The sequence below is a fragment of the Cajanus cajan genome, chromosome 8, assembly GCF_000230855.2.
Source record: "Cajanus cajan strain Asha chromosome 8, NIPB_CcT2T_4, whole genome shotgun sequence".
NCBI classification, from domain to species: Eukaryota; Viridiplantae; Streptophyta; class Magnoliopsida; order Fabales; family Fabaceae; genus Cajanus; species Cajanus cajan.
The window spans coordinates 5,705,390-5,777,478 of record NC_138524.1 but is presented as its reverse complement, the minus strand read 5'-3'; the positions used below and the strand labels follow the sequence as shown (position 1 = coordinate 5,777,478).

General features: G+C 31.9%; 3 protein-coding genes across 4 annotated transcripts in view; all 3 read left to right on the top strand.

Annotated features, from left to right (window-relative positions):
- Positions 1–14,304: 14,304 nt before the first annotated feature.
- Positions 14,305–15,889, top strand: UCNL (AGC (cAMP-dependent, cGMP-dependent and protein kinase C) kinase family protein). Its single transcript, XM_020357640.3, has one exon. It carries the CDS (start codon positions 14,353–14,355, stop codon positions 15,640–15,642), a length of 1,290 nt encoding a protein of 429 aa, XP_020213229.3. The 5' UTR covers positions 14,305–14,352; the 3' UTR covers positions 15,643–15,889.
- A 14,700-nt stretch (positions 15,890–30,589) lies between these two features.
- On the top strand, positions 30,590–37,401 carry LOC109797318 (uncharacterized). Its single transcript, XM_020357326.3, has 13 exons — positions 30,590–31,104; positions 31,213–31,715; positions 32,931–33,133; positions 33,219–33,416; positions 33,652–33,723; positions 34,037–34,132; positions 34,451–34,530; positions 34,685–34,763; positions 34,991–35,201; positions 35,289–35,485; positions 35,780–35,879; positions 36,103–36,192; positions 36,305–37,401. The coding sequence occupies exons 2-13, from the start codon at positions 31,217–31,219 to the stop codon at positions 37,036–37,038; spliced, it is 2,559 nt and encodes an 852-aa protein (XP_020212915.2). The 5' UTR covers positions 30,590–31,104; positions 31,213–31,216; the 3' UTR covers positions 37,039–37,401.
- Positions 37,402–71,908: 34,507 nt separating this feature from the next.
- Positions 71,909–72,089, top strand: part of LOC109797317 (uncharacterized) — a 6,470-nt gene continuing 6,289 nt past the window's right edge. Inside the window, exon 1 of one of the 2 annotated variants that reach the window (XM_020357323.2) lies at positions 71,909–72,003. In XM_020357323.2, coding sequence (XP_020212912.2) covers positions 72,002–72,003 — 2 coding nt within the window. In that variant the 5' untranslated portion in view covers positions 71,909–72,001. Of the gene's footprint in view, positions 72,018–72,089 lie in introns of both variants that reach the window. The other variant, XM_020357324.2, reaches the window with a different exon arrangement.

The following is a 72,089-nucleotide window of genomic DNA, read 5'->3' as shown; positions in this document are numbered from 1 at the left end:
TAGTTTGTGGATGCATAGCCGGGTGAGGTTTGAGCCTAAATACCTATGAGTGAACTACACTTAGGTTGCATGATAGACTTTGCTTGAGTTTCCCTGGTGGTTTGCTTATGTTGTGCACTTATATGATCAAGGCATTCACATTTCCATCTTTTGTTAACCATCTAAGCCAAAAAGCCATCTCCACTCTTCACTTGACCCATACCTTTCTAAGCCTAAACACCACACCTTCCACTTGTCCCAAACCATGAAAAATTAACCATAACCCTTGCTTTGGTTAAGAGAGCAAACTGATGACATCAAATAAGTTTGGGGGAGTTGAAGAATGGGGAATTTTGGGAAGAAGAAAGTATGTGGTCAGCCATTACAAAACAAAAAAAAAAAAAAAAAAAAAAAAAAAAGAGAAAAACAAAGCAAAACAAAAACAAAAATATTAAGATGCAAAAATGTAAATATGCATCTCATAAAGGCTAATGGCTTGGATCAGGTAAAGGGCATGTGCCAAATTGTTGTAATGGGGTATGGAGAGGGACATCATTGTAAAATCTTATTTGCTCTCTTAAGCTATAGCACCTTCAATCCTTGAAAAACCATAAAACTGCTACCGCTTGACCCTGCTTGACCCAGATTGCCCTAATAAAGACCTTGTGATAAGTGTCTGCATTTGTTTTACCACTGGTTTCATTTGGAAACGAAGAGCAAAGTTGAATTATGTGGCGTGAGTAGTAGACTAGAGAGAAACACTCACCCTGATACACTAGTGTGCATAGAGAGAAACATTTTCCTAGTGAGGATGCATACACAGATAGTCATTACTCTTCTCAGCTCTTTGATCTCTTTTGAAACCTTTGTTTGCACCTTGTCATGTTCTATTACAATAATTGTGATTGGAAATTCATCTGAGGTTCATGCTTGCGAAAAGAAGATACAAGTGAACTAGGATGTAGAAATTGACTCACTTGCATTGCTTGTTATCTGCTAGATTAATTACCTTTTGCTTGAGGACAAGCAAGGTTCTAAGTTTGGGGGAGTTGTTAAGTCTCAATTTTACCTCTTTTTGGATGAGACTTATTGAACAAATTCCACTCATCCTTTGAACCATTGCAATATAATTGTTCTCTTTTTGGTTCATTTTGTGTGCAGATATAACTAACCCAAATTCATCTAACAATACCTTAATCCACCTCATTTTTCTGTGCAGGTATTGAGGAAGAGTGGAAAGTTGAAGACTCTTAGGATTGGAAACCTAAGAAGCTAAGGAGCAGAGAAGAGGCTCTGCGCCGGGCTCAATATAACCTGCGCTGGGCGTGACAAAAACAGAGTATTTCATCTCTGCCAGGAATTAAGCCGGGCGCAAAAGGAATTAAGCCGGGCGCAAAAGGAATTAAGCCGGGCGCAAAAGGAATTGCGCCGGGCTTGTGTTGAGACAGAGAGTGCTTGACTTCTCTGGAAGAACTTGCGCCGGGCGCGAAGAATTGTGCGCCGGGCGCGGAACCCTAATCTGATCTCCCAGGCTCGTATTTGAAGCCATTTTCGGGGTTCTTTCCCCCCATTCTCACATTGGGCACCTCCAGGAGCTGCGGAAGGGATTCCCAGGGCTTGGGATCGTCCGTGTGCGGATCTTTCCTTCGGTTCTTCACTTCCTCTTCCATCTCTATTTTGTATTTGCCCTCTTTGTTGAGTGGTTTCACCCATTTTGTGGGGTTAGATGTAACCAACGTACTCTATTGTAATCTTTACGATTTTAATGATATATATACATGTTGTTTTATTCTTTGTTGTGTTTGTTTCTATTCTTAATGCTTGCTTTGGATTGATCACCCTTTGCATGATTTAAGGTTCCATGGGTATTGGAAAATAACCTTTGAAACTAGTTCTGAAACATATGCCTAGTGGTGATTGTATCTAGGGATAGAGCTTGACCCCTTAGTAGTCTTAAACCCTAGCCCGTAATGCAGGTGTAGATATTGGGTACTCAAGGGATTGATATTCAATATCCGCACCTAGGCTCTTTCTCTAAGGGATTAGGTTTGAGTAAACTTATGGGTTGACTAAGCAATGAATTTAACAAGAGATTAAGGATACATTAGTGTTACGTTTGGTGAAATCTGACCCCCACAACCTCACAATACCACAATACCATTCCTTACCTTTTCCACTCACAAAACAATATTTATTTACAGCTTTCATTCCAATAGTCACAACTTTGAATTCACTGCACAAACTATGAAATTGGAATTATTCTTTAGTCACGAATAGTCAATAAATGCTTATATTACCTTCTAATCCCTGTGGATACGATATTTTTACTACTTGAACGGCCGGTATACTTGCCGTGTTTGAGACCGTTGATAGAATTAAACAAATTTACAAATATTAACAAAAGCACTTTAACGGAAATCTCAACAATAATAGGTAGATATAATTTATTAGATATTTTTATATCCATTTATGAGCACTAAAGACTTGTTGGTTATAATTTATTAGATTTGATAAAATATATTTAATATTTTTTTATATAACTATATTATAATTTCTTTTAGAAATCAATCTATTTTAGAGTTAAAGTAATATTTCTAGTTAAGACAAGGATACAAGTGTTACATGTATTAACTATAACAACTTTCTATATGTTTTTTAATATATCACATGTTAAATGTAAATTAAAATATTATAATTTTTTTATAGTAATAGTTTTGATATTTATATAAAATATTTTCCTATCAAATTTAAAATCTATATATTCTTTATTACTTTTACTTACCCTTTCCCATTCCCACCATCCCTAATTTTGTTGTATGATCTGTAATTCAGATATAAGGTATGTTTGTTTAATTTTTTAAATATCTTTTCTTTTTATGAAAATAGTAAAAAAAAAATTTAGAAAAACCTTTATCTACTCCTTAAATAATAATTTTTAAATTGTTATTTTTTTTTAAATTTTAAACAAGCTGGTTGTTACCTCTCTCACGCTTTCATATTTTTCTCACTTGTCAATTGGCAGTTGTCAGTGCCTTCTTTTTCTCTTTGCAATAAAGTTGAGATATTTTGTATTTTTATATTTCTTTATAAAAAAATAATTTTAACTAGAACAATTATATATTATACAATCATTTAATAATTTTTTATTTATAATAAATATACAATGTACAATTATTTAATAAAATTTTTCAAATAAAGATGAAAAGGAGATGAGAGATAAAATATTATTTTATATATTATATTATAGATAAATATCACTCTCCAATTTCCACGATACTTTTTAACTAGTGTGTATCGGTGAAGTCTATATTGACTTTTCATCTGTGTAAAGATATTTTTTTCTTTAGTAGCAATCACATAAAAACGTCAAGATTAAATGACAGTGAAGTAAAATCATTTATATCCTGTACTTTTCACTCGAATAATATTGTCTTCACTGGACACTTGTGACTTTTAAGTAGGAGCGTTTATGTTCCCATTTGAAACGTTTTGAGATAATAATAATAATAAAAAAAACTGATTTGATTATTATAAAATTTACATGTGAAGTTTGGATTAGTTTGACAAAAATACATAATTCAAACCAATTTAATATGATCTAATTTTGCAGTTTGAATCGGACAATTTTGATTTTTATCTTTTTTTTAATGGACAGTCCTTTATTTTTTTAGCTTACAAATAAATTTAATTTTACTATTAGAGTAGGTACAAAATTTTGAACTAATAGATGAACTTTTAGTCATTATTTTTCAGTTAAGAAATAAACTATATTAAACAAAAATTAAGTACATAACAAATATAAAAATATTTAATTATAAATCACAACTTAATATAAATTTCAAAGCAGAAGCAAAAATAATTTGAAGCTTATTTGATAATAAAATAAAGATCAATAAATATAATCAGTGAGTTTCCTTTATTTATATATATATATATATATAATATAATATAATATAATATAATATAAAAATTGCTCGTAAATGTTGAATATTTTACATTAATAACATAATTATAAATAAAAGATTATTTTTTTATAAAGAGTTTCTTCAAAAAAAAAATTATTATTTTAAATCAGTTTATCAATTTAAAATGGGTTGGATAGGTGCTCGTACTTGTGAGAGGATTTTCAAATTATGTGATCATGAAAAGATACTTTATGAGATGGAAGCTAGCACGCAAGATAGGATACAGTATACAAATTCATTTCAAAACAAAAGAAGAAGAGAGGAAAAAAATAGAGAAAAAGGCGTTATTCTTATATCTTATACTACTTTGCTTCAACTTCATGTCCGTATGGCTATCTTTAAAGCAAGACATATACTCTTAATTATTATTAAAAACATCTTATTGTGGGATCAACAACTTGTCTTCATAATGCAGTATAAGTTTTAGTTTTCAAATAATGAGCAAAAAGCAAAATATATATATCATAAAATATAATACGTATGTATAGCCTCATTATGCCTCTCGCCATTTACAATCTCCTAAACCACTTTGCAATGATAGTATACTTGAAATTTGTTTATGCCATTGATGCCAACAATAATATGAGCCTGAACCCTAAAGAATAAAGGAAATTAAAGCTGAACACAATACAAAATGGAATATGAAAACTCCAACCATTAATTTGCGGCTATGCTATGGCAACGTATAAAGCAGAAGCCTTGATTTGTATCTTCTCCATCATGAAATGCAGCTGAGGCTTCCAGGTGGATGCAACCAGCACTAATAGAAATGCATATCATCAACATGCATGATTCTAAAATAACTCAGTTCTGTCATCTTTTCCTTTTTTCTGACAAATGAGAGAGAATTAGGCCCACTAATATGCTCCTTCTGCACAATTTCATCCAATGGTCATAATTGGTTGTGATGAAAACTTAGGGTTTAACTTTATCAAAGAAAAAAAAAACATAAATCGAGCTGTTAAGGTTCAATCATAACAACCCGTGTGCAGGCCTCGCAAAAAATGATCAATATAATTAATATATGATATGATGTTAAGTCACGAGTTCTATTATCATTCATATAACAATTCTATCATATTCTTTCCTATCCATCTTCATCATTTCACTCATTAATTTATCTCACATTTTCCTCTGCTCTTTTTCTTAGAATTTTTTTTTGTAGATTTGTTATATAAAGTCACCATATCGAAGTCATGTACCAAAATATAAAATCACCACTTTACCCACTATATCAAAAAGTACCCTTCGGTCTTTGTTGTTTATTTACTTGAACAAACCGCAGTAATTAAGAAATCAAAATCTCTTATGAGATATTAAATGTGTATTCTGTTCATCACTAAACATCACCATAGAATTGTGGATGACTACGTACACATGCATGAATGTTTGTCCTGTATATTTCGAATAGACGTGTATGAATTGTGAGTGCAGACCTACACAAAGCAACAAATGCATTACGCTTAAATTAATGGTAGCTCAATTATTTATTTAAAAAAATGCTCAATTGTGCTTGATCTATTGGTAGATCAAAGTAGCGGAAACTAGCAAAGATGAGTCTGAGGTTGTTTGAGATCAAGAATATATAATTATTGAATGGTAAATTAGTATTTTTATTCTTCCACCTAAATTGCTAGCTCCCAGGCTCAAAGACCATAATACTTTTCATAACTAATTATCATGTAGATTAATTTTAAATGGCCTTTCCCATTAATTAACTCATCCGAAAGAATTGATTTTTCTATAGGACTTCTTTTGGGTGGTTGGATCATGGCCGACAATGGCATCAACAAAGTGTAAAGAGCTTTTCTCTTTAAAGTACACATATGTTCCAAACTTTGACATGGGTGGAGTGGAGGAATATAATTACTACTATTGCATTTTTTTTCCCTCTTTCTTTTTCTTCCCTTTACTTGAGCTTAGGTGGAAGCTTATATTTTCTTCAAGCGAATGATGACCGACAGGAAAGCATATGGTGAAACTTCAAAGGTAATGTAAAGATATGTTTCAAAATTTGGAGTGGGGTTATTGTGTCTCCAACATATATAAGCTCAAAAGATAGGCCAAAAATAAAATACTATACAAAGATCTCATGTAACCTAAAGTTGTATGATATGGGGTTTTACTCGTGGGGTTCTTTTCCGAAGAGCTCGTCCCTTAGGTTGCACACTTGTGGCACATAAATCTTTATATAGCCATTTTTCTTATCTCACGCACACATACATGTATATCTTTTCCCCGGTTTGCTTTATGTGTTCATTGTGGTATTGCTTTCAACTTTTAACAAACAATTAAATAGCAATTGGTTAATTGCAAATATATAGGACTAAGCTACCATAAATTGCCCTACAACATCACATGACAACTTGGTTAGCTTTCTAATAAACAAACAAAAGCCACATGTGTTACTTTAATCTATCCCATTAGCGCAGCTTTCATTAATAAAACAAAATCCAAAGAATTATGCTGAATTTAGAAACTAGTTTACCACTTGGGAATAGATAGACCCATGTCCGATCTTTTTAAGAACAAAACTTAAATATAACGTGTATGCTGATATATTATTCTCTAATTATAATTGAAATTTTATTTTTAAAAAATATATATTAACATTTAATAAAATTATTTATTTTTTAATGATTTTTTCAATCAGAATTAAAGTGTTATCTTAATAATACTATCAATATTTAATGAAATAACTTATTAAGTATATTATTATCATGATTACTCTAATTGTTAGAGAAAAACACTAACATCACATATGACATTATATCTTTATTTAAGTTTTATACTTGTTTTATTGGATTTCTATAGTTACGTTATTGCGGATTAAATTTAAAAAACACGTGATTAGCTTAATATCTTAATTAAATTTCATAAATAAAATCTCTATGCGTACTTATATATAAAATTAATTACTAATAAGAATGTATAAATTTGTTCATGAACATATCTCGTATGATGGCTTGCTTTAACTTGTTTATACTATTCAAGCAGCTAAGTTAATATGAATCTGATCAAGTAATTAATAATTATAACTAATTTAGCTTATTCGAGAGGATGAAAAGGGTATTTAATTAATGAATAGGGTAAATAAAGTTTAGAAAGTAGCTAGCTATGACGCTAAGAGCTTATCCTATCAATCAAATAATGCTAGTGTGTAATAATACAAGGCACTGTCCATTATATTATATGACATATATACACCTTAATTGTGATTATTCAATACGACATCAAAGATTCGTGAGATACATCCAAGATTATAGCCATTACAATAATATATTCATCAATCCCACAAGATTTACACGTGAATATAGCACTAATCGTTATGAAAATAATATACATCGTAAACAGATTGAGAAGCTCGATATAGGCAGTACGTAATAGATATACAAACACTCATTAACTCTATTTTACAGAATAAATATTTATTATATATAATTAAAATATATAATAAATTATATATAAAATTAGTATTTTATTTGAATATATAAAGTATATATAAAATTTGTATAAATAGATTTTTTTAAACATAAATTATATTTTAAATTTAAGATACATAATTTATATTAAAATTATTTAATTATTGATAATTTATTTTAAAATATTAAAATTTAATTTATAAATAAATATGATAAATGAATTTTTTTTTTGAGTTAAATAAGAAGTTAAGAAAATTCTTAAAAACACACTTATTGAAGAATAAAAATACTCTTGTGTAATATAATTGTTTGTGTTTAATATATAAAGATTGATTAATTATGTATTTTTTGTTAAATTTTTATTATACTGGTTAATCAAGTTAATTGTGTCACAAATATAATTAACTCATTAAAAGATTCGTTAAGAAAATGAGATATATAATATAATGTTACCAGAGAATTATTGTATACGCTTGCTGCATGTTTGGATACGATTAATTTTTGGGGAGAGATTTTTTTGATGTTTAAAAAGCTTTTCCTTTTTTTTTTTTTAAAACAGTATGTGCAACAAAACTATAAAAGTGATAAAAAAAAATGTCTTTGTTATCATGAGTAATATTTTAGAGCTTATGATTCAAAATTATCAAATTATTTTCTTACTAACTATTTATATATTTTATTTTCAAATAATTAATTATTTTAAATACAAATCAACTACTATAAATACCTTTTTATATATTTATTTTATTTAATTACCAAACTCGTTTTTTTAATAATTAAAACAAAACAAATTGAGTCATTTTCACCTAAAATTTTAAAATATATAACTTATTTTATAATTAATTTTTAAAATATTTTTTACGGTTAATATAAACACTTTAGTTCACATTTTATATATAATTATTTTGATAAACCAAAATATCTCTAATGAAAAGTTAAGGACTAATCATTCGACCTAATGAAATCTATTTAAAAGTTTGACTTATTAAAAAAAAAAGTTATTCACACAAATTAAGAATTAAATATTTAATTTAATGTTTAGGAGATAAAATTATTTATCAATAATGTCACACATTGTTGATACATTTTACTTTATTTATATGAACTAATGAAAAATATAATAAATAATCTCAAATGATTTATTGGTATTGGGATTCATCCCAAGTCCCACATCTGTAAAATGAAGAAACATTGGCTAGTTTATAAGGGTGTCCACCATTCCATATAGTATGAGGCCTTTTGGGAAGGAGCCCAAAAATAAAACCGTGCGGGTCTAGCTCAAAGCGGACAATATCATACTATGGTGGAGAAACAGGTGGACTATCGATTCATTTTACATTATTTGTATGAACTAATAAATAACATAATACATAATAAATAATGTCATATGAATTATTGGATAAAACTATTGCATGTTTTGTTTTATTTAGTTTTCAAGTGTATTTTTTTTTTTAAATTCTACTTATTAGTTAAAATAAATTAGTTCCAATTAATTATTTTACAGGACTGTATTTAGTTTTATAAAGATGTATTAGATTTATAATTTATTTTTTTAAAATAATATTAGAATTTATCTAATATTAATTAATATTGAACTTATTAAATCATTCATTATTATATTAGTATTGGACCATTGTCATATATTCAATTATGTAAATTTCATATTCGAGATATTCAGAGGAAGTTATGTTTCAAACTAGTTTTAGTTTTTTAAAATTTAGTCAGGTATATACTTTTTTATAAACTAATGTTAGTAATCAGTTTTTAATTAATTAAGATACGAATGAGTATGTGATCGGTGACAGCGACGGATCCAGATAATTTATTAAGTGGGGGCAATAAAATATTCTGTATTATTTTTATTAAAAACATTAATAATTTTTTTTGAAAAATATATTTTTATTATAAAAAAATTAAAATACTTATTTTAATAAATTAAATTGTCTTAAATAAAGTGATCATTTTTATTTTTTTATCTGAGATTATATTTAAGTATCACATTATAATTTTTGTGACTTATTAGGAATAATATAGTAAAAATTAATAGGATAAACATAATAAAGTTATCAATTTATTTTCTTTAAGTATTTTCTAAATTTCTACATTCATTTAAAAAATAAATATTTTATGAGTGCAATGTCTACTCTTTTTTTTTTATAAGAGTAAATGTCTTTATTTAAGTATGTTGAAGTTAAAAACAATTATGTAACAATTACTCTCATTCTTCTTAATGTAGATCCTCTCCTACCAATACAATATACATAAACATGATTAAAGAGTTAAAAAATAAAATAAAAATTGGAAAATAACCTACATTAATAAACTAAATTATGACACATTTAATGAGTAAATAAGTAATAAATATTTTAGTCAAAAAAATATAGTATATTATAATAAAAAAATAAGAAGGGATTAATAGATTTACTCCACTAAATAATTCATGTTCTTACATCAAGTATTCATTTGAACAATTAAAAGTCTTTAATGTATAGATCAAATTTATAAAATTTAAAAAAATAAAAAATTATTTGATACTTCATTTCATTAATTTAAATTGATGGATAATTATAAAAAAAAATATTTTATATGTTATGTTGAAACTATCTAATGAAGTAGTATATATTTTTTAATTTTTTTAAATCTGTAAACTTAATCTATATATTAAAAAAATTTAATTTAACAATTGAATTTTTAAAAGTTTAATATAAAACATTAATTGAATAGAGTAGATCTATCAAAACTTACTTTTAAAGTAAGTAAATTTTTTTCTCATAAAAAATTAAGATAATTTTATTATAAAGTGAAAGTAATTAAACAATAAAATAAAATATTAATATAGTTTATTATATTAGATATAGTAGGGTAATTAAAATATATTTAATAATATATATTTTATAAAAACAATTAATATTTTATATAAAAAAAAATGAATAAAATTTTAGTGGGGGCAACTGCCCCCACAATTGTGAACGTGGATCCGTCATTGATCGGTGACACTAAAAAAAAACATTAATCATCATATATCAATATATGTTTATATACATGCTACCTAGTAACTTTGTCATCAACATAAAATATATCTTGATATAAATTATTAATGTTTATATACACATTTAAACTTTTAAAATGATTATACTTACGAAAACATTATTAACGTTTGACATTTTATGTTCGTTATTTTTTACAATAATTATATTTAAATTCATATAAACTATGATTTTTAATTAGTGGGTTGTGTAAAAAAAATTATACCGACAATACATTATTATCAAAAAAAATTAAGTGTAAAAGATAAACTTTCCATCGATAATTTAACATAAATACTTTTGGCATTTCCCTTAATATCTGGAGAACAATATTATAAAAATTACGTCTTATGAATAGGAAGTGCCCATTGATCGTCAATTTTAAGATAATTCGTTGATGACGTTAATGGATTAAAAAAATAAAATAAAATTAATGAAGATGTGAGATTAATAAGAGTTGTAATAGACAAAGGAAGAGGATATATATATACATTTCTCCTTGAATTGTTTCAACCCTTGGCCGTGTAACGAGTAATGAGTAGTAATGCAAGATCCCACAATCTTAATTTATTTTGGAGTTTGGAGACACTCCTGTAGACGGCCGGTCCCATATGGAAAGTGGCAATTACGGTTTAACCGTTTTGAAGGGAGTGCCGGTTCAAGTAGGCCGGACCACAGTTGTTCGCATCAAACACTGTTTGCTACACTACATATATGCTCCAACCATTCCACCATCCATATGCATCTTCGCCCTCCTTAACTTATTTATTTATCAAATTATATATCTTTTACTCAAAACATATCTTCAACTTAGTCAAGAATTAAGGAGAAATCGAATTGATTGCACTTGAGACAATATACTTAATTTAGGTTCTATTTATCTCTAAAATCGGCTCAAGCCAACGTACTTATATTTAGTTTATATTCGGTCCTAATAAAACTCAGAATGAAATGAAAAAAATTAATTCAATATTAAATTGAAACAAAGTGAGTTATTCTTGAACATTTTGTTGACTTGATTTTATTATTATTTTTATTCATGATATATGTTTTACAATTTACTTTTTTTCTTCTAAAATTAATGCCACGATTTGAATTAGAAAATTTGCAAATTAAAAAAGCTTTTAAATTCATGTGTCAAAGGAAGCATAATGATTCTGTCCTCCACTTGTCCACAAAATATTAACTTATCTTTTATTTAACCATAGCTTAATTCTAATTTATCTTTTATGTTGGCATAAAGCCCACACTTTTGACAAAGCCATCACTAAATTTATAACCCACCTAATGAATCATCAACATGGCAATGGCACATCCAGATTAATTAGTGGCTTTTCATACTAATTAAGGATCACCAATTTGGAATTGTCATCATGAAGTGGCATACCAGTTAGCTCGTAAAGTCCCAACTAAGGAAATTAATATCGAACATAGGAAACTCCATTATAGTGTTGTCTGTGTTGAAATTCAATTTGGTGTTAATTTGTGTGGTTAATTAGTTTCCGTGATTGCACATTAGCACTTCAAGATATGGAATTCGTACAAGGTTAATCGATGAATTATTATAGTAAGATATATAAACGGCGACTATATATATATATAAAGACAAAAACAATTGATTCCTAGCCGTTTGGCTGCATTAATGTCTAAAAAACAATTATAAGAACCAGAAGCAGATAATACAGACCCTGCCATGCTACTGTATTTTATAACTATACTCCCCGGAACAAAAGCCTTAAATGATTGCTGCAAATAATATGAATGTGTCTATATTTCATTAAACGGATTGAATGAATTAGTATTATAGCAAAGAATAGACAAATTTATGTTTTTGTTTATAAGTAAATGCAGTACACGTGGCTATTCAAATAATTGAAAGGAATAATATAATATCTTAAGCTAATTAATTAGGAGTTTCTTTAATTGTTGGTTGGAAAGCTAATGAGCGATTAAAAGTATAGTACGTGAGGAAAAGTAATGAAATTATATGGTGCTTTATTAATATTAATTATGAGGAAAGATTAATTAATATCGACATATATAAATGATAATAATTTGTATTCTTTAATTTAATTAAGTATTTTAGGATTTTAATTTTAATATTAAATACAAAATGGGTTATTTTAAAAGGAGATTATCCATCTTGTATGCATTCAATTATTTAAGATCTTTTACAAAAAATTAGTCACCGATTATAAACAATTATAAGAAAAGAGTGGAGAAAGTAGTAGGAAATGATATTGGATGCACGTTGGCGTTCACGTTCACCTTAGATTAGGGGAGTCCCCATGTGATACTCGCAACACCAATCTGTTTTGTCATTTTGTTTGGCTCTATGCGTCCTTTTCTTTTTGTCTTGCACGTGTGTTCTTCCTTCCTTTCATTTCTGCCTCTCCCATTCATGTTTTCATTCTCACTATCAACACTTCATTTTGTTTAAACAGATAAGAATGTGTCGTAAAAGATGGGAGGAAAAAAAGAAAGACAACTTTTGAAGATAAAATGAACTCATATTTTATGTATTTGGAAAAATGGAAACTGTACCGTCTCGGTACAAATCTGATACGGTCAACGGATTAGTCAGAAAACAGCCGAAGGGTTAAACCCTTTCGCATCTAATGCTTAGGACTGGTAGGCAAGTGTACCGTCTCGATACAAATCCGATACGGGCAACGGATTAGTCGGAAAACAGCCGAAGGATTAAGCCTTTTCGCATCTAATGCGTAGGGCTGGTAGGCAAGTGTACCGTCTCGGTACACATCCGACACGGTCAACGGGTTAGTCAGAATGTAATTCAGACCGACTGTGAGTACCAGACTGACTTGAGTACCAGGCCGATCTCACCACATGCGGCAGACCGATCAGAGGCTAGACCGACCCCTCTGGTACAGGTAGTTGGTATATGACCGACCAGAACCTCTCCACGAGGGCCTGGCCGATCATGTACCAATCCCCTCACTTAAGAATCTACTTGGTCAATAACCGACCAGGTACCTTAAAGTCTTAGTCAGTCGGCAACCGACCGACTCTCCCTATATAGATACCATCTCCCAGCAAAGGTAAGGTCCCACCTTGGTTCATTGAGCATTTTACGGATAAGAACGGTTAAGAAAATTCCTACATTCTCGGGGCCCGCGAGGCCCATAAACAAGAAATTATATAACCTAAAACCCTAAGGCTAAGAAGGCAAATTACACTCTTGAATGTTCTGGCTTTTGAGGCTTGACCTAGGAAGAAATTCTAGTCTATCCCTTGGCCGGAACAAAAACATTAGTCATATCTTTGAGTTATACATGTTTGATTGATTTTTTGTGTCATTAGGAAAATATCATAAAGACCTACAAGTCTACAACTAATATTCATGACATGAAAACCTCATCTAAGAAGTCTCATTCCGGAGAAACTACTTTTATTATAATAGCGTATAAGGTTTAGGTTTATAGAGGGAGAGAGAGAAAATTATGTTACTTAGATGCCATGCCACATTAAAAACTTTAAAAAGAATGCAACGCTCCTTGAGTGTTACAGAAGTGATTTCCTGTCCTCAAGTGCACGAAAACTGTAATTAAAAAGATATTATTTGTCTTCTAAAGTACATTATTATATATAAAAAAATTCCATTATTTGAACATCAAGATCATTATAAGTCATAACCATTATATTCTATATATTTTTTGTTACTTGACTTTTATGGTTTTATATATTTTTTAGAAACACGATTTTCAAAGAAATTAAAAGAAAAAAAAAAAGACAACAAATATGAGGAAAGTAAGAAAACGGTTTTACAGAAGTCTAGAAACAAAGGTTAAAAATAGAATAAATTTTGTTGAGAACAAAGTTAATCCGAAATCATTTTGGTCAGATAAGAATAGAATAAAAAAAGATGGTAAGGAAATGCAGTAAGAGTGTGAGTAAACGCACGAAAAAGAAGAAGGTATCTATAAAAAGGCAAGAGCGGAAATGGTAAAGGCGAACAGCATTTGTGTGGTATCGTATCGAATGGATTGGAGAACAGGTCCTCCCCCGTCGCAGGAGGTGGACCTAGACAACCTGAAAGCCCTCAAAGTCCTGGGAAAAGGCGCTATGGGCACTGTCTTCCTCGTCCGCGACAACACCAACACCAACACCTTCGCCCTGAAGGTGGTGGACAAAACGTGCGTCCACGCCAAGGTGGACGCCGAGCGGCGTGCGCGTTGGGAAATCCAAGTGCTCTCCACGCTCTCCCACCCTTTCCTCCCTTCCCTCATAGCCACCTTGGAGTCCCCACAGTTCATAGCGTGGGCCCTCCCGTATTGCCCCGGCGGTGACCTCAACGTTCTCCGCTACCGCCAAACCGACCGCACCTTCTCCCCTTCCGTTATACGCTTCTACGTCGCTGAAATCATCTGCGCGCTAGACCACCTTCATTCCATGGGCCTCGCCTACCGCGACCTTAAGCCCGAAAACGTCCTCATCCAAAACACCGGCCACGTCACCCTAACGGATTTCGACCTATCACGAAAATTCTCCCCCAAGCCCAACCCTAAACCTAAACCTAATCCCATCGTCACTCCCCTCCCCGTCGCCCCCGAGCCCCGCCGCCGTAAGCACCGCCGCAACTTCACCCGCTGGATCCCCCTCCTCCAGCCGGACGCCCGAACCAAGCACGCCAACGGCCTTAAGAAGGCCAACTCCGCCCGCGTCAGCCCCGTCAGCCGCCGGAAACCTAGCTTCTCCGACGGCGAGCGCTCCAACTCCTTCGTCGGCACCGAGGAGTACGTCTCGCCGGAGGTCGTCCGCGGCGACGGCCACGAGTTCGCCGTGGACTGGTGGGCGCTCGGAATCCTCATCTACGAAATGCTCTACGGTACGACGCCGTTCAAAGGCAAAAACCGCAAGGAAACGTTCCGCAACGTTCTCACGAAGTCGCCGGAGTTCGTCGGGAAGAGAACGCCGCTCACCGACCTTATTGAGAGGCTCTTGATGAAGGATCCGACGAGGCGGTTGGGTTACACGCGCGGCGCGGCGGAGATCAAGGAGCACTCGTTCTTCCGAGGAGTTCGCTGGGACTTGTTGACGGAGGTGGTCCGGCCGCCGTTTATTCCGTCGCGGGAGGACGCCGCCGGAGAGGAGCCGGAGAAGTTAGGGAACGGTGGGTTGGATATTAGGGATTACTTCCGGAAGTTGAAATCGTCGCCGTCGTTGCCGGCTTCGCCGTCGGTGTCTTCGTCGTACGGGCTCAAGAAGAATGTTTCGCTAACAGAATTCTGACGCACGTGCATGTGCTGTATTGCACGTGCGAGAGTTAGTTATTCGTTTTAGTAATGTTGTAATTTTTGTGCATAGAGAATAACGGTAGATCGTGAAGAAACGGGATTAGGTAGCAGTGTTAGTTGGTAAAAACTACGAAGGTGTAAGAGTTGTAGAATTAAAACGATTTTTCTTAACCTTTTTCCCTTCCCAACTCTCTTGTTTTCTATTAGGTCATTGCGTTTATACGGGAATTATTATCTTTATATCTTCTTTGGTACCGGCAAGTATTTCAAACTCGATTAAACACCTTTTAGCTTTATGAATTACCTCAACAGTAGAAAGTTACCATAAATATTGGCAATGTACGATAATGGCAAGTAAAATAACCGCACCTTTTCTTTTTTCTAAAGGAAAATGTAATAAGCAACAACCAATTTTAGCTCATAAAATCTGTCTTTAAACACAGAAGATGATCTAGTATTTATAAGATTAATTTTCACCAATGTTATAATAATGTTTAGATACCAAAAATCGTATAGATTCGTCTATATACAAAAGAAAAAGCAAATTACGTGTTTATATACGATTTTCTTTTTATTAAAATTTACAAGAAGATGTGTAATGTGTTAGTGATATTTTTTTTATAATTTTTTTTTTATTTCTTAATTAGAGCTCTATCTAAAGATACCTATTAATAACTCTCGTTTCTTTATTGCACGTACCTAATGAGTGTTTTGAATGTTGGGTTTGTAGCATAATCAATGAATCAATCTTGTTCAAAAATTGACATCATTATTCTGGTTCTGGACGGAAAGAAAGTGGTCATAAAATTAAAGAGGTTAACTGTAATCTTCAAGGTGCATTGAGTGCGAATTATTCGAAATCATGGCTGTTAAAAAGAGTGTAAAGTTTATACACCTTTGTTAAATTAGAGCATTTGCATTTTCCCCCCAAGTTTATCTATATCCAGGTTGCATTGAGGAGTCATTTGATGCCTAATTGGCTTATCAGTATACATTGTTACATCTAATTATATACATAAAAGCACTGACGGCATCTCTATTCTCTTGAGAAAGAATTGACATCATGACAATAATTAATTAACACTTTTAATAATTAGGTGAGGGAGTAATTATTTAGTTTGTGTAATACATATAGGATTCTCTTTTAGATAAAGTTTAATCTTGTCTAATTAATATATATATATATATATATATATATATATATATATATATATATATATATATATATAAAAGTAACTTCTTAAAGAATTTTATCATGCTAATGTCTATAATAATGTTCATAATTAACTAATAGAATTTTCTCATTAAAAAATGGTTGTGGTTCTAGAATAAAACCTTCTTATTACATGATGCGAAACCAATTAAAAGTTAATAATTATTTAACACATAATCCTCGTAAGCAGTTTATATTTCAATTTTGACAATTTTGCTTCTAAATTTATTGGAACGTAATGCGGGCCACTTTGCTTACAACGAGAAAGAGTTTAGGTAACTTATTAATATTAGGTAATTGATTGGTTTCATAGGGTTGCCAACTTATAGAGAACTTATCCATGTCCTAAATAGATAGTTTAATAAATTTGACGACAGTAACATAACTTCCACGCCAAAGAAAATGTGGTCCACAGTGTATTGTACAACATAAGTACTATAGGTATATATGCAATTTAAACTCTATTATAGTAGTTTTAGTTTTTAATTATCAACTTAAAAAAGAAGTTTTAGCTGCTTTGAAAAATACAAAGAATAGCACTAGTACAAAATCTGTTATTTACGTCACTGCTTTGTTGTCGGAAAACGAAAAATTTGACATAAAAAAATGCGGTAGTATTTTTGAAATTTAAACCAAGTTTTTTTGTCGGACACCACTAAGTCCAACGTAAAAAACTTGTTATATCCCCTTCCCCTCATTCATTTCTTCGCGCGCGCTCTAGGGTTTTATTTGCAGAACGTTCAGGTGACTTTCGACGACGAGTTTCTACGCATCTTGGGTGTTTTCGGTGACGTTGAACGGCGGCGACGGTGGTGGCAACGTCCATTCATCATTGCAGATCATTTTATCCGATTGTATTGAAGTTTTGGTGCGCGTCTTGTTTAAGTTAGCGTTTAAGGGTACTCGAAAGTGTTGAGATTCAAGGTTAGTGCAAATAGATTGGATTGGAGGATATTTTTGAACTTAAACATTGTTTGTGTGTGTTTTTTTTTTTTTTTTGAACAGCAAAGAAATATTTTATATAATAAAATGGTACAAGAGATACCAATGTCGAATACATGTTTGCTTGCGGAGGACACAACAAAGTTGGGCCTAATTTAAATTACAAATTAGCCTCCAACTATGAGGTCCAAAATCTACTATTTGCATACTAGATTACTCTAAAGACTCCTCAAAACCCCACCAAAGATCTTTGGAAATGATACAAAGTCCAGGATTAGCTTCCCATTGACTGAATGAATAGTTGAACGACTTATTAAAACTGGACAGCCAAGACCATGAGTATAACACAGTTTGCCGCAGTAAACGATTCCCGTCGAGGTGCTCCCCTTCAAACTCACATTTGTTCCTAGCTCTCCAAATGCACCATAATATTACAGTCCATATAACATGCCATTGGTCAACCCTCTTTTTAGACAATATTATACTTGGATGAGCAAAGAAGTTGGCTTCAAATGAACTAGATAAAGGAGTCGGGCTATCCAACCACAATAACCATTTTTTCCATAGCGGGTCAGTGCCACTGCAATATAACAATATGTGTTCTGCCGACTCGATATCCACATTGCAGAAGGGGCAGGTTGCTTGATCCCTCGAGACAATCACATTTCTCCTCAACAAGTTTTCCTTTGTAGGCAAAGCACCCATGAACAACCTCCAAATGAAGCATTTAACTTTGCGTGGAACTTTTATATCCCAAGCTACCGCAGCAACATTTGGCAACTGTGATGAGGAGCCACGGTCCATCAAAGCCTGATACCCAGATCTTACTGAGAAGCATCCCGAGCTATCTAGTGTCCAAAGCCTTGAGTCTTGTACACCCTCTCTTAGTACCCCTGCCTCCACTATATTCATGAATTGCTGCACATCGTTTAATTCCCAAGTGAACCAAGCTCTTCTCCACTGAAATCTCCATTGCCACGTTCCTTTACTCCACTGACCCATATCCGCCACCACGTTTGACTTTTGCAATGAATTCGAGAAAATCCTTGGGAATCTATTCGCTAGAGGCTCTGCCTCTGAAGCCTTCAATACATCACCCCACCACATAGAATCTGAGCTTCCTCTTAGTCGAGTATTGTGCATGATGGTATCACCGTACTTAGATAATAGAATTCTTCCCCACATTGACTCTGGTTGTTGAAAGAGTCCCCAACGCCACTTAGCTAATAGTGCCTCGTTAAAAGCATCCAACTTCTTAATTCCTAGACCCCCTTCCTTTTTAGGCCGACAAATTTTCTCCCAAGATACCCATGCCATTCTCTTCTCATCCAGCTTACCACCCCATAGGAAGTTGCGCTGAATAGATGTCAGTTGCTTGGTCACCATCTTGGGCATTCTATAGAATGACATAATGTATAACGACAAGGAGGTCAACACTGAATTTATCAAGCAAATCCTTCCCGCCATGGACAATGTCGATGCTCTCCACGATGACAGCTTTTTTTTAAAGCTCGAGACCACAGGCTGCCAAGTTTTACTTCTTCTTGGATTGGCCCCAATAGGTATGCCCAGATATACAAATGGAATGTTGGACAACTTGCAATGTAATATCTCTGCAAAGGAAATTACGGTCTCTCTTCCCACACCAATAGCTCCTAAACAACTCTTGTAAAAGTTAACTTTAAGACCACTTGCTAATTCGAAACCCCGCAAGATTACCTTCAAGGTCCTCACATTTTCCACTGAAGCTTCTCCCACAAAGATTGTATCATCTGCATATTGGAGGATGTTAACTAATTCGCCTTTCGATCCCACTTTAATACCTCTGAAAAAATCTGAATTTGAAGCTTCTCTAACCAGGCCAGTAAGTCCCTCTGCAACCAAAACAAACAGGAAAGGGGCTAATGGGTCCCCTTGCCTAATCCCTTTTTGCATGGAAAATTCAGTTGTAGGGCTTCCATTAACCAGAACTGACATAGAAGAGGTTCTTAAGCACTCACCAATCCAACCTATCCACTTATCTTGAAACCTAAAGCGCCTTAACATATATAACACAAAGCTCCATGAAACTGAATCATACGCCTTCTCAAAATCAACCTTGAAGTACATGCATGACTTCTTTCTCCGCCTAACCTCATCAAGCGTCTCATTAAGAACCATAGCTCCTTGTAATAATCCCCTTCCTTCCACAAAGCCCATCTGCCTATGATCGACTAAATAAGGAAGCACTACTTTGAGTCTAAGTGCTAGAATCTTTGCGAGTATCTTATACATACAACCTATCAAAGAAGTTTATCAACCTTGGGAATCAGAGAAATAAACGAGGAGTTTGTCCCACGAGGTAATTTGCTATTATCATGGAATTGTTGGACAAAAAGCACCAAGTCCCTTTTCATAATATCCCAAAATTCCTTGATAAACTTGAAGTTTATACCATCATGGAATTGTTTGTGTGTGTTGTTTTGGAGGATTTATGGTTATTCCGTAAGTATATTTTTTAAATGAAAACATACGTATGTCATGTGTTAATTTTGCATCTGGAACGGCCCGTTTTGCTTGCATATGTCATGTGTTAATTTTGCATCTGGAACGTCCCGTTCTCAAACTAGAACGGCCCGTTCCGGATGCACAATTAACACACAACAAGTGCAAGCAGAACTGGCCGTTCTGGTCTCGGTTTTTCAACTTTTTTATGTTGGGACTCGAAAACAACCGACGTAATATTACGTCAGCTTTTAAACCCGAAGTAGATTTACGTCTCCCGTATTTACGTTGGACATTTTTCTGATATAAAAACCTGAAAATAACATACGTAAAATACCCCTTTTATACTAGTGTAGGTCTAGTTGCATATATCGATCGTGTTCTATTATGCGGAAATCTGATCCTTAATTATATAGTGTATGTGACTCAAAGCAGCCAAGCAGGAATGGGTTCCACGACTAGTAAGCAGTGACACATGAACGTGCTTTTGTCGGGCAATTTTAGAATTGTTTGTTTGCTAATAAGTTGATTGTAGAAGACCAATAATCTGAGGCCCCCACGGCTTTTGCAAGCCAAACGTGTCCTTTTTGTCATCTATGGCTACCTGCATCTTATCATATGTGTAGCTCTTGCATTGCACATAGCACTTTCACATTTATTCACTGAGTGCCGACCACTTATCGAAACGAATGGTATTGAATTTTCTACTTGTAAATTAAGTCTTAGATTTAACTTTTATAAATAAAAAAATATAGTTGAAAGAATTCCGTTGGGTTTTCCAGTAGTATAGTCATAAACCTAAACCCTATATATATAATATAACATTTATTTGAATATCTTTTATATGGTCACTATGGTTTCATCGGAATGTTATTATCTTTTAGCAAGATGTTAGGAATTGCAAAAAAGTGTTAGACAATATTAAATTGTGTTCATAGAAGTAGATTACTAATTTTGTCTCCATTTGTTCTTTTAGTAACGTTATATTAGTTAGTATTATAATTCGAGTTATGTTTCTTATAGTTTTTGCTTTGGTTTTGAATTATAATTATATCTCTGTGTTTCTTGTAACAGGTTGGATTACCCTTTATACTCTATTTAATTTTTAAATCTCTTTTCCTTATAAAAAAAATATAACATTTATTTATTGACAATAGGTTAATTATGGTCCTTCCCAACACTGGGTCTGCATTTGGATAGCGCAATTAGCAATTTGGAAGTAGGAGCCATGGCTTATAAGAAATTTTTGGCCGTTATGGCTTTGGATTAGATTTTTTTTCCACAAACAACAAAAGCTAGGTGAATATCTATTTTGTTTCCATCGATCAACATTAAAAAAAATATGAAATATTTGTACCTAAAAAGTGAAATAAAATATTCTCTTGCACTGTTTCTGTCTTTGAATTGACTCATAATTTGGATACACGCATCGTGTCGTGATTCGTACACAAGAAAAGTTGTACACACAAATAAAACTCCTGTATTATAGCAAGGAAAAGCACATAGTGAAGTTGTTAAAGTTGCCCAAACTTATAGATATAGACATGATTAATTAAATTTTATGTTAAAAATTATTCAGTTTTTTTTTAATATTTCATAACAAAAAAAATAGAGTTAATAAATTTAAAAACACTTTAAGATTTTATAAAAGAAAAAAATTATAAAATTATAAATCAACTTTTAAAAAAAAGTTTAAATTTATATTTTTAGATGAATCAAGCTTATTAATTTTTAAATTTAATGAATTAAGTTAAATAATAATTTTAAATTAAATTTAAACATCAAGTATTTATATTGACTCGATTTATTTACATCCATGAATTAGCGAAGCATATCATGTCAAAACGGAATGATGCCCTTCTCTCTCTTAAAAAGGAAATTAATGAAACCCAATAAGCAGATTAAAATCTTGTGACCCATTAGAGCAGAAACATAATAATGTGGAAAGGTATTTATTTGGGGTCCATACAAGTGACATTGGTACAAGGACAAATAAGTCTTTTTCTTTGTTCAAATATGGGTATGCAAAATTAAGCCTTCTGCTTTCCAGAGTTCAACTTGCCAAGTCCAAAGAGCTTTTATTTTATTTTTGGTTCTTGATAAGTTTACAACTAGGCCCAAGAACAAGAATCATAATTGGGTCCAGTGTGTGTGACGTGAAGTAATAGGACGAGATTAATTAAGTGATTAGTTTGTCATAGAGTAATTCGTTAAACATTAATTTGAATAGGAAGGATTTTACGAATAGAACTATAGAAGTTGGGTTCCTTGTTATGGTAGCGTGTTAGCTTGACATATTTTTTAGTATGCAATAGTATGGTCCATTTGGATGAAATGTGACAATGTTGTGTTTCATATATATATATATATACGAAATAATGTTTTGAATTTGATAAAAGTTAGTTCGTGGACATAATTTAAGGCCAAAATATAGTCAATTTTTTCCCTTTCTTTTTATATTAGTATATTGATCTTATCTCTCTAATTTGACTTGCTAGACTAATGTAATTGGGTGAAAGTATCCTTTATATTTTCTTTTTAATAAACTTACACTTCAAAAATAATTGGTTTCTTATAAAAATTAGAATATTTAAAAGTTAAATTTAAAATTAACCTTAATATTAAATTTTAAGATGTTTTTAATTAGTTAAAAAAAAGTTATCGATCTATTAAAGTAAATTAATTCAATTCAAGGAACTATATCAATCTAGCCAAATTATATATTGACCAAAGTCAACACATGTAAGATTTTTAAGATGTATTCAAAAGTAGAATACTAAATTTTGACTCAAAATAAAATTATTTTGTCACTACACTTAAATAAGATAACATTGTATCATTAAGAAATAATGTTACTAAATTCTTGTTTTTAGATATTATCTAAATGATTTCTTAATCAATAGAGACAATTAAGTGTATATAAATGCATGTCTATATTTGAATAATGTGAGACTTTACTTGAATCTCAACGTATCCTCCTTGAATGTTAACTATTAAGAGAGAATGAGAGATGCACCGTAATAAGAGTAGAATTCAGTCAAAATCAACAGTAGCATCCCGAAGCATCATTGACACCAGATGTGGAAACAATTATGAAAACAGAAAGTTAAATTTTCTTCACAACTCACGTCCATCGGTCTTGGTATATTCTTACTGAAAAGTGAAAACCATTGAGAATATTCCAAGAATGTATGACACCTTGTCACTCAACAACAGAACCAGCTTTGATTAGGTTGTGTCTTATAACAACTAGTTCGGAGTCAAATTGTGAAACAGTGATGAAAGACAAAGAAAGTCAAGGAGAAATGAAGTTTATGCCATTAATTTGCCAATGGGGCTTCCACCATGCATGCCTCCACAAAGTAGTGGTTCACCATATTGTTTGCACCACAATTGGCATACATTTCAATCAATCGAGTGGGGAGAGCAAGTTGAGCGATGGAGTGTTTGGTTCTATTCCTGTTCTACATGCCTTCTCTGTTTCTTCATTTTGCTTTATATCTCTTGGGCCTTAGCCCGTTGCAGCTCAAGTTGATCCGTTAATTGCCTTCAAACTTGGGACTAGTATTTACAAGTTGTTGGTTCACGTAAAATCGAATTCAATTTCTCAAACAAAGTATTTGTTTCGAATTTTATAATTAGAAAAACTGTGATTTAGAAGAAAGTTTTCACTAAAAGTCTTTCATGGACAAAATAATTTGATTAAAAAAACTTTTGAGATGTAATGGAATAGCCCTGTGGCAATGTGGGTTGTGTTCCCCCTGTGGATTACATTGGGAATGTTTGGTGAGAGTGCGATAATGTATTGCTAGTGTGGCCGAATTTTGTGAAGCAAAGGTGGAGAAGATTTGGTTCCAATCAAACAAGAAGTGCTGTCGTGTTCAATGTTATGAGAACATCATTAGGACACGACTTTGTGTTTCTTCTTGGAGTCGTATAGTAGTAATTCATTCAAGTTTATTTTTTTAAATATATTTGTGAATGTTGAATGAACTTCATCCTTTTGTAGCATACATACTTAATATCTACAACATGGGCATCATGTCTTGGACTCATTAAGAGGAAAAGGATTACGGTGGAGATAATGACTTTTGTGGTGTGGACCTTACCAGCTGGTTTCTGTAATCTCCTACGAGCTATCATATCAATATTTTTTATTATTAAGCGAAATTCGATAGAAATTTAAAAAAATTTAGTGAATACTATCATTAAATCGTGAGAGTTTCATTATATGAGACACGAAACTCACTAAAATTTATCATTTTAATGTGTATACGAGAAATGACTAAAAATAATTTAAATAACTTTAATGTGAAAAGGAAAAAAAATATATATCATTTTTTAAGTGTTTTAATCATTTTTCTTAGAAGCTAAAATTTTCAAATTTCAACTTGTTAAAGTAAAGCTAACAAAATTTTGATTTTTATCGAAATTATAAACATTTTTCCACTTATAATATTTTGTATTAAATTATGAGTGAAATAAATATTTTGTATGTAAAAAAATGTATCTCTTTAAATAAAATTAGGTGGGTGTTTATTTTTTATCAAGTATATGTATATGTATATTTTGAATACTTGTACGAAAAGTTTTTGTCTATTAGTTTGTGTTGGATTATTACCATTGGACCTGCGTATATGTAATCACCCTAATAAATGGAATGTGTAAAACGGTAATACCATTTTTTTTTTCTCCCAAGTATTAATCTTGTATCATTAAATTTATTTTTGTCCTAAGTATCCCTGTATCATTATGTTAAATACTAATGAGGCCCATAATACTGTGACTTCTACTAACTTGAAGGGTTTCCGTACGTGACTTTGTTTGGATATTTAAAAAAATAAAATAAAATATATTTTGAAAAATAAGTTGAAAAGTATACTACTAACCATTTTCTTAATGATTTAATATGTTTTACTTCTTAAACTTTTTCTATTTTTTATTTTTAGTCGTTAAACAACTTTTATTTAATTTTAGTCTTAATTCTTTTTTATAAACAAAAAAATCTTGACTTCAAAAAAAATTAAATAAGAAAATTTATGTACTAAAAGTGAAAATCATCACAAATTCATATCTACATATTATTAAAGATAAAATAGTCTTTTAAAATAATTTTCCACTAAAAACTATACATAACTCGGACCCTTTTTTTTTCTTCTAAAATTTATAGCCATTTAAAATTCAAACGTCTTTTTTTTTATTAATTTTAAAAATAAATTTATTATCATTTAATAAAATGAATTACGTCAATTAAGCACAAATATTTTTTTATGAAAAATTTAAAATATCATAAGAAATCGCATATAATAATGAAATGATGATTATTTTTAATTTTTTAATATAATTTTACATTCAAATTTAAATTTAAAATTAATTTATCAATATTTATATCTATATCTATATATTATTAAAGGTATCATAGTCTTTTAAAAAAATTCACTAAAAATTATATAGCCCAAACTCATTTGTTTGTTTTTTTTTTTTAAATTAGCCTTTCAAAATTCAAAGGTTTTTCTATTAATTGTAAAATAAATTTATTAACATTTAATAAATTGAATTACATCAATTAAACACAAATATTTTTTTATAGAAAATTTGAAATCTATATTTATATATTAAGGTAGAATAGTCTTCTAAGAATTTTTCTAACTCAAAATTACATAGCTTGGATCATTTTTTCTCTAAAATTTTTTTAGGCTTTTAAGATTCAAATATTTTCTATTAATCATAAATAAATTTATTATCATTTAATAAATTAAATTACGTCAATTAATTACTATGGAACCTCTACAAATTTTTCTTCACTCTCACTCCCTTTTAGAATTCAAATTTTTTCTATTAATTTTAAAATATATTTATTAGCATTTAATAAATTGAATCACATCAATTAAAGAAAAATAATTTTTCATAGAAAATTTGAAATATCATAAGAAAATACTATAATAGTGAAATATGGTTATTTTTTAATTTTTTTAAATAATTATACATTCAAATTCAAATTTAAAATTTATTTATCTATATCTATATCTACATTTATATTTATATATTATTAAAGGTAGAATTATCTTCTAAAAAAAATTTCCGCTCAAAATTATATAGTTCAGACCCATTTTTTTTTCTATTTTTTTAGTCTTTTAAAATTCAAACATTTTTTATTAGTTGTATGATAAATTTATTAGCATTTTTCTTATATTTTGTTAAATAAAATCTCATGATTTCGACTGTTGCCACATACCTATTTAAGTGACAAATTTTTGTAGAATGGTAATTAAGACCTTTATTTATAAATAATCTGCTTGTGCAACACACTCACATCAGATGATTTAATGGATAATTGCAACTTTTCAACCATATTTTATTCAAGGGTTCAAATTGCTTTCCTTGAATCGTGTGTTCCTGAGTAAAAAAATAATAATTACTGTAAGAAATAAAACATTATTTTTTAATCACGTCTCATTTTTTTTATTAGGAAAAATCAAGGGAATAGAAAACTGATGCTCAATTTAGTGATACTCACACCAATAACATAAATAAATAAAAAATGCTCAATTGAATCATGTTTCTTTTATTTATTTTAATTCTAATTCTTAATTTCTCCATATATTTTAGATTTAATTATATTTTTTTTATTTTATGATGAATTTTTTATCTTAGTCATAATTAAGTAAATTATATAATTAATTTTGAAATTTTGTAAGATTGCACCAACCTTAGGTTATCATACAAGTTATCATTCAATTTAATTATATTAAGGGGTGTAAGTGACCAAAAGTCATATTTAGATAAATCTTTTATCTAATCCAATTAAAATATTACCTATTTTGGTTATGTATTATCTGTACTTGTTTACATTCCAAGCAAACACTACTTTTTTTTTTTTCTATTTCTTCAATAATATTTTTTTAATTATTTAAAAATTATTACAATAACTAGACATTATATTAAGATTTAATTACTTTTTTAGTCTATTTTGTTTCATAAACTTTACATGTTAGTCCTTATAATTAAAAAGTTTTTTTTATCCAAGTCTTATATATACTACTTTTTTTTTTCTTTTGGTCCATAGAGTCGCATAAATTTTATTTTTTAATTCTTATAGTTGCACAAACTTTTTTTAGCCTTGTAATTGCATAAAATTTCCTTTTAATTCTTATAAAAATAGTCGACATGAACTTAAAAAGAACAAAAATGATGTACAAGGACTAAAATGTTATGTTTGTTAAAGAATGTGTTACTATAATATAATCTTTTCACCATTTTACATTTTTCTCTTTGATCATTTTTTAATTGTTTTGTTCAAGTCATGGGATGAAGCTATTGAAAAAATAATTTAATTTTTTAATTCTAAATTTTTAAGATATTGTTCAGATATAAAAAAAAAATTTATTTATCTTTAAAATATTGTTTAGAATTAAAAATATTGTATTTATTTTAAAATTTTCTTTTCTTTTTTAAGATTGGATGTTAGGTAAATAAATAGAGTCTCTTAATATGAGAAAAATTATTGACATGTAGAGGATTTACCACTTTAAATAACAGAGGGGGTCATATAAACAAAAATTTCCAAATTTTGTCAAAAAATTTGTGAGTAAGAAATTTTCAAGTTTTATTCAGAAAACTTGTGAGAAATGAGTTTCAAATTTTCATTCATAAAGTTTGTGAAGAAGAAACTTTCAAATTTTACTCATAAAACTTATAACGAAAGATTTTCAAGTTTCATCTACAAAATTTAAAGAAAAATTTTCAAAAACATATATGTAATACATTTTTGAGACAATAAGTATTATTGTGGATTTATGCATGAATAGTCGAAACACGTTAAATAAATTGTATGATTTTCTATCTATTATTTTTAATGTGTTTCCGACCATTATTATGTGTAAAAAAATAAAATAAAAATTTCAACAGAAGCAATACCAACAGATGTATAAAGACAAATTAAAGGTTCGGCCTGGGCATGACAAAGTTTGTATTGGTTAGGGTGCGGTGTGGTGTCGTAAGATTTTGCTTCAAATGATATATAATGTAACTTTTATTAATGATGTGGATTTGCTCACAAACTATCAACAAATTTTGGCTCAGTGCTAACCCACTTGCACATCAATGTCAAGATATTAATTATGTGAAAGCAATATATACCCATGATTTATCTTTTTTCTCTGATTTCAAAAATGGGTTTGGGATAAGGCTTGTACGTACGTAGTTGTAGGTCATTGCTTCAACAGCAAACACCAAACACCTGGCAGAAGCCTCTGAATCTCATCTCATTTTTCTTAACAAGGAACTGTGTCGTGTGAAATTCAGAAAAGTGTGTCTGCCTAAACGTAACAACTTCATGTGATACAATACGCATAATGAGTAAGCATTTTGTATTTGCTTAACTATAGCTTATGTAACTTTGAATATGACTGCATCATCTCTCACCCGTATTTCCTTCAAGCAATGAACTAAACATATGTTTAATTGGTTGCTAAATTGATTGTTGAAAAATCGAACCCATAATGATTGTTAAATATTAGCAACCATGTTAAATCAGTCTCTTATTTAATTACTAATTGATTTTAATAACCAACTTTGTCACTTTAATAATCGGATATTTCCATCTCTGAAGAGAATTTCAATAATGGTGATTTAGAAGGACCAAGAATTAAGCTCAAGACAAGAAATTGCAATCAAAAATCTATTTCGTTGGTGTGAAAGGAAGTTAGATTACAGAGAAAATATCTCTTATATATCCACTTCAAATAAAAGGAATGTCCTTGCGTAAGGTCTGAATTAATCAAGCATTCCATCAGTTTTCCAGTGTCTTTGCAACAAACCAAACTCCAAAGTCATATTCGTAAGTTTGGAAATTATTTACGAACAAGAAAAGGTTACTTGCTGCCAAATGCTTCATTTATTTACGATAACATGTAGAATTTTCCAACTTAGCAATCATAGAGTACTTTATTTGAGAGTTATTGCGTTGTAGTAGGCATTAATTAACAAAAAAAAATACCTACCCCAAAAGTCCCAAGTAATGAATCATAATTGAAATTTAACCTCATTAATAATCCCAATTTGGCCAAAATAATCTGTGTGAATTAATGCCGAATTTGTTCATTGAGTCACATCTATTTTACTTATAATTTTAGAATTTCTACATCTCAAGTGATCGATCAAGTAAAAAAATAAAATTTTATAACTTGAACTCTTTGAAAATCCATACTAATACTCTTTAAAAAGTGAATTAAGAATTTAACTCAATCTTATAAAATAAATTTATAAGATAAAAATTGATCTCCACTTATATAAATTATTATGACTTTATTCTTAATTGATGTGAGATTTTTAACAAATATTTCAATCCCAACCAAAGTCAGGAGAAAAAGATAGAAAATTTTCATATTTTGAATACAATTTCTACTTACGCATCCAAATCAATATTTTAAAACTCGGCCATATCGATTTAACTAAAAATCGAACCTATGACTAGTCGGTCATGAATCCTTATTGGAAATGCAATCAACTCTTGACATCATCAACAACCACCACATGAAATTAAGATGTGGATACCAAATTTTATTTAGATAATACACATTATATATAAATTTTAAATATTAATATATATACTGGTTCAACTATGAGAGAAGAGTTGTTTGATATTAAAAAATTTTCATGTATTTTTTCATACAAGATGAGACTTGAACCTTATACAATTGGTTTAAATAATTTATATTATATATTTTTTTATTTAAAATTATTTATTTAAATATGTATTAATTTATTTGATTCAACCAATTTATAATTTAGTTACTCTATTAATATTATATTAACTACGATTTTTTGGGTTTTTTTTATTTATTTATAAATATGATATGAATTTTGTTACAATTTATAGATATAAAATTATGTGACATAAATATTTTTTTAAAAATAAAGACTAGATAATATGATTTAATTAGTGACTGAGTGATGTAGTACTCTTACCCTCTATGATCCAAATACTGCTCCAATTTATTTTAATGGACGAATAGTTCATGTGGGACAAGCTCTTCCGTGGACCACAGAAAATTTGCCACTCTGGTCTCTGGTCTGGCATAAATTTTCCAATTTATGATCTCTACATGTCAATATGCCCTACAACATGATCAGTTTTTTTTCCCCTGATATGTAGGGGAAGAGTTGAATTAAAGGGTTGGTTTTCTTTTTTTATTAAAGAAATTAAGGGTTGGTTATGCATGCAACGAACGAGGGTAATAATATAGAAATGAATGGTGCTAATAATATAAAATAACTGCACACAGGAACAACGGCATGTCCTGACTTATCAACCAACTCCACTTGCAACCTTTTCAGGACAACATTCATTCATTCCTAAAATTGGATAACCAGTTTTTCAACATTTTGATGCCCGTGCTGTCCATTGTTCATCCGTGAGTCCTTGTTTATGTTTAAGGTGTCTTATCTCTTTCTCTCTCTACTTCTGTCCCTAGTTGCTAGCTAAGACAACATGTATTCTACTGTTCACCCTTTTTCTCTCCCCAGCTGGAATAATTCATGATAGTGTACAACATTAGCATCCCAAAGGAGATTACTTTCCAAATCCAAACCTTACCTTTCACGAGATGAGCTTAAGCCTTACTTCATTGTCTGCACCTGCACTTCACTCCAACCTGCTTTGTTTCCTAGTGCCTATATATATTCTCCCTCACATGTCTATGTTCTCTTAACTCTTTATCTTCTTTGTCCTCCTCTGCCTCTCTCATTTTATGTTTTACATTCTCTTACTCTATTGAATCTCCAGCCTTCACTTTCTCTTCATTTCAGATATCCAAAGTAAGTCCCTTCTCATATTTTTTTTCTCTAATTGGTTTCAGAGTTTGATGCTTTTCGGTTCCTGCTTGGTTTGGTTTAAGACTATTTAATTGACTTTGAATGTCTCAGGAGGATGGAGGCTGTTGTGTTTGTGTTTATGTCCCTTCTGTTGTGTGGTTGTGCTGTTAGTAAAGAGTGCACAAACATTCCAACACAGTCTCACACATTGAGGTACGAGCTATTGGCATCCAAGAATGAAACATGGAAGGCACAGGTGATGTCTCACTACCATTTGACGCCAACGGATGAGTCTGTTTGGGCTGATTTGCTGCCAAGGAAGTTGTTGACAGAACAACACCAAAATGAATGGGGGGCTATGTATAGGGAAATTAAGAACATGGGTGTGTTCAATGCACCTCAAGGCTTTCTCAAAGAAGTGCCTCTTCAGGATGTGAGGTTGCATGAGGATTCTATCCATGGTAGAGCACAGCAGACGAATTTGGAGTATCTGTTGATGTTGGATGTTGATAATTTGCTTTGGAGCTTCAGGAAGACAGCTGGTCTAGCCACTCCTGGGAAACCTTATGGAGGATGGGAAGGTCCAGATGTTGAGCTCAGGGGTCATTTTGTTGGTAAGTTTATTTCATTAATCATCATAACTCTGTTATTTTTTTGACCATATTTTACTTGTGTCCCCAGTTTAATACCCTTTGATTATACTCAACTCTTACTTGATAATGAATTCTTAGTCGCAAGGGAATAAGGAGGAGGATCCGGATTCCTTGTATTCATTTTTCTATGGATTCACACGTTCAAAAATTAAGAACCGTTTGATGAAGATCGGAATAAAGGGATGTGCAAGAAAACTGAACCTATTCAAAACTAAACCGAACCGTTTTGAGAAAAAATTGAACTAAATCATTTTGTAAAAATTGTTTAGTTAACTAAAGCACTTTTAAAAAGATGTTTAATTGGATTTTTTATTTTTTAAAAAAAACAAATCATATATAAATATAAAGTGGATTACCAAACTATATTAAAACTAATTCATTTTTAAAAAAATCTGATCCATTTTTAAAAAAAATATTAATTATCCCACTTTATAAAAACCGTTTGATTAATCAAACCGTTTATATAAAATGGATCAATTCATACGTTTGTTTTTTTTTTGAAAAATTCGAACCGTGAACAACTACAGATCGTATGACTCATGTTCTATCTTGCTAAATCAAACTCAAAAGCTGAGCCATTTGGTCTCCATCCAACAATTACAAATGCATGAAAAGTAGACTATACTGAATTGGATTCCTAAGGAGGAAGGGCCTAAAATGCAATCAAATCTTAATAACTTTTGTAATTGGTTGTTTATATTCTAAGATTCAAATGGGCGTAGCCGATCAAGTCTTTTTTTCTTGAAATGCTTTTTCCACTTTTTTGCTCTGAAATTTATACTTAGATCTGAGACACGGAAAGTTTTTGCATAGAAATCTAGGATCGAACTATTTGTTTGGATAAAAATTGCAGTCATGTTTTGACAATATTTCGTGGTTGATGTTTTGCTATCTACAAACAACTACAAATATTTTCAAGCTTAGTAAAGCTTTAAGCTTGCCTTTCTATGTCTAATGTTTTCTCTAAAGGATCCCTTGGGCTCCATGTATTTCAAGAATGATTGAATTTACTTGGTTTGAGGTTCGTTCCTAACTTCTGAAATATCCCTCACACATTAATTTGTTGACACACAAATGCATGTTTGGTTCTTCCTGGGATGGCTAGCTGCACCTTTTAGCCTCTGCAATTCACTTTTCAAAGTTAATTTATGATTGTTTATTTTTTACACTGTGAAGGGCATTACTTGAGCGCATCAGCTCTATCGTGGGCTAGCACACAGAATGATAGCCTGAAGCAGAAAATGTCATCTCTTGTGGCTGGTCTGTCTGCCTGTCAGCAGAAAATTGGAACTGGATATCTATCTGCATTCCCATCGGAGTGGTTTGATCGATTTGAAGCTATTCAACCTGTTTGGGCTCCCTATTATACCATTCACAAGGTACAATCCAAAGTGGATTTTGATCATGCAAGTGTTTTTAATCTTATGTTGTGCTTGTGGGATTTCAACTATTCTGCTTTGACAGATTTTGGCTGGTCTCTTGGATCAATATACTTTTGCTGGAAACCCTCAAGCTCTAAAAATGGTAACATGGATGGTTGATTACTTCGACAACAGAGTTCGGAATGTAATAACAAAGTACACAGTAAATAGACACTATATATCAATGAATGAGGAAACTGGAGGAATGAATGATGTCCTATACAGACTATACAGCATAACGGTAAGTTAACTGATTTGTGTAATTTCTTTAACTCTTTTGTTGCATTTTTTGTTTGCATGATGTTCTTGAATTGACTTTTTAATTTAATCATAAGCATTATCTAATCCGTAAAGAGATATTATTTTATAAGCATTGGCTTACTTGTAATAATTTTCATGATGATAGTCAAAGGTACCTACCTAGTTAAAGTTGTAAACATCATTCGAAAGTAAAGTTGTCATGTTTTTCTTTGCAGGGGGATTCTAAGCATCTATTGTTGGCTCACCTTTTTGACAAGCCGTGCTTTCTAGGGTTGCTTGCAGTGCAGGTAGTGACAAAAATATTCTTTATGACAAAAATAGTCTTATATTGTTCTGGTTGTAAGTTTCTAGAGGTTGCAGACTTGCAGTTGTCTTTCAAATTATTTTTTAATCATTTTTAGAGCCCGTTGTAACTATTGTTAGCTTTTGCATACAATATATAATTAGGTAAATTATTTGTAATGTTGTGCTGACCTCCAAATGAAACAATTACATATTTTAATGTTGAACTTAGGCCTTTTTATTCTGTTCTATAAATTGTATCTAACTTTAAGTCAAGTGGGCCAAGAGTTAATTTTAAAATTCTCTTTTCTCATGTAGGCTAATGACATAGCTGATTTGCATGCTAATACGCATATTCCAATTGTTGTTGGATCTCAAATGCGGTATGAAATCACAGGCGATCCACTTTATAAGGTGAACTGCTTCACTCACTTTGCAGATTACTGATCTGTATTTCATTAAGTTCGAATGGAATTGTTTTTATTTGCTATTTATTGATGTAATATTATATATTTACTTTTGAATTTTTAAATGTAATATTATATTTGCAAGAAATGCAAGTCAACCTTGTGTCTTCCATGAAGAATACCCGTCATTCAAAAATGAAACTTCAAATTACGTCTATATTCGAAGGATTTGTTTTGTTTGGTCCCCTTTATTGTGTATGTTTTTGTGTAGTTTTACTTGTCATGTCTAGTTTCTGAGCTTTGTTATTGTTTATTGGTTTATTAGGAAATTGGAACATTCTTTATGGACCTCGTAAACTCTTCTCACAGCTATGCAACGGGAGGGACATCAGTCAGCGAGTTCTGGTATTCAGATGTTGCATTTTTAATTTTTGTTTTTTCATATGCATTTTTTTTTTGTTACAAGGACATCAACTAGATAGCATTTGTTTGTTCCTTTATTAATTGATAACCAATTCTAGATCTCTTTCTTAACTCCATTTCTTCAATTCTTGCGTAGGAGTAATCCTAAGAGAATAGCAGACAATTTAGGAACGACAGAGAATGAAGAATCGTGCACAACTTATAACATGTTAAAGGTACACCCAATCATTCATCATTTTATTTGCTCGTCATGTAATGCTTGGGAAGTTAAAAATTTGTATGTAAAAGTTTTCACAGTTTTCTCTATGGTATGAAGAGAGATTGAGTGATTGACATGGTAATTCATCCCTATATATTCACGATTTTGTGTCTGCCGTCTGCGTATGTTTTATGTGACTGATTGTTTCCACTGTCTTACCACTCAAAAATAAAATGATTTCAGGTTTCACGCCACCTGTTTAGATGGACCAAAGAAGTCTCTTATGCAGACTATTATGAACGTGCCTTAACCAATGGTGTTCTCAGCATTCAAAGAGGAACAGATCCTGGAGTGATGATTTATATGCTTCCACTAGGTCTTGGGGTTTCCAAGGCTAAAACTGGACATAGTTGGGGAACACCATTTGACTCTTTCTGGTGCTGCTATGGAACAGGTATATCATTGTTTTGTTTATATATTTTAGAAACTGCGTAAGACTCTCATCAGTCATTTATTCTAAATTTCTTTTTCTGTTTATTAGGAGTTGAATCATTCTCAAAGCTGGGGGATTCTATCTATTTCGAAGAGGAAGGAAAAAATCCTACACTTTACATCATTCAGTACGTATCAAGCTCATTTAATTGGAAATCTGGCAAAATTTTGATCAATCAGACAGTTGTTCCAGCTGCTTCATGGGATCCTTACCTACGAGTGACATTTACATTTTATCCTGTTGAGGTAACTCTGACATTGGTTTATGGGATGGCATCTCATTTAGCTTAATACATCTTAGACACCTTTTAGGGTAAGCATTCTCATAATCTGGGTAAGATTTGTTTTTATTGGTTCTAAATCCTTCTGCACTATAGTTTCATTTTTCAAAATGTTTGGTCCTTTTCGTAATTCATTTAGTTTGTTGTTGAAATTACTTTCTCATCAATATCTCATGGTAATCTGAGATGTGAAAAAGAAATGTACGATCCTCTGCATTCTTCTTTTACAACCTATGTTTACAAATCATTACTTCTGCAGAGTACTTTGTCTACATTGAACTTTCGACTACCAAGTTGGACTCGTCTGGATGGTGCCAAGGGGATATTAAATGCTGAAACTTTATCTCTGCCAACTCCAGGTGTGAGTCTCTCTTTACTTCCTTTTTTATAATCCAAAAGCAGATATTCGACCAGTTATCTGATTTTACACACATATACACTAGTAGCTAGAATGCTTGACCCCCAAAAAATAAGTTCTTTTACAGCAGAAACACACACTAGTAAACTATATATATTTGTGTATTTTATAACAGTAAAAATAAACAGTTGAAACATTGTAATGTTTTATTTTGTGGCCTCTAGGAAACTTTTTGTCAATCACAAGACAGTGGAGTGCTAGTGACAAGCTGACCCTTCAGCTGCCCCTTACCACAAGAACAGAAGCCATAAAAGGTAGCTTCACGAGATAATCCACGCATGTTGAATACTAGTATTCTTCTGTCAACATATATTTCTAACAAAAAAATTGGTTATATTACTGATATTGTTTTTGAGCTTAATCCAGATGACAGGCCTGAATATGCATCAGTTCAAGCAGTTCTCTATGGTCCTTATCTTCTGGCCGGTCATACAACAGGTGGTGATTGGGACCTTAAAACCGGGGCCGACAATGCAAACTGGATTACTCCTATTCCTGCCACTTACAATAGTCAACTTGTTTCTTTATTCCAAGACTTTGGAGAATCAACTTTTGTTTTGGCAAATTCAAACCAGTCTCTTGCAAGGCAAAAATTGCCTGAATCTGGCACTGATTCGGCTGTTCAAGCAACCTTTAGGCTTGTCCTACAAGAATCTTCCCCAAAATTTTCAGCATTGGCAGATACTAAAGATAGACCAGTGGTGTTGGAACCATTTGATCTTCCTGGGATGAATGTGATTCACCAAGGAGCAGACAAACCTCTTCTCATTGCAGATTCTTCCAATGGTGGACCATCTTCTGTTTTTCTTGTGGTACCAGGATTGGATGGTAGAAATGAAACCATATCTTTAGAATCCCAAAGCAATAAGGGCTGTTATGTGTATAGTGGTATTAGCTCAAATGCAGGAGTCAAGCTCAGTTGCAAATCTGATTCTGATGCTACTTTTAACCAAGCAACAAGCTTTGTTTCTCGGGAAGGATTGAGCCAATACCATCCTATCAGTTTTGTGGCTAAAGGGGCAAAGAGGAATTTTCTTTTGGAGCCATTATTCTCATTCAGAGATGAACACTACACAGTTTATTTCAATATTCACGATTGATACATTTTTTTCCCATTTAAAATAAACGGTATAGTAAGCTTGGTCTATAAATGCTCAAGGAATCGATATTCAATTGTAGAAAGAATAGTTGGTGAATAATATACCTTCCTTTGTTCGGTGCTGTTATTCTGTTGTGGAAGTCAGCTGCACAAGGTGACCTTTCTATTTCTTTATAGAAAAGAAAATATTTGACAGGGGAGAGAAGGTGATAATGAAGTGTTTGGAGATCTTACCTTGACGAATAATATTATCATATTGATGTATATAAGTGGATAATAATTCTTAAATTACTAATTAGTTTTGTAAGGTTGTTATAGACTTCGATTCACTTTCTTAAAGATGGTAGTAAAGTTTATCAAACCATCAATGTCTAGTTTTGCAAATTTTTTGTTTGTCCTTGATACAAGGATGTGTGTTAGAAATCTTATATCTACTGGTGGTATGATCATATTATTATATATAAGTAGGAAGTAATTCTCCTCTTATAAATCGATTTCATAAAGTTGAGTTACATTTCAATTTAAATTTTTTTATAATAATATATGACATTATATGTAACTATTTATGTTAATAATATCAAAATTTAGTAGTCATGTGCTAAATAATATTAATATGATGTGAGCTTTGTTGAGGGTTGATTGCACGAGCAGTTAAAAATAAATAGAAAAACAAAGTTCTTTTGAGTAAAATTTACCAGGTTTTCTTTATCAGAAAAGAGAGAGAGAGAGAATTGGCTTGAGATAATTGTTACAATTATCATAAAGGAACTGGTACTTCTACTTAAGGAAAATGTTCTAGACTCAGGATTTTGAAATGTATAATCTATAGTTGTTGAGTTGATCACTCGGCTCTTGACATTGTCAAATGCTTGTGGATGGAGTGGAGTGGAGTAGACATTTTGCCAAAGAAATTGCTTTTGGCTAAACTCAGAATTCTTTTCAAGTTCATCCTCTCAAGCTAAATGATCAGTTTGCCTCCGAAAATAAATACAAACAAAACTAAAGATATTAAGTATAAGAAACAAAAATATAATTCAATTGAATATGATAAACTAAATAAAAGTGGAGAGACATGAAAATAAATATATCATTTCAAAAATTTTATGTAGACAAGATATGTCTTATTTGTAAAATGGAAGACCCATCAATATGGTCTTCAATCCGTTAGGGTACTTTCATAAATGAACGTAAGATAAATATTTGAATGCTCACTTGTGTTAATTTTTAATTATTGATAATAGAAAATGTTAAATCTTTAAGCCTTTTTTTACACTAGATATTGCTTATTATAATACGTTTAAATTTAATGAACTAAAACGATGTTAATTAGGATGATGTAGGATTATTTATTAAAAATGATGATATAGTATTACACCATATCGGCTATTTAATATATCATTGATCACCAATATTTCTTTGGTGCATATTTATTTAAAATTAGACATAGACTTGCGCTTTGTTTTGTGTGATTTGTCAAAATTTTAGAATTTGTGTTATATTTTAATAATATATATATATATATCAAAATTTAGTAATATTATAATTATTTTTTATTTATTTTAATTTTTAAGTTTATTAATTAATTAATTTAAATTATTTCTAAATGAATATTATAAATTAATATTATATTATTTCTATTTATGGCTAGATTTTTGTTGATTGTGAAAAAAGGTATTGATTATGATAGTATTTATTAGATACTCTTGTCCTCAACAATTGATGGAGTTATTTTATGGTATTTGTCTAAAGAGATATTTTATAAGGTTATTTCATACACAACTCCACAATGATGAGATATCGTTCTCTTTGGGTTTAAGCTCTTATGATTTTACTTTTAGTCATCACCCAAAAGGTCTCTCAATCATTAGAGTATGTTTGTGTTTTATAAGTTGTTATTTCTTCTCTTATTTTATTGACGTGGGACTTGTTTATATCTCAACAATTCTCCTCTCAAACAATGGACCTAACCTTTCATGCAGTGGAGCTTGTTTTTATATATCACATTATGAGTTATGGACTCTGATACCATTGATAGAGTTATTTTATGATATTTGTCTTATGAGATATTTTATGAGGGTTATTTTTATAAGATTATTTCACACACAACTCTACAGTTATGAGATATTGTCCGCTTTGCACCTAAGTTCTCACGGTTTTACTTTTAATCATTATCTAAAAAGTCTGTCAATCATTAAAATATGTTTATATTTTATAAGTTATTATTTCTTCTCTTATTTTATTACTGTGAAACTTGTTTATATCCTAATAACAACCTTCTTTTAGCTAAATCACTTTCCTTTTTTCTTATTTGAAACACGACAAACTTCTTTGTCATAATAATAAATTGACATATACATGATGAAATACAAATAATTAACATTTGAAATCTTAGTTTTGGGCAAAGATTGTTTGTAGGAGCTTTGGTTTTGATGCCCCAGTTGAAGTCTATCTCCTTCACCATGGAAAGAATTTTAAGCATGACGTATATGTATCGATCTTTTAAATTTTAATCTCATGAAATACACTTTAAGTATGATTTACTTGTTAAATAATAATTAAAATTTCAGTTTTAACTAAAAGTTGTGCATATAAATTTAAAATTTTACTTTCCGCCGCTACTCATATATATATATATATATATATATATATATATATATATATATATATATATATATATATATATATATATATATATATATATATATATATATTCATTAAAATAATTTAGAGTTTCAATTAAATCATGTCATTATTTTATATAAAACACATATAAGGTTATAGTTTTATTCCAAACTGTGAGACCCCCTTCCCTTTTCTTCCTTCCTCAAACTCAAGAACCCTCAACTCTCACTCTCTTTCACTCTTATTCTCTACTCTCGATTCTCCTTTTCTCTCTTTTGAGCTTGTGGTTTTTGGTGGCTGAAGGTGTTGATTGAAGGTTGGATTTCTTGTTGAACCCGTGCGGAGCTCCTTTCCTTCATCTTCTTCTCCGACTCTTTTCTCCTCTGTTCTTCATCTTTCTATTCCCAGAAGCTCGGAATCTTTGCCCGAGGTAAGGGAAGCTAGTTTTGTTGTTGATTTTGATCGAGAATGAGTTTTGCAAGCTCAATTGCTGTTGATGTTGGTTGAATTTTTGGTAGAAATGTTCCTTTTGAAGTTTTGAGGTTTTGATGGAATTTTTTGGGTTTTCCTTAAATTGTGATTGCATGTGTAAAAAGAGGTTGTTTTTGAACTCTTGGATGAAAATGTGGTATCTTGGATGGATTGCATGTGGAGTTTCCTGATTATTTTGCAGGTTTTTGAAGAGATTTCGAAAGTATGAGGTTTGCTGCTGAACTCGCGCTGAGCGCAGTTCTTCGCGCCGGGCGCGTGGCCACCTGAGGGCAACATTTAGGCAAGCCCGTCGAGCGCAAAGATGTGTGCGCCGGGTGTGCTTGAAGATGTTAGCCTCTGGATGGCCCACGTCGGGCGAGGGTTGAACCGCGCTGGGCGCGATGTCGGTTGTGACTTGTTTTTGGGCTTCTGGCATGGCGTTGAGCGCGATATTGGTCGCGCTGGGCGCGAGGACTCCTTGGAGTCTCTGCCATGGGGGCGCCGGGCGCAATTCGAATTGTGCTAGGCGCGAGACCAAGGGAGGTCTCTACCTTCCCCACGCTGGGCGCGGGTTTGGGCACGCCGGGCGCATGGGACTCCTTGGAGTCTCTTCGTGGCATGCGCTGGGCGCAATAGGTATTGCGCCAGGCGCGTGTGAGCCTGGGGCTCTCTGGCTGGGTCCCGCCGGACGCGGGCATGCTTGCGTTGGGCGCGCTGGCCTCCCTGGTGCTCTCTGGTTGCACCGCGCTGGGCGCAACCACGAGTGCGCCGGGCGCAGAGATGTAATTTCACTAAATGTTGTTAGAAGTTGTTTTATGCTGAGTTGAAGTTGAAGTTGATGATCATGAAGTGATGACTAGTAGATAATACTGTATGATGATGTTGAGTTGTATCAGATGAATATTGTTGTAAGATGTCTTTATGTGCAGTAAGATGATATGTTATGCTGTAAAGTTGTGCTGTGTTGTATGATGATATGAGCTGCTGTAGGCCATAATGGCTGAGTTGTTGTAGGCCATAATAGCTGAGTTGTTGTAGGCCATAATGGTTGAGTTGTTGTGGGCGTGACTCTTTTTGCGCCCGGCTTAATTCCTTTTGCGCCCGGCGCAATATAACTGGCAGAGATGAAATACTCTGTTTTTGTCACGCCCAACGCGGGTTATATTGAGCCCGGCGCAGAACCTCTTCTCTGCTCCTTAGCTTCTTAGGTTTCCAATCCTAAGAGTCTTCAATCCTCAAGTCACTAGCTCAATACCTGCACAAAAAATGAGGTGTATTAAGGTATTGTTAGCTGAATTTGGGTTAGTTATATCTGCACACAAAATGAACCAAAAAGAGAACAATTATATTGCAATGGTTCAAAGGATGAGTGAAATTTGTTCAATAAGTCTCATCCAAAAAGAGGTAAAATTGAGACTTAACAACTCCCCCAAACTTAGAACCTTGCTTGTCCTCAAGCAAAAGGTAATTAATCTAGCAGATAACAAGCAATGCAAGTGAGTCAATTTCTACATCCTAGTTCACTTGTATCTTCTTTTCGCAAGCATGAACCTCAGATGAATTTCCAATCACAATTATTGCAATAGAACATGACAAGGTGCAAACAAAGGTTTCAAAAGAGATCAAAGAGCTGAGAAGAGTAATGACTATCTGTGTAAGCATCCTCACTAGAAAAATGTTTCTCTCTATGCACACTAGTGTATCAGGGTGAGTGTTTCTCTCTAGTCTACTACTCACGCCACATAATTCAACTTTGCTCTTCGTTTCCAAATGAAACCAGTGGTAAAACAAATGCAGACACTTATCACAAGGTCTTTATTAGGGCAATATGGGTCAAGCAGGGTCAAGCGGTAGCAGTTTTATGGTTTTTCAAGGATTGAAGGTGCTATAGCTTAAGAGAGCAAATAAGATTTTACAATGATGTCCCTCTCCATACCCCATTACAACAATTTGGCACATGCCCTTTACCTGATCCAAGCCATTAGCCTTTATGAGATGCATATTTACATTTTTGCATCTTAATATTTTTGTTTTTGTTTTGCTTTGTTTTTCTTTCTTTTTTTTTTTTTTTAATTTTGTTTTGTAATGGCTGACCACATACTTTCTTCTTCCCAAAATTCCCCATTCTTCAACTCCCCCAAACTTATTTGATGTCATCAGTTTGCTCTCTTAACCAAAGCAAGGGTTATGGTTAATTTTTCATGGTTTGGGACAAGTGGAAGGTGTGGTGTTTAGGCTTAGAAAGGTATGGGTCAAGTGAAGAGTGGAGATGGCTTTTTGGCTTAGATGGTTACAAAATAGAGGAGTATGAATGCCTTGATCATATAAGTGCACAACATAAGCAAACCACCAGGGAAATTCAAGCAAAGTCTATCATGCAACTTAAGCGTAGTTCACTCATAAGTGTTTTAGGCTCAAACCTCACCCGGCTATGCATCCACAAATTATCAAACTCAGCTCAGTTCTATGATCAACATTGAAACCCGTATGCAACTAGTCATGAACTAAAGATCTAATGTGACTTGAAAATGTCTAAGGTACACACACCATAAACATCAAGCAAACTATAATCCAGAATCGATCACAAGCAGAACAAGTATCAACAAGATTAAAAACCATGCTAAGGCAGACTATTCACAAAAGAACCAACAAAGTAATCACCAAAAAAGAACTAAATATAAAAACAGTTAAAATACTGAAATTAAAAGACAAAAAATAATTTGCAATAGATAAAGGTAAAATAAGGTAGGCTCCCTATACTTCCCTCTATGGGGTCTGGTCATCATCATCTTTAGGGGCTGCTCCACCATCAACGGCTCCGTCTGCATCAGCAGCTCCACTCCCCCAAACTTAGGAGCCTGGTCCCCAGGCCAACCAGTATATGCCTGAAAGTCCTAGAAACCAAGAGTGGTCGCGGAGTATAAGCATGAAAAAGAATGGTGAGCACAAAAATGTATACATAGTGATGACCAAGCAACTATAACACAATGGAGAATATCCTTAGACCAAAATTAAGCACAAAATGCATGTACACGGAAATGGACTAAGACAATGCAACACAAACAGAACACAAAGAAACATGAATGAAAAATAGTTAAATACAAGGTATCAGGAATGTTTTGCGCCGGGCGCAGAACAGATGCGCCGGGCTTCATATCAGTAAAACTCAACGAGGTCCAAAATCTGATATCTCGCCGGGCATGCGTTAAACGCGCCCGGCGTGGTGGTTCCAGAGACCAAAAATTGAGTACTAGGCCGGGCGCAAAAGAGTCACGCCCGGCGCGTAGTCACTTTAAAAAGTCAATTTGCCCAGGTTTTAAATTAGGATCAGGTCTTATTTCCACCTAGACACATAATTGTCTCATTCCTCACATTCCAAACAAGATGAACCCTATATTTACTCATTCAAACATGATTCTAACAACTAACACATAACACAAACAACATATACCACAAAACATATAAAACAAAACACAACACATAATACAAAACAACACTTATAACACAGGACAACATGCAACAAAAATCTAAAACACAGTTCAGATCTCTGGGTTGCCTCCCAGGAAGCGCTTGTTTACTGTCCCGAGCCTGACGGTGACCAACTTGAAGTGCTCTACTCTCCTTCTCCTCCTGTTGCTCTTGTTCCTCCTTGCTTTGTGCTCAATCTCATGATTGCTCAACAATTGCTCAGAGGGATTGGTCAATCTTGTTCATAGTACCTAGCATACAAGAGAAAGTAGAGGACTAGAGCGCCCAGGTCAGCTTCAACAATTCATTGCTACCATAAAATGAAAATAAAAGTAAAAGAATAAGTCACAAATAGCTATAAATACTAAATCGCCATTCTAATCCCCGGCAACGGCGCCAAAAACTTGTTGAGATTTCCGTTGAAACACTTTTGTTATTATTTGTAAATTCGTTTAATTCTATCAATGGTCTCAAACACGGCAAGTATACCGGCCGTTCAAGTAGTAAAAATATCGTATCCACAGGGATTAGAAGGTAATATAAGCATTTATTGACTATTCGTGACTAAAGAATAATTCCAATTTCATAGTTTGTGCAGTGAATTCAAAGTTGTGACTATTGGAATGAAAGCTGTAAATAAATATTGTTTTGTGAGTGGAAAAGGTAAGGAATGGTATTGTGGTATTGTGAGGTTGTGGGGGTCAGATTTCACCAAACGTAACACTAATGTATCCTTAATCTCTTGTTGAATTCATTGCTTAGTCAACCCATAAGTTTACTCAAACTTAATCCCTTAGAGAAAGAGCCTAGGTGCGGATATTGAATATCAATCCCTTGAGTACCCAATATCTACACCCGCATTACGGGCTAGGGTTTAAGACTACTAATGGGTCAAGCTCTATCCCTAGATACAATCACCACTAGGCATATGTTTCAGAACTAGTTTCAAAGGTTATTTTCCAATACACATGGAACCTTAAATCATGCAAAGGGTGATCAATCCAAAGCAAGCATTAAGAATAGAAACAAACACAACAAAGAATAAAACAACATGTATATATATCATTAAAATCGTAAAGATTACAATAGAGTACGTTGGTTACATCTAACCCCACAAAATGGGTGAAACCACTCAACAAAGAGGGCAAATACAAAATAGAGATGAAAGGAGGATGAAGAACCGAAGGAAAGATCCGCACACGGACGATCCCAAGCCCTGGGAATCCCTTCCGCAGCTCCTGGAGGCGCCCAATGTGAGAATGGAGAGAAAGATCCCCGAAAATGGCTTCAAATACGAGCCTGGGAGATCAGATTAGGGTTCCACGCCCGGGGCACAATTCTTCGCGCCCGGCGCAAGTTCTTCCAGAGAAGTCAAGCACTCTCTGTCTCAACACAAGCCCGGCGCAATTCCTTTTGCGCCCGGCTTAATTCTTTTTGCGCCCGGCTTAATTCCTTTTGCGCCCGGCGCAATATAATTGTGTTGAGATTTCCGTTGAAACACTTTTGTTAATATTTGTAAATTCGTTTAATTCTATCAACGGTCTCAAACACGGCAAGTATACCAGCCGTTCAAGTAGTAAAAATATCGTATCCACAGGGATTAGAAGGTAAAATAAGCATTTATTGACTATTCGTGACTAAAGAATAATTCCAATTTATAGTTTGTCATGTAAATGTGAGATGAAGAGCATGACTATTGGAATGTTAAAACTATAAAAAGATTAGTTTTAGAATGGGAAAGAGTAGAAATGGGATAATGGTATTGTGAGGCTGTGGGGGTCAGATTTCACCGAACGTAACACTAATGTATCCTTAATCTCTTGTTAAATTCATTGCTTAATCAACCCAATAGTTTACTCAAACCTAATCCCTTAGAGAAAGAGCCTAGGTGCGGATATTGAATATCAATCCCTTGAGTACCCAATACCTACACCCGCATTACGGGCTAGGGTTTAAGACTACTAATGGGTCAAGCTCTATCCCTAGATACAATCTCCACTAGGCATATGTTCCAGAACTAATTTCAAAGGTATTTCCCAATACTCAATGGAACCTTAAATCATGCAAAGGGTAATCAATCCAAAGCAAGCATTAAGCAAAGAAACAAACACAACAATGAATGAAACAACAAATATATATATCATTGAAAACGTAAGGATTACAATAGAGTATGTTGGCTACATCTAACCCCACAAAATGGGTGAAACCACTCAACAAAGAGGGCAAATACAAAATAGAGATGAAAGGAGGATGAAGAACCGAAGGAAAGATCCGCACACGGACGATCCCAAGCCCTGGGAATCCCTTCCGCAGCTCCTGGAGGCGCCCAATGTGAGAATGGAGAGAAAGATCCCCGAAAATGGCTTCAAATACGAGCCTGGGAGATCAGATTAGGGTTCCGCGCCCGGCGCACAATTCTTCGCGCCCGGCGCAAGTTCTTCCAGAGAAGTCAAGCACTCTCTGTCTCAACACAAGCCCGGCGCAATTCCTTTTGCGCCCGGCTTAATTCCTTTTGCGCCCGGCGCAATATAACTGGCAGAGATGAAATACTCTGTTTTTGTCACGCCCAGCGCAGGTTATATTGAGCCCGGCGCAGAACCTCTTCTCTGCTCCTTAGCTTCTTAGGTTTCCAATCCTAAGAGTCTTCAACTTTCCACTCTTCCTCAATACCTGCACAAAAAATGAGGTGGATTAAGGTATTGTTAGATGAATTTGGGTTAGTTATATCTGCACACAAAATGAACCAAAAAGAGAACAATTATATTGCAATGGTTCAAAGGATGAGTGGAATTTGTTCAATAAGTCTCATCCAAAAAGAGGTAAAATTGAGACTTAACAACTCCCCCAAACTTAGAACCTTGCTTGTCCTCAAGCAAAAGGTAATTAATCTAGCAGATAACAAGCAATGCAAGTGACTCAATTTCTACATCCTAGTTTACTTGTATCTTCTTTTCGCAAGCATGAACCTCAGATGAATTTCCAATCACAATTATTGCAATAGAACATGACAAGGTGCAAACAAAGGTTTCAAAAGAGATCAAAGAGCTGAGAAGAGTAATGACTATCTGTGTATGCATCCTCACTAGGAAAATGTTTCTCTCTATGCACACTAGTGTATCAGGGTGAGTGTTTCTCTCTAGTCTACTACTCACGCCACATAATTCAACTTTGCTCTTCGTTTCCAAATGAAACCAGTGGTAAAACAAATGCAGACACTTATCACAAGGTCTTTATTAGGGCAATCTGGGTCAAGCAGGGTCAAGCGGTAGCAGTTTTATGGTTTTTCAAGGATTGAAGGTGCTATAGCTTAAGAGAGCAAATAAGATTTTACAATGATGTCCCTCTCCATACCCCATTACAACAATTTGGCACATGCCCTTTACCTGATCCAAGCCATTAGCCTTTATGAGATGCATATTTATATTTTTGCATCTTAATACTTTTGTTTTTGTTTTGCTTTGTTTTTCTCTCTTTTTTTTTTTTTTTTTTTTTTGTAATGGCTGACCACATACTTTCTTCTTCCCAAAATTCTTCATTCTTCAACTCCCCCAAACTTATTTGATGTCATTAGTTTGCTCTCTTAACCAAAGCAAGGGTTATGGTTAATTTTTCATGGTTTGGGACAAGTAGAAGGTGTGGTGTTTAGGCTTAGAAAGGTATGGGTCAAGTGAAGAGTGGAGATGGCTTTTTGGCTTAGATGGTTACAAAATAGAGGAGTATGAATGCCTTGATCATATAAGTGCACAACATAAGCAAACCACCAGGGAAACTCAAGCAAAGTCTATCATGCAACTTAAGCGTAGTTCACTCATAAGTGTTTTAGGCTCAAACCTCACCCGGCTATGCATCCACAAACTATCAAGCTCAGCTCAGTTCTATGATCAACATTGAAACCCGTATGCAACTAGTCATGAACTAAAGATCTAATGTGACTTGAAAATGTCTAGGGTACAAGCACTATAAACATCAAGCAAACTACAATCCAGAATCAACCACAAGCAAAGCAAGTATCAACAAGATTAAAAACCATGCTAAAGCAGAATATTCACAAAAAGAACCAACAAAGTAATCACAAAAAAACTATATATAAAAATAGTTAAATACTGAAAATAAAAGACAGAAGAATAAATTGCAATAGACAAAGGTAAACTAAGGTAGGCTCCATCTGCTTCCATCTATGGGGTCTGGTCATCATCATCTCCAAGAGCTGCTCCACCATCATCAACTCCATCAACCTCAGCAGCTCCACTCCCCCAAACTTAGGAGCCTGGTCCCCAGGCCAACCAGTATACGCCTGAAAGTCCTGGTAACCAGAAGTGATTGCAGAGTGTACTCATGAAAGAACATGGTGAGCACAAAAATTATACACAGTGATGACCAAGCAAATATAGCAAAAATGGAGAATATCCTTAGACCAAAATTAAGCACAACATGCATGCACACGGAAATGAACTATAACAATGCAACATAAAGCACACAAACATACAACATACAACAGAACATAAAGAAACATGATTGAAAACAGATAAATATGGGCTGTCAGGAATGTGGTGCGCCGGGCTTAACACAGATGCGCCGGGCTTAATATCAGTAAAAATCAACGAGGTTTCAAAATCTGATATCGCGCCGGGCGTGCATTAAACGCGCCCGGCGTGGTGGTTCCAGAGACCAAAAATTGAGTATTAGGCCGGGCACAAAAGAGTCACGCCCGGCGCGTAGTCACTTTAAAAGGTCAATTTGCCCAGGTTTTAAATTAGGATCAGGCCTTACTTCCACCTAGACACAGAATTGCCTCATTTCTCACATTCCAAACAAAATGTACCTATATTTACCCATTCAAACATGATTCTAACAACTAACACATAACACAAACAACATATACCACAAAACATATAACACAAAACACAACACATAATACAAAACAACACTTATAACACAGAACAACATGCAACAAAAATCTAAAACACAGTTCAGGTCTCTGGGTTGCCTCCCAGGAAGCGCTTGTTTACTGTCCCGAGCCTGACAGTGACCAACTTGAAGTGCTCTACTCTCCTTCTCCTCCTGTTGCTCTTGTTCCTCCTTGCTTTGTGCTCAATCTGAGGATTGCTCAGCAACTGCTCAGAGGAATTGGTCAATCTAGTTCACAGTTCCTTGCATACAAGAGAAAGCAGAGGACTAGAGCGCACAGGTTAGCTTCAACAATTCATTACCAACACACAAATAAAAATAACAATAAAAACAAAGAATAAGTCACAAATAGCTACAAATACTAAATCGCCATTCTAATCCCCGGCAACGGCGCCAAAAACTTGTTGAGATTTCCGTTGAAACACTTTTGTTAATATTTGTAAATTCGTTTAATTCTATCAACGGTCTCAAACACGGCAAGTATACCGGCCGTTCAAGTAGTAAAAATATCGTATCCACAGGGATTAGAAGGTAAAATAAGCATTTATTGACTATTCGTGACTAAAGAATAATTCCAATTTATAGTTTGTCATGTAAATGTGAGATGAAGAGCATGACTATTGGAATGTTAAAACTATAAAAAGATTAGTTTTAGAATGGGAAAGAGTAGAAATGGGATAATGGTATTGTGAGGCTGTGGGGGTCAGATTTCACCGAACGTAACACTAATGTATCCTTAATCTCTTGTTAAATTCATTGCTTAATCAACCCAATAGTTTACTCAAACCTAATCCCTTAGAGAAAGAGCCTAGGTGCGGATATTGAATATCAATCCCTTGAGTACCCAATACCTACACCCGCATTACGGGCTAGGGTTTAAGACTACTAATGGGTCAAGCTCTATCCCTAGATACAATCTCCACTAGGCATATGTTCCAGAACTAATTTCAAAGGTATTTCCCAATACTCAATGGAACCTTAAATCATGCAAAGGGTAATCAATCCAAAGCAAGCATTAAGCAAAGAAACAAACACAACAATGAATGAAACAACAAATATATATATCATTGAAAACGTAAGGATTACAATAGAGTATGTTGGCTACATCTAACCCCACAAAATGGGTGAAACCACTCAACAAAGAGGGCAAATACAAAATAGAGATGAAAGGAGGATGAAGAACCGAAGGAAAGATCCGCACACGGACGATCCCAAGCCCTGGGAATCCCTTCCGCAGCTCCTGGAGGCGCCCAATGTGAGAATGGAGAGAAAGATCCCCGAAAATGGCTTCAAATACGAGCCTGGGAGATCAGATTAGGGTTCCGCGCCCGGCGCACAATTCTTCGCGCCCGGCGCAAGTTCTTCCAGAGAAGTCAAGCACTCTCTGTCTCAACACAAGCCCGGCGCAATTCCTTTTGCGCCCGGCTTAATTCCTTTTGCGCCCGGCGCAATATAACTGGCAGAGATGAAATACTCTGTTTTTGTCACGCCCAGCGCAGGTTATATTGAGCCCGGCGCAGAACCTCTTCTCTGCTCCTTAGCTTCTTAGGTTTCCAATCCTAAGAGTCTTCAACTTTCCACTCTTCCTCAATACCTGCACAAAAAATGAGGTGGATTAAGGTATTGTTAGATGAATTTGGGTTAGTTATATCTGCACACAAAATGAACCAAAAAGAGAACAATTATATTGCAATGGTTCAAAGGATGAGTGGAATTTGTTCAATAAGTCTCATCCAAAAAGAGGTAAAATTGAGACTTAACAACTCCCCCAAACTTAGAACCTTGCTTGTCCTCAAGCAAAAGGTAATTAATCTAGCAGATAACAAGCAATGCAAGTGACTCAATTTCTACATCCTAGTTTACTTGTATCTTCTTTTCGCAAGCATGAACCTCAGATGAATTTCCAATCACAATTATTGCAATAGAACATGACAAGGTGCAAACAAAGGTTTCAAAAGAGATCAAAGAGCTGAGAAGAGTAATGACTATCTGTGTATGCATCCTCACTAGGAAAATGTTTCTCTCTATGCACACTAGTGTATCAGGGTGAGTGTTTCTCTCTAGTCTACTACTCACGCCACATAATTCAACTTTGCTCTTCGTTTCCAAATGAAACCAGTGGTAAAACAAATGCAGACACTTATCACAAGGTCTTTATTAGGGCAATCTGGGTCAAGCAGGGTCAAGCGGTAGCAGTTTTATGGTTTTTCAAGGATTGAAGGTGCTATAGCTTAAGAGAGCAAATAAGATTTTACAATGATGTCCCTCTCCATACCCCATTACAACAATTTGGCACATGCCCTTTACCTGATCCAAGCCATTAGCCTTTATGAGATGCATATTTATATTTTTGCATCTTAATACTTTTGTTTTTGTTTTGCTTTGTTTTTCTCTCTTTTTTTTTTTTTTTTTTTTTGTAATGGCTGACCACATACTTTCTTCTTCCCAAAATTCTTCATTCTTCAACTCCCCCAAACTTATTTGATGTCATTAGTTTGCTCTCTTAACCAAAGCAAGGGTTATGGTTAATTTTTCATGGTTTGGGACAAGTAGAAGGTGTGGTGTTTAGGCTTAGAAAGGTATGGGTCAAGTGAAGAGTGGAGATGGCTTTTTGGCTTAGATGGTTACAAAATAGAGGAGTATGAATGCCTTGATCATATAAGTGCACAACATAAGCAAACCACCAGGGAAACTCAAGCAAAGTCTATCATGCAACTTAAGCGTAGTTCACTCATAAGTGTTTTAGGCTCAAACCTCACCCGGCTATGCATCCACAAACTATCAAGCTCAGCTCAGTTCTATGATCAACATTGAAACCCGTATGCAACTAGTCATGAACTAAAGATCTAATGTGACTTGAAAATGTCTAGGGTACAAGCACTATAAACATCAAGCAAACTACAATCCAGAATCAACCACAAGCAAAGCAAGTATCAACAAGATTAAAAACCATGCTAAAGCAGAATATTCACAAAAAGAACCAACAAAGTAATCACAAAAAAACTATATATAAAAATAGTTAAATACTGAAAATAAAAGACAGAAGAATAAATTGCAATAGACAAAGGTAAACTAAGGTAGGCTCCATCTGCTTCCATCTATGGGGTCTGGTCATCATCATCTCCAAGAGCTGCTCCACCATCATCAACTCCATCAACCTCAGCAGCTCCACTCCCCCAAACTTAGGAGCCTGGTCCCCAGGCCAACCAGTATACGCCTGAAAGTCCTGGTAACCAGAAGTGATTGCAGAGTGTACTCATGAAAGAACATGGTGAGCACAAAAATTATACACAGTGATGACCAAGCAAATATAGCAAAAATGGAGAATATCCTTAGACCAAAATTAAGCACAACATGCATGCACACGGAAATGAACTATAACAATGCAACATAAAGCACACAAACATACAACATACAACAGAACATAAAGAAACATGATTGAAAACAGATAAATATGGGCTGTCAGGAATGTGGTGCGCCGGGCTTAACACAGATGCGCCGGGCTTAATATCAGTAAAAATCAACGAGGTTTCAAAATCTGATATCGCGCCGGGCGTGCATTAAACGCGCCCGGCGTGGTGGTTCCAGAGACCAAAAATTGAGTATTAGGCCGGACACAAAAGAGTCACGCCCGGCGCGTAGTCACTTTAAAAGGTCAATTTGCCCAGGTTTTAAATTAGGATCAGGCCTTACTTCCACCTAGACACAGAATTGCCTCATTTCTCACATTCCAAACAAAATGTACCTATATTTACCCATTCAAACATGATTCTAACAACTAACACATAACACAAACAACATATACCACAAAACATATAACACAAAACACAACACATAATACAAAACAACACTTATAACACAGAACAACATGCAACAAAAATCTAAAACACAGTTCAGGTCTCTGGGTTGCCTCCCAGGAAGCGCTTGTTTACTGTCCCGAGCCTGACAGTGACCAACTTGAAGTGCTCTACTCTCCTTCTCCTCCTGTTGCTCTTGTTCCTCCTTGCTTTGTGCTCAATCTGAGGATTGCTCAGCAACTGCTCAGAGGAATTGGTCAATCTAGTTCACAGTTCCTTGCATACAAGAGAAAGCAGAGGACTAGAGCGCACAGGTTAGCTTCAACAATTCATTACCAACACACAAATAAAAATAACAATAAAAACAAAGAATAAGTCACAAATAGCTACAAATACTAAATCGCCATTCTAATCCCCGGCAACGGCGCCAAAAACTTGTTGAGATTTCCGTTGAAACACTTTTGTTAATATTTGTAAATTCGTTTAATTCTATCAACGGTCTCAAACACGGCAAGTATACCGGCCGTTCAAGTAGTAAAAATATCGTATCCACAGGGATTAGAAGGTAAAATAAGCATTTATTGACTATTCGTGACTAAAGAATAATTCCAATTTATAGTTTGTCATGTAAATGTGAGATGAAGAGCATGACTATTGGAATGTTAAAACTATAAAAAGATTAGTTTTAGAATGGGAAAGAGTAGAAATGGGATAATGGTATTGTGAGGCTGTGGGGGTCAGATTTCACCGAACGTAACACTAATGTATCCTTAATCTCTTGTTAAATTCATTGCTTAATCAACCCAATAGTTTACTCAAACCTAATCCCTTAGAGAAAGAGCCTAGGTGCGGATATTGAATATCAATCCCTTGAGTACCCAATACCTACACCCGCATTACGGGCTAGGGTTTAAGACTACTAATGGGTCAAGCTCTATCCCTAGATACAATCTCCACTAGGCATATGTTCCAGAACTAATTTCAAAGGTATTTCCCAATACTCAATGGAACCTTAAATCATGCAAAGGGTAATCAATCCAAAGCAAGCATTAAGCAAAGAAACAAACACAACAATGAATGAAACAACAAATATATATATCATTGAAAACGTAAGGATTACAATAGAGTATGTTGGCTACATCTAACCCCACAAAATGGGTGAAACCACTCAACAAAGAGGGCAAATACAAAATAGAGATGAAAGGAGGATGAAGAACCGAAGGAAAGATCCGCACACGGACGATCCCAAGCCCTGGGAATCCCTTCCGCAGCTCCTGGAGGCGCCCAATGTGAGAATGGAGAGAAAGATCCCCGAAAATGGCTTCAAATACGAGCCTGGGAGATCAGATTAGGGTTCCGCGCCCGGCGCACAATTCTTCGCGTCCGGCGCAAGTTCTTCCAGAGAAGTCAAGCACTCTCTGTCTCAACACAAGCCCGGCGCAATTCCTTTTGCGCCCGGCTTAATTCCTTTTGCGCCCGGCGCAATATAACTGGCAGAGATGAAATACTCTGTTTTTGTCACGCCCAGCGCAGGTTTTATTGAGCCCGGCGCAGAACCTCTTCTCTGCTCCTTAGCTTCTTAGGTTTCCAATCCTAAGAGTCTTCAACTTTCCACTCTTCCTCAATACCTGCACAAAAAATGAGGTGGATTAAGGTATTGTTAGATGAATTTGGGTTAGTTATATCTGCACACAAAATGAACCAAAAAGAGAACAATTATATTGCAATGGTTCAAAGGATGAGTGGAATTTGTTCAATAAGTCTCATCCAAAAAGAGGTAAAATTGAGACTTAACAAATTGGCAGAGATGAAATACTCTGTTTTTGTCACGCCCAGCCCGGGTTATATTGAGCCCGGCGCAGAACCTCTTCTCTGCTCCTTAGCTTCTTAGGTTTCCAATCCTAAGAGTCTTCAATCCTCAAGTCACTAGCTCAATACCTGCACAAAAAATGAGGTGTATTAAGGTATTGTTAGCTGAATTTGGGTTAATTATATCTGCACACAAAATGAACCAAAAAGAGAACAATTATATTGCAATGGTTCAAAGGATGAGTGAAATTTGTTCAATAAGTCTCATCCAAAAAGAGGTAAAATTGAGACTTAACAGTCATCCCTCCTTGATGTAATCACATGAACTCAGCTTCCTTGGCATGCCTCACACTCTCAGGGAAATACTTCTCCAAGAACATCCTCCGGAAGCATTCCCAGTCAACCACCACTCCTCTAGCGGTCAGCATGTGATGGGTACCCCTCCACCAATGCTCCGCTTCCCCAACCAGCATGTACACCGCGTATGCTAACCTCCTCTCTTGAGAACATCCCAGCACGGTGAAGATCTTCTCAAGCTCACAAATCCAGTGGTCAGCAACCTCTGGATCTGCATCTCCCTTGAATTGAGGAGGATGACATTTCCAGAACTCAGCCAGGTCCTGGCTCTCCTGTGACCTAGTGGGCCTTGCTGCACCAGCTGTAGCTCTCTCAGCATCCATCTGAGCAAAATAGGCATTTTGTTGCTGCATAGCCATGGCCATCATCTCCATGGCCCGGGCTATCTGTTCGTTGGCTCTAGACATTGTCTACAAAAGCAACAGCATCTTTAGTATACAATATCTAAACCAAACAACAATCAATCAACACAACAAAACATCACAACAATCAACACAACAAACGACACAACAAGACAACACAACACAGAGTTCAGCACAACAGAAGCCTAAAGGAACCACCCCCAAAGAGTGTCCACTAGACTCGAACTGCTCTGATACCACTAAAGTGTAACGACCCGGCTGGTCACTACACACAACACAGTACACCTGAAAATCGGACAGAAAGGAACAAGTGCATACATATAGTGTCTAGAATATACATATATACATGGTCCAAGTCTGACTAGATTCAAAATGTACAACAATACAACCAAGCTACTATACCAAGTAACTGAACAACAAAATATCAACTAAGATCAGCTCCGCCTGCCAGCTGCAGACTCACCACTAGCCACCCACCTATCCCTGCTCTGCTCCCATACATAGTATGATCATTGCAGTCCAAACCACATGGAAACAACAAAGGGTAAGCTAGTATAAGAAGAACAACGTATAGCAAGATTTAAGTAATATGAACAACTGCAACTATCAACACATCGTCAGCCTACATCTCATCGATTGTACAACAAATCAGCAATTGGCAAATAATGCATCGTCACGCATATCATCTCGGAGATCTCCTACAACAACTCAGCCTTTCGGCCTTCAACAACTCAGCTATTATGGCCTACAACAACTCAACCATTATGGCCCACAACAACTCAACCATTATGGCCTACAACAACTCAGCTATTATGGCCTACAACAACTCAGCCATTATGGCCTACACAGCAGCCTTGCGGAGCTTCTTTCCTTCATCTTCTTCTCCGACTCTCTTCTCCTCCGTTCTTCATCTTTCTATTCCCGGAAGCTCGGAATCTTTGCCCGAGGTAACGGAAGCTAGTTTTGTTGTTGATTTTGATCGAGAATGAGTTTTGCAAGCTCAATTGCTGTTGATGTTGGTTGAATTTTTGGTAGAAATGTTCCTTTTGAAGTTTTGAGGTTTTGATGGAAATTTTTGGGTTTTCCTTAAATTGTGATTGCATGTGTAAAAAGAGGTTGTTTTTGAAATCTTGGATGAAAATGTGGTATCTTGGATGGATTACATGTGGAGTTTCCTGATTATTTTGCAAGTTTTTGAAGAGATTTCGAAAGTATGAGGTTTGCTGCTGAACTCGCGTTGAGCGCAGTTCTTCGCGTCGGGCACATGGCCACCTGAGGGCAGCATTTAGGCAAGCCCGCCGGGCACAAAGATGTGTGCGTCGGGCGTGCTTGAAGATGTTAGCCTATAGATGGCCCACGCCGGGCGAGGGTTGAACCGCGTTGGGCGCGATGTCGGTTGTGACTTGTTTTTGGGCTTCTGGCATGGCGCAGAGCGCGATCTTGGTCGCGCTAGGCGCGGGGACTCCTTGGAGTCTCTGCCATGGGGGCGCCGGACGCAATTCGAATTGCGCTGGGCACGAGACCAAGAGAAGTCTTTGCCTTCCCCACGCTGGGTGCGAGTTTGGGCACGTCGGGCGCATGAGACTCCTTGGAGTCTCTGCTTGGCATGCGCTAGGCGCAATAGGTATTGCGTCAGGCACGTGTGAGCCTGGGGCTCTCTGGCTGGGTCCTGCCGGGTGCGGGCATGCTTGCGTTGGGCGCGCTGGCCTCCTTGGTGCTCTCTGGTTGCACCGCGCTGGGCGCAACCACGAGTGCGCCGAGCGCAGAGATGTGATTTCTCTAAATGTTGTTAGAAGTTGTTTTAGGCTAAGTTGAAGTTGAAGTTGATGATCATGAAGTGATGACTAGTAGATAATACTGTATGATGATGTTGAGTTGTATCAGATGAATATTGTTGCAAGATGTCTTGATGTGCTGTAAGATGATATGTTGTGTTGTAAAGTTGTGTTGTGTTGTATGATGATATGAGCTGCTGTAGGCCATAATGGCTGAGTTGTTGTAGGCCATAATGGCTGAGTTGTTGAAAGCCGAAAGGCTGAGTTGTTGTAGGAGATCTCTATTAAGTCTCAATTATACCTCTTTTTGAATGAGATTTATTGAACAATTCTACTCATTCTTAACACCATTGTAAGATAATTGTTCCCTTTTTGATTCATCTTTTGTGCAGATATAGCTAACCCATTTTAGCTAACAATACCTTAATACACCTCATTTTTTGTGCAGGTATTGAGCTAGAGATTTGAGGATTGAAGATCTTTGGGATTGGAAACATAAGGAGCCAAGGAGCATAGCAGAGTGGTTGCGCCGGGCGCAAGATGACGTCGCGCCGGGCTTGAGAAGAATAGAGCAGTGGACTTCTGGAAGTCATACATGCGCCGGGCGCGAGACTCCACCACGCCGGGCGTGATCGAGGCAGAGAGTACCTCAAAACTCTCTGGAATGAATTGCGCCGGGCTTAATAGAGAATTGCGCCGGGCTTGCTCTAAGGCAGAGAATGCTTGAAAGCCTCTGGAAGACACTGCACCGGGCGTAAAAAGTAATTGCGCCGGGCTTATAATGAGGCAGAAAGTGCTCAAAAGACGTTGCGCCAGGCGCGAAGACTTAGGCGCCGGGCGCGAAACCCTAATCTGACCTCCCAGGCTCATATTTGAAGCCATTTTCGAGGGTTTCTCCCTCATTCTCACATTGGGCGCCTTAAGGAGCTGCGGAAGGGATTCCCAGGGCTTGGGATCGTCCGTGTGCGGATCTTTTCTTCGGTTCTTCACTTCCTCTTCCATCTCTATTTTTGTATTTGCCCTCATTGTTGTGAGTGGTTTCACCCATTTTGTGGGGTTAGATGTAACCAACGTACTCTATTGTAATCTTTACGGTTTTAATGATATATATACATGTTGTTTTATTCTTTGTTGTGTTTGTTTCTATTCTTAATGTTTGCTTTGGATTGATCACCCTTTGCATGATTTAAGGTTCCATGGGTATTGAAAAATAACCTTTGAAACTAGTTCTGAAACATATGCCTAGTGGTGATTGTATCTAGGGATAGAGTTTGACCCATTAGTAGTATTAAACCCTAGCCCGTAATGCGGGTGTAGATATTGGGTACTCAAGGGATTGATATTCAATATCCGCACCTAGGCTCTTTCTCTAAGGGATTAGGTTTGAGTAAACTATTGGGTTGACTAAGCAATGAATTTAACAAGAGATTAAGGATTCATTAGTTTAACGTTTGGTGAAATCTAGCCCCCACAATCTTACAAAACCATAATACCATTTCTATCCTTTTCACTCTCAAACAAATATTTTTATAGCTTTCATTCCAGTAGTCATGATCTTTAATTCACATTCACATGACAAACTACAAATTGGAATTATTCTTTAGTCACGAATAGTCAATAAATGCTTATTTTACCTTCTAATCCCTGTGGATACGATATTTTTACTACTTGAACGGCCGATATACTTGCCGTGTTTGAGACCGTTAATAGAATCTAACTGGTTTATAGATTAAAACAAAAGTGTTTAAACGGAAATCTCAACAATCTCTGAGATGATATGCGTGACGACGCATTATTTGCCAATTACTGGTTTGTTGTACAATCGATGAGATGTAGGCTGACGATGTGTTGATAGTTGCAGTTGTTCATATTACTTAAATCTTGCTATATGTTGTTCTTTTTATATTAGCTTACCCTTTGTTGTTTCCATGTGGTTTGGACTGCAATGATCATACTATGTATGGGAGCAGAGCAGGGATAGGTGGGTGGCTAGTGGTGAGTTTGCAACTGGCAGGCGGAGCTGATCTTAGTTGATGTTTTGTTGTTCAGTTACTTGGTGTAGTAGCTTGGTTGTATTGTTGTACATTTTGAATCTAGTCAGACTTGGACCATGTATATATGTATATTCTAGACATTATATGTATGCAATTGTTCCTTTCTGTCCAGTTTTCAGGTGTACTGTGTTGTGTGTAGTGACCAGCCGGGTCGTTACACAAACAATTTTTTTATCAAATATAATTATGTTATTATAGTTTATTATAATGCTTAGCCAAAAAAATTAGTTTATTATAATATTAAGAAACTGGTAATTTGATTTTTAAATTTAGTTGTTACTTACATTCCTAGCATATTAATTTACAATTAAGGATATAATTTGGTTAAAATGATAGTTATAGAAAATAATAAATAATATGTAAGTATTATTTATTAATTTTTTAGGAAAGATAAAGGTGTATATACTAATGACAAATTAAGAATCTCACATTATTATATTAATGACAGTTAAATAATTATTTTAGGTTAAATAGTATAAAATTTAATTGTAACGTTTAATAATGGTATATCATAGTGTCTAATTAAAAAATGACTTCCTCTACATTAAGAAACAACTTACTCTTATGAATTGGAGTGACTCTTTTAATTTGTTTTATAAAAAAATGGTACAACTAATTAGTATAAAAAGGATATTAATAATTATTTTAGGTTAGATAGTATAGAAAATTGTAAAAAAAAATATTGAATTTTATTATAACTAATTATCATTAGTTATGAATTTAATATAATTAAAACACATAGCTATTAATTTTGTAATTAATTTTAATAAGTATGATTTTATATTTAAATATAAAAAAAATAATTAAAACTCATAGAAAATACGTAAAATAACAAATTAAGGTAATAAAATTATAATTCTCACATGCATTATGACTAAATGAAAGCAATATAATTAGTGATCTATCATGAAAATACAACGGCAAAATAATGTTAATTTGAAATTTTGTGACTAAATGAAAATTCAACACAAAATATAATGAAATTAAAACAAAAATATATTGCATGTTTAAATTAGTGCTATCCAAGAAAATTACAATCCCAATTTTAATGTCATTTCATATAGGAAAGTCATTATCAAGTGTTGTTGACATTAAAATAGAGATAAAAATTTAATATATTAAAATGATGGTGAGAAACAATATGAAGAGATATAATATTTAAAATTATATGAGAAATTTTATAAAGAGGTTTAGTCTAGCAAATTGAGTAAAAAAAAATTGATTAAATTTTGGTTTGTTATATTAGTAAATTTTCTATCTTAACTAAAAGAATATTAAAAGGTATTATAAGAAACTACACCTACCTCTTTATGTAACAATGTTTGTTATATATTGTTCCTCCGACTTTAACAAAAAATTAAAAAATTATGAATTTTTTAATAACTACAACTTTATTTCACATATAATTAGAAAAAAATTAAATAACTACCAATTGGTATTTTTTTTAAAATAAATATTAAGAAGTACAGAGTACCTTTTTTTTTTCTTGATGCAATAAAAAGTATATCGAGAGGAGAGGAGAGGGAAGAAAAGATATCTTATCTTCTTATTTTTTTAACTAAATATCTATTTCATCAAGATAAAATTTCGCTAATATTAAACATTTTTAGATATTAAATATATTTAGTTACTAATTTTAATTATAATTTTATTAAAGAAGTTATAGAAAATACTCTTTCAATTCGTGTATAGCGCTTTTAAGATGTTCGTTTAACCATTCTTTTATTGTGTGCTTATTGAATTGCTTAACATAAACTTGATTATCTTTCACAAAACATTTAATTTTATCCTTATCAACTAATAATTAATGATAAATTTAATGTTTTTTTTACACCATAATGAATTTAATGTTAATCTTCCTATTTTAAATGGTTTTTAAATAAATACTTCTTATAAATTAATTGATAATTATCAATGTTCTTAATTCAATTGGTGCTATGATTGATTTCAAATTTCAAGGTTTCAAATTTGAATTTTGAGTTGGTCAAAATAATTCATGTGTCTTAATTAATCAACAAAAGTTAAATTCTATGGGTAAGATTTTTTATTTTTTATTTTTAAGTTTAAGGTTAAAATTTTATGGAAAAAACTGTTATTAAAACTTTAGCTATTTATACAAATTATATTCATGCAATTTGATTTAAATTAATCTTAGAATAATATAAATTTTGAATACCGAAAATTTCAAAACGTAGTAATATTTCACATACCGAAATTTTTTTGTATTTAACTTGTTCGGATTTGCCACGAAATAAAACATTTCCCTGTTATGTAAGTTTATAATTATTTTATGAGAAGCTAAGAAAAGAAAAAAGAAAAAAAATTTGAGGAACTAAAATTAAAATAAATTAATTTTGTAAGAACTATAAATATATTTAAGTCTTTATTTATTAATAATTTAATTTAAAAATATTAATATTCAATTCATAAATGACAGAAATAAAAATTGAATTGGATATGAAATTAAAAAAAAAATCCTAAAATATAAAAACCTTTTTCATGAAAGAGAACTCCCTAAAATACTTCTTCACAAGATAAATGTTTGTATTTTATCTATACTAATATATAAAGAGGATATCCTTTTTAGTAACTATCTTGGTCTCCACTTTTTTGGACCATTATACCCTTTTATGTTAAAAAATTAGAAAAAATATTTTTAATCAAATTTAAGAATTTGAAATTAATAAATCATTTTTACAATAATTAATTTTGGTTCTCATTTTTACATGAATTATTTTATCCTTTATTTATTTTTTAATAACTACTTTTTTATGAGTAACTTCTCATTTTTTTTCTTTTAATTTTTTTAATACAATGCAGGCACGAAGTACCTTTTTTCTGCTAGTATATATTAATAGGATTGAGATATTTCGTATTTTTATTAAGTAATAAAGTTAACTAATTAAGTAATCAACATTTGTTAATTCAATTAGTATTTCAATTGATCTTTATATTTTAAGATTTTGAGTTTAAATTTTGGGTTTGATAAAAGTATATATTTTTATTAATAATAAAAAAGTATAATAATTTGCTAAATATAAAAACTTTAATTTATAAATAATTATGATAAATAAAAATTAGATTGAATAAGAAGTTAAAATAATTTTTAAAAACTTTGTTATTGTTAATCTAAAAATACTCTAATTAAAGATAAATATCTAAAAATTTATCGAATAAATAAGACAATCATATTTAATTTATAAAAATTTATCTTTATAAAATATAAAAAAAAATATTAATATATAATATTAATTTTCAACCTCAAAATCCTTAATTCGATCATAATTTGTTGAAATTACTTTTGTACCCTAAGGGTTAAACCCTTAACCAAATCAATTTTTTTTAATCGATTTGTATTTGTAGTCACCCGTAAGTTAACAATCAATTATCTTAGTAAAAAATATTGAATACAAATGCACGCATTTATTTAATATCTTAAACATTTAACATGTATTTAATATTTTTCCTTTAATAAGTAACAGTAATTATCTGTGATTTTTTTTCTTCCATTTTTAGATCTAACATTTTCTTGTTCTTTTTTTCAGTCTTTGTTATTAACTAGTATTTTAGATTATGTAATGCATAAGCATATTTATTATATAATTAAATTTTATAATAAATGGTATATAAATAAATATTATGTTTGAATATATAAAATATATTTAAAATTAGTATATATAAATATTTTAAATATATAAATTGTATTTTAGATTTATGATAAATAATTTTATCGTAACAAAAAAAAATTATTTTTATTTATTGATAATTATTTAAAAAATATTAATATCTAATTCATAAATAATTATAATAAATAAAAATAGAATTAAATAAAAGTTAAAAAAAATTATAAGCCTTCTCATTAAAAAAAATTTATAAAAATATTTTTGCGAGATAAAGATTTGTATTTAATACATAGAGATTAATTTTAATTATTTTACTGTTGACATCATAAAAAATAAAGAATAAATTAAATTAATTTAAGTAATAAATAATATTTTATATTTATATAATTAGATTAATTTAGATACACAATTTAGTTAAATAATGTATTTAATTTTTAATAAAAATAATATAATTACATATAATTTATTTAACATATTTTTTTAATATATCAAGAATAATGATTTGTATTATTTTAATATTGTTTTTACTATTAATTTATTAATTTACTTGTAAATTTTTATTTTTTAATATATATATATATATATATATATATATATATATATATATATATATTACTTAGATACTTATGATTTACTTTTGTTTTTGAGATTCGTTTGATAAAAAAATAAATTATATTACAATGAGAAAAATTATAATTAAATATAAAAATAACATTAAAAATGATAACTATTTTATATATATATAATTAAGAGGTATAAATTTTTTTATGAGCATTCATTTCATGATAAAGTGACATCATTAGTTGTGATTTGAAATTCAAATCGTAAATTAAACTCTAATTTTTAATTAAAAAATATAAATATTTAGCTACTTTAGTATATTAAAAGTGATAACTATATTAAAATATATTTAACCTTTTTTATGGATCTTGCTAACAAGTTGTCTGAGACACTAATTAAAAAAATCAATATATAAGAAGTTTTTGTCAAAAAATTACAATAAAATTATACAAAAAATTCTGCAGATACAATTTTTAATAAAAAATATTTTTAATAATGTATGATTATTAATTTTTATATATTTCAGCAGTTCAAAATATTAAAATAAAATATAACGCCGCCACACGTCATTCATCAATGCTTCTGGGTCACGATTACTCATGAGTCATGGCCTACTGCGTCTGATGGAAATGGAAAATTTAATAGTTTGAAGGGCAATAATATAAATTGAGAAAACTCACTACCTTGCTTTTGAGCCTACCGTTGCAACGTAAAAAATATCATGGGTGTGGAATGTAAAAACCAAAAATTTAATCCTCGCTAATACTAATAATAATACTACTGCCATTTGTTACGTGTTATCTTTTTCTATACAAGAAAATATGATGGTAAATTATTTATTTCTATATTTATTAGATTGTTATATAAAAAGGTTTTTAAATATCTTTTATTTTAGAAATATTTTATATTTTCATATTTTAGGAAATTTTTATTCTCACCACGAGAGATGGAAAAATATTTTTTTTTTAGAATATAATTAGTTGTTTTTTTATGACACTTGAAATTCCCATATTTATTTACTTTTTATTTAAATGATTTTGAAATTTAAAATATATTCCTAAAAATTATAAAGAAGACTTTAGTTACAAGTTATCAATTTTTCTTTTTTGTGAATAAAATTTACATGTAAGGAATGACATTTATGAGTATTTTAAAAATATGTTTAGTTAGTGATGAGACACAAAATTAGGTGGGGAGATAGAAATAAAAATTTTAGTTGCCACGTCATGTGAATAACTTACCCATCATTGAAAATAAAAAAATAAAAAAATATGAGAATATAAAAGTTATTTATTTTCTAAATATGTCCTATGTTTAGGAATAAAATTTGTAATGTTATATTCTTAATTCTTATTATAAAATACAATTTAGAAGAAAATCACTTCACAAATTTTATAACAAAAAATATTTTTCATCTTTTATTCTAATAAAGATTTTGGAAATATGTGTTTTTAGTTGTTGGAATTGAGAATAAAATTTAAGAAATACATATTTATTTTCTTACTTTTTTGAACTATCAATTATATCATTTAGTACATAAATTTTGATATAAAATAATATAACAATAAATAAAAATATAAAATTAGTACATTATAATTTTATTTTATAAATCCAATAAAATTAATTAATAAAACTCTTTATATTAATATGCATAATTTAATTAAAAGTACCTTATAATAAAGATCAGAAATAGGAAAACACATTTCTTATTCATAGTATAACATAACTTTAAAATGTAACAACTCACATTTTTAAACAAAGTAAAGATATATGTATAATAAAATTACACCATAACTTATTCAACATATTCTTTTGGTGTCTATCTCTTTCTCTTTCTATCATCAATAAATATTTCCTCATAATAAATGATGTAAAGATAGATAAACACAAAATATCACAATTTTATTATACATTATTCTTTTAAGAATAATATTTCTAGAAATATCATAGCCAAAAATGTTATTTGTAGATATAATAAAAAAATCAAACATTTCTGCTTTAAAAGAATCATGTACTACAATATTTGCAAAAATCACTTTGTGTTTATTTGTCTTCATTACTTCTTTTGTTTCATTTCCTAATGAAAATCACTTTGTGTTTATCTGTTTTCATTACTTTAAAATAAAGACATTTTAAAGTAACATAACTTTAAAATGTAACAACTCACAGTTTTAAACAAAGTAAAGATATATGTATAATAAAATTACACCATAACTTATTCAACATCATTCTTTTGGTGTCTATCTCTTTCTCTTTCTATCATCAATAAATATTTCCTCATAATAAATGATGTAAAGATAGATAAACACAAAATATCATACAATTTTATTATACATTACTCTTTTAAGAATAAGATTTCTACAAATATCATAGCCAAAAATGTTATTTGTAGATATAATAAAAAAATCAAACATTTCTGCTTTAAAAGAATCATGTACTACAATATTTGCAAAAATCACTTTGTGTTTATTTGTCTTCATTACTTCTTTTGTTTCATTTCCTAATGAAAATCACTTTGTGTTTATCTGTCTTCGTTACTTTAAAATAAAGACATTTTAATGTAACATAACTTTAAAATGTAACAACTCACAGTTTTAAACAAAGAAAGATATATGTATAATAAAATTACACCATAACTTATTCAACATCATTCTTTTGGTGTCTATCTCTTTCTCTTTCTATCATCAATAAATATTTCCTCATAATAAATGATGTAAAGATAGATAAACACAAAATATCATACAATTTTATTATACATTACTCTTTTAAGAATAAGATTTCTACAAATATCATAGCCAAAAATGTTATTTGTAGATATAATAAAAAAATCAAACATTTCTGCTTTAAAAGAATCATGTACTACAATATTTGCAAAAATCACTTTGTGTTTATTTGTCTTCATTACTTCTTTTGTTTCATTTCCTAATGAAAATCACTTTGTGTTTATCTGTCTTCATTACTTTAAAATAAAGACATTTTAAAGTAACATAACTTTAAAATGTAACAACTCACAGTTTTAAACAAAGTAAAGATATATGTATAATAAAATTACACCATAACTTATTCAACATCATTCTTTTGGTGTCTATCTCTTTCTCTTTCTATCATCAATAAATATTTCCTCATAATAAATGATGTAAAGATAGATAAACACAAAATATCATACAATTTTATTATACATTACTCTTTTAAGAATAAGATTTCTACAAATATCATAGCCAAAAATGTTATTTGTAGATATAATAAAAAAATTAAACATTTCTACTTTAAAAGAATCATGTACTACAATATTTGCAAAAATCACTTTGTGTTTATTTGTCTTCATTACTTCTTTTGTTTCATTTCCTAATGAAAATCACTTTGTGTTTATCTGTCTTCATTACTTTAAAATAAAGACATTTTAAAGTAACATAACTTTAAAATGTAACAACTCACAGTTTTAAACAAAGTAAAGATATATGTATAATAAAATTACACCATAACTTATTCAACATCATTCTTTTGGTGTCTATCTCTTTCTCTTTCTATCATCAATAAATATTTCCTCATAATAAATGATGTAAAGATAGATAAACACAAAATATCATACAATTTTATTATACATTACTCTTTTAAGAATAAGATTTCTACAAATATCATAGCCAAAAATGTTATTTGTAGATATAATAAAAAAATCAAACATTTCTGCTTTAAAAGAATCATGTACTACAATATTTGCAAAAATCACTTTGTGTTTATTTGTCTTCATTACTTCTTTTGTTTCATTTCCTAATGAAAATCACTTTGTGTTTATCTGTCTTCGTTACTTTAAAATAAAGACATTTTAATGTAACATAACTTTAAAATGTAACAACTCGCAGTTTTAAACAAAGAAAGATATATGTATAATAAAATTACACCATAACTTATTCAACATCATTCTTTTGGTGTCTATCTCTTTCTCTTTCTATCATCAATAAATATTTCCTCATAATAAATGATGTAAAGATAGATAAACACAAAATATCATACAATTTTATTATACATTACTCTTTTAAGAATAAGATTTCTACAAATATCATAGCCAAAAATGTTATTTGTAGATATAATAAAAAAATCAAACATTTCTGCTTTAAAAGAATCATGTACTACAATATTTGCAAAAATCACTTTGTGTTTATTTGTCTTCATTACTTCTTTTGTTTCATTTCCTAATGAAAATCACTTTGTGTTTATCTGTCTTCATTACTTTAAAATAAAGACATTTTAAAGTAACATAACTTTAAAATGTAACAACTCACAGTTTTAAACAAAGTAAAGATATATGTATAATAAAATTACACTATAACTTATTCAACATCATTCTTTTGGTGTCTATCTCTTTCTCTTTCTATCATCAATAAATATTTCCTCATAATAAATGATGTAAAGATAGATAAACACAAAATATCATACAATTTTATTATACATTACTCTTTTAAGAATAAGATTTCTACAAATATCATAGCCAAAAATGTTATTTGTAGATATAATAAAAAAATCAAACATTTCTGCTTTAAAAGAATCATGTACTACAATATTTGCAAAAATCACTTTGTGTTTATTTGTCTTCATTACTTCTTTTGTTTCATTTCCTAATGAAAATCACTTTGTGTTTATCTGTCTTCATTACTTTAAAATAAAGACATTTTAAAGTAACATAACTTTAAAATGTAACAACTCACAGTTTTAAACAAAGTAAAGATATATGTATAATAAAATTACACCATAACTTATTCAACATCATTCTTTTGGTGTCTATCTCTTTCTCTTTCTATCATCAATAAATATTTCCTCATAATAAATGATGTAAAGATAGATAAACACAAAATATCATACAATTTTATTATACATTACTCTTTTAAGAATAAGATTTCTACAAATATCATAGCCAAAAATGTTATTTGTAGATATAATAAAAAAATCAAACATTTCTGCTTTAAAAGAATCATGTACTACAATATTTGCAAAAATCACTTTGTGTTTATTTGTCTTCATTACTTCTTTTGTTTCATTTCCTAATGAAAATCACTTTGTGTTTATCTGTCTTCGTTACTTTAAAATAAAGACATTTTAATGTAACATAACTTTAAAATGTAACAACTCACAGTTTTAAACAAAGAAAGATATATGTATAATAAAATTACACCATAACTTATTCAACATCATTCTTTTGGTGTCTATCTCTTTCTCTTTCTATCATCAATAAATATTTCCTCATAATAAATGATGTAAAGATAGATAAACACAAAATATCATACAATTTTATTATACATTACTCTTTTAAGAATAAGATTTCTACAAATATCATAGCCAAAAATGTTATTTGTAGATATAATAAAAAAATCAAACATTTCTGCTTTAAAAGAATCATGTACTACAATATTTGCAAAAATCACTTTGTGTTTATTTGTCTTCATTACTTCTTTTGTTTCATTTCCTAATGAAAATCACTTTGTGTTTATCTGTCTTCATTACTTTAAAATAAAGACATTTTAAAGTAACATAACTTTAAAATGTAACAACTCACAGTTTTAAACAAAGTAAAGATATATGTATAATAAAATTACACTATAACTTATTCAACATCATTCTTTTGGTGTCTATCTCTTTCTCTTTCTATCATCAATAAATATTTCCTCATAATAAATGATGTAAAGATAGATAAACACAAAATATCATACAATTTTATTATACATTACTCTTTTAAGAATAAGATTTCTACAAATATCATAGCCAAAAATGTTATTTGTAGATATAATAAAAAAATCAAACATTTCTGCTTTAAAAGAATCATGTACTACAATATTTGCAAAAATCACTTTGTGTTTATTTGTCTTCATTACTTCTTTTGTTTCATTTCCTAATGAAAATCACTTTGTGTTTATCTGTCTTCATTACTTTAAAATAAAGACATTTTAAAGTAACATAACTTTAAAATGTAACAACTCACAGTTTTAAACAAAGTAAAGATATATGTATAATAAAATTACACCATAACTTATTCAACATCATTCTTTTGGTGTCTATCTCTTTCTCTTTCTATCATCAATAAATATTTCCTCATAATAAATGATGTAAAGATAGATAAACACAAAATATCATACAATTTTATTATACATTACTCTTTTAAGAATAAGATTTCTACAAATATCATAGCCAAAAATGTTATTTGTAGATATAATAAAAAAATCAAACATTTCTGCTTTAAAAGAATCATGTACTACAATATTTGCAAAAATCACTTTGTGTTTATTTGTCTTCATTACTTCTTTTGTTTCATTTCCTAATGAAAATCACTTTGTGTTTATCTGTCTTCGTTACTTTAAAATAAAGACATTTTAATGTAACATAACTTTAAAATGTAACAACTCACAGTTTTAAACAAAGAAAGATATATGTATAATAAAATTACACCATAACTTATTCAACATCATTCTTTTGGTGTCTATCTCTTTCTCTTTCTATCATCAATAAATATTTCCTCATAATAAATGATGTAAAGATAGATAAACACAAAATATCATACAATTTTATTATACATTACTCTTTTAAGAATAAGATTTCTACAAATATCATAGCCAAAAATGTTATTTGTAGATATAATAAAAAAATCAAACATTTCTGCTTTAAAAGAATCATGTACTACAATATTTGCAAAAATCACTTTGTGTTTATTTGTCTTCATTACTTCTTTTGTTTCATTTCCTAATGAAAATCACTTTGTGTTTATCTGTCTTCATTACTTTAAAATAAAGACATTTTAAAGTAACATAACTTTAAAATGTAACAACTCACAGTTTTAAACAAAGTAAAGATATATGTATAATAAAATTACACCATAACTTATTCAACATCATTCTTTTGGTGTCTATCTCTTTCTCTTTCTATCATCAATAAATATTTCCTCATAATAAATGATGTAAAGATAGATAAACACAAAATATCATACAATTTTATTATACATTACTCTTTTAAGAATAAGATTTCTACAAATATCATAGCCAAAAATGTTATTTGTAGATATAATAAAAAAATCAAACATTTCTGCTTTAAAAGAATCATGTACTACAATATTTGCAAAAATCACTTTGTGTTTATTTGTCTTCATTACTTCTTTTGCTTCATTTCCTAATGAAAATCACTTTGTGTTTATCTGTCTTCGTTACTTTAAAATAAAGACATTTTAATGTAACATAACTTTAAAATGTAACAACTCACAGTTTTAAACAAAGAAAGATATATGTATAATAAAATTACACCATAACTTATTCAACATCATTCTTTTGGTGTATATCTCTTTCTCTTTCTATCATCAATAAATATTTCCTCATAATAAATGATGTAAAGATAGATAAACACAAAATATCATACAATTTTATTATACATTACTCTTTTAAGAATAAGATTTCTACAAATATCATAGCCAAAAATGTTATTTGTAGATATAATAAAAAAATCAAACATTTCTGCTTTAAAAGAATCATGTACTACAATATTTGCAAAAATCACTTTGTGTTTATTTGTCTTCATTACTTCTTTTGTTTCATTTCCTAATGAAAATCACTTTGTGTTTATCTGTCTTCATTACTTTAAAATAAAGACATTTTAAAGTAACATAACTTTAAAATGTAACAACTCACAGTTTTAAACAAAGTAAAGATATATGTATAATAAAATTACACCATAACTTATTCAACATCATTCTTTTGGTGTCTATCTCTTTCTCTTTCTATCATCAATAAATATTTCCTCATAATAAATGATGTAAAGATAGATAAACACAAAATATCATACAATTTTATTATACATTACTCTTTTAAGAATAAGATTTCTACAAATATCATAGCCAAAAATGTTATTTGTAGATATAATAAAAAAATCAAACATTTCTGCTTTAAAAGAATCATGTACTACAATATTTGCAAAAATCACTTTGTGTTTATTTGTCTTCATTACTTTTTTTGCTTCATTTCCTAATGAAAATCACTTTGTGTTTATCTGTCTTCATTACTTTAAAATAAAGACATTTTAAAGTAACATAACTTTAAAATGTAACAACTCACAGTTTTAAACAAAGTAAAGATATATGTATAATAAAATTACACCATAACTTATTCAACATCATTCTTTTGGTGTATATCTCTTTCTCTTTCTATCATCAATAAATATTTCCTCATAATAAATGATGTAAAGATAGATAAACACAAAATATTATACAATTTTATTATACATTTTTCTTTTAAGAATAAGATTTCTACAAATATTATAGCCAAAAATGTTATTTGTAGATATAATAAAAAAATCTAACATTTCTGCTTTAAAAGAATCATGTACTACAATATTTGCAAAAATCACTGTGTGTTTATCTGTCTTCATTACTTCTTTTGTTTCATTTCCTAATGAAAATCACTTTGTGTTTATCTGTCTTCATTACCTTGTTTGTTCATTACCTTGTTTGTTTCCTTTCCGAATGAAGGAGATATAGCCCCAATAAGTAATGATGTAAATTTTATGAAATCATTACTCTTTTTAAAAATACAAAATGATACCTAAAAATAAACGCTCCTGATAATATAGAAATAAATGTTGCTAATACTAGTAATATAAACATAACTGAACAAAGGAACAACGGCATGTCTTAACTTATCAATTAACCAACTCCACTTGCAACCTTTTCAGGACAACATTCATTCATTCCCAAACTGGGAATTGGATAAACCAGTTTTGCAACATTTTTCCATTGTTCATCCTTGAGTCATTGCTTATGTTTAGATGTCTTATCTCTTTCTATCTCTACTTTTTTTCCTAGTTGCTACCTAAGACAACATGTTTTCTAGTGTCCATGCATTCTAACACCCTTTTCTCTCTCCAGCTGACATAATTCAGGATAACGTACAAAACTAGCTTAGGAAAGGAGATTATTTTCCAAATCCAAACCTTACCTTTCACGAGATGAGTTTAAGCCTCACTTCATTGTCTGCACCAGCACTTCACTCCAAATTGGTCTTTGTTTTCTAGTGCCTATATATATTCTCCCTCGCATGTCTTTTCTCGTAAGTATCTCCTCCTCTGCCTCTCTCATTTTATGTTCTACACTCTCTTACTCTAGTCAATTTTCAGCCTTCACTTTCTCTTCATGTAAGATATCCAAAGTAATTCTCTTCATTTGTGTGTTTTTATTTTTATCAAATTTGTTTTCCAACTTCCAAGTCTAATTGGTTTTA

Excerpts from the sequence above, each read along its gene's own strand:
- UCNL (XM_020357640.3), top strand. The coding sequence starts at position 14,353 with ATGGTAAAGGCGAACAGCATTTGTGTGGTATCGTATCGAATGGATTGG.
- LOC109797318 (XM_020357326.3), top strand. The coding sequence starts at position 31,217 with ATGGAGGCTGTTGTGTTTGTGTTTATGTCCCTTCTGTTGTGTGGTTGT. Across the intron at positions 33,724-34,036 it reads TAGGGTTGCTTGCAGTGCAG|GCTAATGACATAGCTGATTT; the intron begins GTAGTGACAAAA and ends TTTCTCATGTAG. Across the intron at positions 34,531-34,684 it reads ACATCAGTCAGCGAGTTCTG|GAGTAATCCTAAGAGAATAG; the intron begins GTATTCAGATGT and ends ATTCTTGCGTAG.